The following is a 72,089-nucleotide window of genomic DNA, read 5'->3' as shown; positions in this document are numbered from 1 at the left end:
TGATGTCAATACTACAATTATCATGTAACTTTATAAATGAGTCTGTAAAATCGACTATTTCTTCTTTTTTCAACATTTCTTTGGCTATTTTATCTCCTTTACATTTCCACATGAATCTTAGAATCTACTTGTGAATTTTTCAAAACCCGTGCTGAGAATTTGACTGAAATTGCACTGAAGATTTGTTTAGAAATACTTGATATCACGATAATACTGAGTCTTTGTAACCATGAACATGGTATATCTCTACTATTATTTAAGTCTTACTTAATTTCTGTCAGCAATATTTTATGGTTTTCAGTGTTCAGATATTTCATACCTTTTATCAGTTGTATGCTTAAATATTTCATATTTTTATGCTATTGTAGATGGCATTGTTTTTAATTTCAATTTCTGATTGCTTATTGACAGTGCATAGAAATACAAGAAAAACATACTTTTGTATACTGATCTTGTATTGTGCAATGTGAGCAAACTCATTTATTTGTTCTGTTAGTCTTTTATTACATTTCATCAAGTTTTCCACATAAATGTTATCTGCAAAAAAAATTTTTATTTCTTCCTATCCAATATGGATGTCCTTTATTTCTTTTCCTTGTCTTTCTACACTGTCTAGACCCTTCAGCTCTCCAGTACAACATTGAATAGAAGTGGTGAGCATTGATATCCTTGTCTTGTTCCTAATGTTAGAAGAAAAGTATTCAGTCTTTCACCACTAAATATGACATTAGCTATAAGTCTTTCATAGATTCATTTCTCAAGTTGAGGAAGTTCTCTTTTATTTCTATATATTGCAGATTTTTATCATGAAAGATATTGGATTTTGTCAAACGCCCTTCCTGCATCTATTGAGATGGTAATATGGTTTTTTCTTTTTTAGTTTTTTTCATTTGTTTGAAACTAGGAAATTCTAGTAACTGATTTTTGAATATTAGACAACCTTACATTCCTGAGATAAACTCTGTTTGGTCATGTTTGACAGTTTCTTAAAAAGTTAAACAAACAACTACCATATAATCTAGTGACTCTACTTTTAGGTCTTTACCCAAGTGAAATGAATGTATATGTCAATACAAATCATATTTCTGACAACAGATTTCTATCTAGACTATAATAAAAACTGTCAAATTCAATCATAAGAAAACAAACACCACTAAAAAACTAAGTAAAATATCTGAGTAGACACTTCACTGAAGAAGATAAATAGATGGCAATGAAGTATGTGAAAAGATTCTTAACCATTAAGAAAGTACAAATTAAGACCACAACAAGATAATACTTGTATTAGTCAATTTTCACATTGCTGATAAAGACATACCTGAGACTGGGAAGAAAAACGTTTAATTGGACTTACAGTTCCACATGGCTGAGGAGACTTCAGAATCATGGCGAGAGGTGAAAGGCACTTCTTACGTGGTGGTGGCAAGAGAAAATGAGGAAGAAGCAAAAGCGGAAACCCCTGATAAACCCATCAGATCTTCTGAGACTTATTCACTATCATGAGAATAGCATGGGAAATACCGGCCCCCATGATTCAATTACCTCTCCCTGGATCCCTCCCACAACATGTGGGAATTCTGGTAGACACAGTTCAAGTTGGGATTTGGGTGTGGACACAACCAAACCATATCATTACTACACACTATTAGAATGGCAACAAAAAAAAAAAGAAAAAAGAAAGGAAAACATGCAATACCAAATGCTGAGGAGGATGTGAAGCCACAGGATATTTCATGTGTCACTGGTGGAAATATAAAATCTACAATCAGTAAGAAAAAGAATCTGGCAAGTTTTTTAATAAAGTTATGCCTACATGTATCATATTTCCTAATCATAATTATTTACCCAGGAGAAAAAAATAACTTACATTCATGAAAACCTGAATGTGAATGCTTAGCAGTAATTGCCCCAAACTGAAAACAACTCATATATCTTTCAACTGGTGAACAAAGACACTTTGGTGTATCCATCCAATGGGATACTAACTACTCAGCAATAAAAAAGAACAAACTATTGTTTCACACAACACTATGAATGAATTTCAAATTCATGCTGCTTAGTAAAATAACTGAAAACCAAAATGTTACATATTGTATAATGTAATTTATATGACATTCTGAAAAAGGCAAAACTACTGTGAAATTACAGAGCAGTGGTGCCAGGAATTGGGTGTTGGAGGAGATGTTGATTTTAAAGAAGCTGAAGAAATTCTGGGTTGGTGATGATAGAACTGTTCTATATCACTGTGGTGGATAAAACTGTATACATTTATCAAACCTATAGGGTTGTCACACCCATTTCCAAATGGCTGCACCATTTTACATTCCCACCAGCAGTGTGCAAACCTTCCATTCTTCCACATCTTCACCAAGACTTCTTATCTCACTTCTTTTTTGTTAATGAAGCATACTGCAATTTATCAGTTATCAGTGCAATGTGTTTCAGCACATCTATTTGCGTGTCAAATGTATCATTTTAATATTTCCTTTCACATGCAATATACATGTACTCACAAAATGTTGAGGCTGCCCCCAAGCATTTCTATTATTTCTCTTTTCCTTTTATTTTCCTTTTTTTCTTCTCTGCTTCATTTACAGTGCCTTTATATTCATATGAGCTCTTCAGTTTGACTGTACAGAAGGCTCTGTAAAGGGAGGGCAGTGTACTGCACATTAGCTCTTGTACCTTCACAATGCTTGGCACATAACTTGTTATTATCTGACTTCTTGATCATTGCCATCTTAGTGGGTGTGAAGTAATAGCTCATTGTAATTTTTATTTGCATTTTCCTGATGACTAATAACATTGAGAATCTTTCTGTGTGCTTATTGGCCATTAGTACATAATGAGAGGCGTGTGTTCTTGAGTAACTAATAATAAAACTTATTCTTCTTATAAATGCACTGTAACAACTCCCTATCATGACATTAAGGTTCTAGTAAGAACACTAAATATTCCCTCTGATGGCCATGCTCTTTCAAAAAGTTATTGGGAGACATTTAAGATGAATGAATATATGGGGGGAACTATACATAAAAACTGCAAATCACACCAACTCGGAAAAAGACTTCAAGTGACAGTATAGGAGATGGAGAAAACAAGATCCTTAGCATTCATTACTTGTTATATTAATAACCTGGGAAGGATTTCTTATTGAAGACACTTTATTCAAATGTTGATTGTAGCTTCTGGGAATAGTACTTACTTGCTTTATCAGTATATGTGGAATAGCTGGGTTCTCAATTTTTGCTGAGGTCTGAAGAGAATTATTATGTAGATAAAAGTTCATGGAAGTGTGCTTTATTTTGACTCAAAGCTTATTTGCATGTCATGCATTTTCTAATAATGTCTCCTCTTGAAGGTAGGTTTTACCTCAAGGCAGTATTTAGAAGCTATATCGTCAGCTTTTAATAGAGAGAAGAAATCAATAAACCATTCAAATCATTTAATATTCTCAGACTTATCAATGCAGACCAAAAGGTGGGAGGAAAATAACACTGACAATGTTTATGATCAACTTTTTTCACCTTAATGTAAACATAAAGTCCGAGACACATGGGGGGAAGTTCTAATATGGAGGTTCTAATATGCACAGGTTATATGTCTAATGTTATGACATGTTTTTTATCATTTAAATTTAAATACATTTTTAAATGTCATTATTTATACTCAGACCCATAAATTAGAAGTTCTTAATTTCCAAACATATGGGAATTTCAAGCTATCTATTATATTACTATTATTTTTTCATGGAGATGAGGTCTCACTACGTTGCCCAGGCTGGTCTCAAACTCCTGCGCTCAAGTGATCCTCCTGCCTTGGCCTCCCAAAGTGCTGGGATTCCAGGCATAAGCCACCGTGCCTAAAAAGTTGTCTTTTTATTAATGATTTCTGGCACTATACCATATGTGCTGTCAAACCTCTGAAATATATTAATTTTTACTTTATGGCCCAGTGTATGGTCTATTTTTGCAAATGTTTTATGTGTACTTAAAAACAATGTTTATTCCTCAGTTGTTGAAGGGAATGGTTTTCTATATATCAATGTTTCTTAAATTATCTTGTAGTAAAGAACAAGATTTTTTTAAATTTTAAATTTATCATAGACAACAACTTTGTAAAATACAACAAAAATAAATTACTAACAAATAGAATGGAAAAAGTTATAAAGTATAGGCTTAGATTTCTTATTATTAGACCCAAAAACATAAAATTGCTCTCGTTAAATGTCTATTAAGGTTTCTTTCACATATTTTGTTGTGGAAAAAATAATTTGTGGATCCACACTAATCTGGTGCGTGAACCACCCTTTGAACAGCATTGCTTTGCATTTCTGTTGAGTCTGATTCGGTAATTGTGTTGTTTATATCCACTAGATTCTCATGAATATTTTGTCATATTCTGTCAATTCCTGAAAGAGGTGTTTTAAAATCTTCTAATCCGATCATGGGTATGTTTATAAACTCCTTTCATTCTGTACGACTGTGTATCATATAAGTTCCAGCTGTTCTTACGTACATAAATATTTAGAATTGCTTCTATTTCTGATATATTAAAATTTATCTTTACATAGTGAACCCTTTGTCTATAATAATGCTATTTCCTTAAGTCTACTTTGTTATTAATATATCTAGAGTAGCATTCTTTTGGTCAGCCTTTTATATATACTTATATTTAGGTGTGTATATATATTATATATATATAGCCTTATAATAAATATATACATATACCTATATATATAATGTGTATGTGTTTCACTTATGTTTTAGAAGTAAATTTTCTTAACTGCAAAAACTATTTTTAATACAATGCAATCTATTACTCTATATTTTAACTTCAGCATGTACTCCCTTCTATGTCTAACATATGATGCGTTTTCTATTTGTCCTGCTATGTTTCTTTTTTCCCCTTTATTCCTTCGGATAAATTTTTAAATTTGTTTTATTTTTTTATTTTTATTTTTGAGAAGGAGTCTCGCTCTGTCACCCAGGCTGGAGTCCAATGGCACAATCTCGGCTCACTGCAACCTCTGCCTCCTGGGTTCAAGCAATTCTCCTACCTCAGCCTCCCGAGTAGCTGGGATTACAGGTACCTGCCACCACACCCAGCTGGTTTTTTGTATTTTTAGTAGAGATGGGGTTTCACCATGTTAGCCAGGATCCTTTGGATAAATTTTTATCTCCTTGTTTCCTCCTATTTATTTTCAAATCATATACTGTTTTAGTATTCTTTTAGTAGTTATCCCAGAAAGTACATTGTGCATTAATAACATTAAACTTATTCCAGTCTAATTTTAACCAGTAAATTTACCCTTTTCCCAGACCAGGCAAATAATTTAGAATAACGTAAGTTGCCACCTCTGCTAATATGATTATGCATTTTAATTATCTGTCTGTAACTCTTTTTCTCTCTGTAACTAGCTATCACAAGATATTGTTTGTGATATAGTTTGGCTCTGTGTCCCCAGGCAAATCTCATCTCGAACTGTAATCCCCCACGTGTTGAGGGAGGGACCTGGTGGGAGGTGATTGGTTCATGGGGCAGTTTCCTCCATAATGTTCCATGACAGTGAGAGAGTTCTCATGAGATAGTTTAAAAGTTTGGCACTTCAAGTTTCCAGAGGCCTCCCCAGCTATGTGGAACTGTGAGTTAATTAAACCTCTTTTCTTTATAAATTACCCAGTCTCAGGCAGTTCTTTATGGCAGTGTGAAAACGGACTAATACAGTTTGTAAAGTCAAAACTTCTTTTGACTTTACTTATTTCATTTTCTCCTCATTCATGTCTGTATTTATGACCTTCCTTCTATTTCCCTCTAGCACAATTTTCCTTTTACTTGAAGAACACCCATTGGAATTTACTAATTGTAGGTCAGCGATAGTGAACTCATTTGTGTGTGTGTGTGTGTATGTGTGTTGTATTTCATCTTCATGCTTGAAGACTAATACAGGTGTGTTTATTTTTTCCTTAACATATTGAAGATGATATTCTGCTGTTGTCATTTGACTTTTATTGCTGCTGTTAAATTATCCATTGTTAATTTGGTTGGTGAACTTTTGCAGATATATTTTTCTCCTCCTACTTGCTTTTAACATTTTCACTTTGGTTCTACTATTTTACTATGATGCATTTTTCTGTAAATTTTTTTCTATTTGCTTTGAGATCTATTGGGATTCTTGAACTGTGAATTGATTTTTTATAATTAGTCCTGGAAAGTTCTTAACCACTTTTTTCAATAGCCTTCTCTTTCATTCTCTCTTATGGTCTTATGGGAATTGGATCATAGTTCACCTGATCTTCTGTATTTTCCATTTATCTGTGTCTCTGTATTTTCATCTTGATATTTTCTTTTCACCTCTTTAGTTCTAATTTTTTATTTAATAGCTTCTCATCTATTGATGTTTTTAAGGTTTAATATTTATCTGTGTTCCTTTTAAAAATACACTGTGTCAGTCAGGTGAGGTGGCTCCTGCCTGTAATCCCAGCACTTTGGGAGGCTGAGGCAGGCGGATCACGAGGTCAGGAGTTTGAGACCAGCCTGACAAACATGGTGAAACCCTGTTTCTACTAAAAATACAAAAATTAGCCGGGTGTGGTGGCATGCGCCTATAATCCCAGCTACTCAGGAGGCTGAGGCAGGAGAATCGTTTGAACCTGGGAGGCAGCGGTTACAGTGAGCTGAGATTGCACCACTGCACTCCAGCCTGGGTGACAGGGTGAGACTCCGTCTCAAAAAAAAAAAAAAAAAAAAAGAAAAAAGAAAAAAAATACACTTCAGTAATTTCTGTTTTCAACACATACTTCTGGTAAAGCCAAGGCTAAAAATATTGGACCTGAATAGCTTTTTCTATTTGTTTCTGTCTCTGTGTCTGTGTGTATGTCTTTCTTTCCTTTTTTTGTCCTTTTTTACAGTCTTTATCATTTTTTTTTCCATACTCAAAAGCTAAAGTCTTGGCCATTTCTTATTAATAAGAACTAAGTCATTGCTATTCACCCCTCCTCCCAGTTCAAACATTTGTGACAGCATACTGAATCCTACTTAACACATTTCTTTTCTTCTGTCATTGCTTCTTAACTTTCCTTCTTTCTTCTCTTCCTTCCGTCCTTCACTAGAATTCTATTAGGCAGGCCCAAGATAGAAGAGAAGGCAGCATGATGGTGACCAAGGTGCATACAAGGAGGCCATTAAAGCAAGAAAGCAGTTAGTACAATCAGAAGTTTGCCACATGATATCAAATATACTAGGAGTCAGGGTTCTCACTCAGAGATGAGAAATACAAAAATAAAAATGGAAAAGCTAGAATAAATCCTGTAGTTTAATAATAAAATTGAAGTATAAATATATATACTATATATGTTTATTACATATAATTTATATATTAGTGTAATGTATACACATAGTATACATTTTAACTTCTTAGTTTTATTCTAGTCTCTCACTATATAATTCATATATATGTTATAAATTATATAAATATATAATTATATAAATATATAGTTTATATATAAATATATATTTGTTATCATATATATGTATATTCGTTACTGTCCACTAAGGGAGACTAAGAGCAGTGACATCCCAGTAGCCATAAACATGTGTATCATACAGCTATTGGTTTCTATTCAATATTCTCCACTAAAGGAACCAGGGCTGCTTGGAAAATGGCCGACTTCAGGGATTCAGTGGGGAAAAACAAGACGGACAAAAGTAATTTCCTGTGCCAGAAGGCAAGAAAGTGCTTAAAAAATGAGCTTGTAGGAGTTCTCACTGGACAAATCTGGGACAATTTGATAACTAAAAGAAATATTTATAGTAACAGATTATAACCATGGTAATAAAATAGGAACCCACAAGTTTACGCTCCTATAAATGAATACATAATTCTACTTTAAAATAAAAAGTCAACTAATAAATGAGATCAATAGTATTATTTTAATTTTACAGCTGAGGAAACTGAAGCAAAATGAGGCTTGGTGAGGTTAATCATTTTTCCCACTGTCACAGAACTAGTAAGTGGTATATTCAGGACATCAACCCAAATCTGCCTGACTCTAGAGTCCAAGTTCTTAACCACTATATTTAGTCTCTCATTTCTGATCTTCTGACTTTCAGACCAAGTCAAGACCTTATTATTATTATTATTTTTAGACAGAGTCTCGCTCTGTTGAGCAGGCTGGAGTGCAGTGGCGCGATCTCGGCTTCACTGCAACCTCCTCCTCCCAGGTTCAAGCGATTCTCCTGCCTCAGCCTTCTGAGTAGCTGGGATTACAAGTGCCCGCCACCATGCCCAGCTACTTTTTGTATTTTTGGTAGAGACAGAGTTTCACCATGTTAGTTAGGCTGGTCTCAAACACCTGACCTTGTGATTCTCCCGCCTTGGCCCAAAATGGCCCAAAATGCTGTGATTACAGGTGTGAGCCACTGCACCCCGCCCTCCTGGCCTTATTGTTGGCTTTCTCTGAGGGTTGGCAACCAGCCCAGTAGTTATAATTGCATAATGGAACTGTGAGTCCAGTGGCTATCATCACAAATGAATCTACCTTTCATCTTTTCCTGAAACTTTCCTTAGCATCCTACTCTGCTCCAGCTTCCCCACTTCTAACAGAAATGCTGTAGATGAACATTCATACTCATAACATTTCCCTGGTTTGGTTTTTGCTTTTAGGAATTGGACTTACTACTGATGTGATTTTGTTTTAAAGAGCTCAGTTAAACAAAACCTTCTTGTGGGAGGACCCAGTTAGCAGAAAGGAAATCCCTGTGCAACTCTCCCTTGACTCTGAAAGAGTAGAACCAGCCAGCAGTTCAGACAACAGAGCATATTTTGCAATAAACCGTAAGCTAGTTGTGTATAGGACACCAGATGCCAGCCAAACTCAACCTCTTCCCAGGTCTCCCATGCTAGAACTTTCCTTTCTAATTACAGTAAAAGGTTTGCAGGCACAGTAAAATTCAAATAAAATCAGACTTGTTAAAAGGAGGTTCGCTCTTGAAATAGGGCAAATTAGTTATAGTCTGAGTTTTTAATACCATTTGGCTGACTGGCTAAGACTTGGCTTCCACAGAGCATAATAGCACCGAGATTTAAGAAAAGGACCTTTTAATTTGACCACACAATCCCTATAACCAACAATTGACACATGGCCACATATCCTTCTTCATGCCACAACTTGGCAATAGTCTGTGTTTCGTGCCCTGAAATACTGAAATTCTAAGCCAAATTCATGAGAGAATTAGTCATGGACTTTGCTTCTCTTTGACTTCACATGGCAAAGGTAAATCTGTGAATGTTTATAATCACAATTATGGGTTTGGCACATAATATTAATGATGTAGTATCTTATGCCTAGTTTCATAACATTACAAGGTAGAGTTAGCCAACAGCCACTAGGACTGGATTAAGGATCTCTGGGGTACTGGGGCACATAGTAATTTACCAGCTTTCCCTTCCATTCCCCTGACATAACAGATTATCCTTGAGGAAAAAATTATTCACTGTGAAATCAAACATAACTACAATTCAAGTGCAAACAACAAATCAAATATATGCTTCCATGGAATGTCCAATTTGAACATGAGAGATAAATAAATTAGAATGTGGAGTTTCCTTATGGAGTAAATATAAGCCTTTGACTTTTAATCTGGACTTGAATATTAGAAAGTAGCTACTTTAAATAAGTGTGATTGGTAAATTAAGGTGATATTCTTTCTTCAGTCCTGATGGGCAGGTTGCAGATAAGAGACCCAGATGATGATTTCTATCTCTTTTGTGTATGTTTATCTCCTGAGAGGATGCTATCATATACCAAGTAGGAATCCTTACTCTGCGAGTGTTTCTTATCTGTAACAACAGCAATGCTCTTCCTTAATTAGGTATTTTAGCCCCATTTTCATCACAGCTGCCACCACAATCATCTTCATCATTATCATCAATTAATACTGAGTGCTCATTGAATGATAAATACTAGGTTAAATAAAGGATACCTCATGTGGAGGAAAGTCCAGCAAAAATTCAAACGTAGTTATCAGAGAATCAGAATCAGAAAACTATGAACTTTTAAGACCGCTCCTTTTCCCAAAACACCCTTTATGAAACCTGTGACCTAAATCTTTGTTACAATTTGCTTGTGTCTTCATCTAGACCTCACGGGAAGTCTGACATTCCCCTGCCAATATATCTGAGGATTCTTAATGGAGGTCTGTATGGACAAAGAAGGAATGCTTCCCCTTACCCTCTGTGTCCCTGAAAATGAACTGACAAAAGGTGGATTAATAGGACAAGAAGGCAGACAAATTTACTTTAATATGCATAGAACAGCGGAGTCCCAGAAGAATGGTTACCCTATAACCCAATGGGCTACTGATACTGATATACCCTTCTTCACAGGGGGGAAAGGAGATGGGGGAATGTGGTAACTTGAAGAATAGTAAATTATTTTTAGGGGGAAAATAAATGGGCCTAATGCTTAGACAATGATTAGTAAATAATTTTCTTTAACAATTGAATAGGACAAAAAGCAGACAATGGTTTGGGACAAAGTCTGTCTGAGCTCTAGGTGTGATGTATATTTTTCAGTCTCTTCATCTGTAATAAGCTTTAATCTTCTCTGGATAATGGAATTTCAGGGACAGCAATTATGTTCCTCTTTTGGAGGTGTAGTTTCTAAGTAAGTAAGGGAGCTTTATAGAATAGTTTCATCCTGTGCTTTTGGAGAGATAGAAGATTGAGAGAAGGGATATGGGGAAGGTTAGAGAGACCTTGGGGCTTCATCATGTCAAAGGGCAAATTTCACGGTTATGTTTTCTGAGCACCAACAGGACTTATGTCTCCTAGTCATTTCTGGCTCTGATTCTTTTCACCTCCTGCATACTGTCCCTTGTATTGTATTGTATTGCGCCTTGGTAGACCCTGCTCCAAGTTTAGATCTTTATTTCCTCCAAAATTCCTCAAGATCAAAGCAGATTTTTATCAAGGGTAGAAGTTAGGTGAGCAGGGATGGGGAGTTAAGGAGATATTGAGCACATCAAAACAGAAAATAACAAAAACTTAAAATTGAATATGATGAGGCTTTCAAATCTTTAAAAGTCTCTTGACAATGTCTTCCGTGAGGAGAGTCTTGTGGACCCTCTCTTCTCAGGTCCCAGCCTCCTGTATCTTCTGGCTTTCTACTCCTCTCTTAGCTCACCTTATCTGACTTCTAACCCTTCCTTCTAACTGCCCCTTCCATCTCTGGCTGCCAAACATTCAAACTTTATATTGTCTCATACTGAGTAAGTTATTTGTTATTCTCCTACATGTTCTGAACTATGTGTTTGGCATATTTTAAATAACCAAAAGACCAAGAGATGATGATTCTTCTAAGCAACAAAAGCTATCTGCTCTAAGAGATAATTTTAATATGATATTCTAATCATTGAATGTAAATTTGTATGCACATCTACATAAATATACACACACGCTTTCCCCAGCATGTGCACATGCATGCACACACACATTTTCATTCCAAATGCAATAGGACATCTTTAGATTGGCCTGGCTCTCACTTCAAAACAACTGCTAAGTTTTACAAACCTCCCAAAAGACAGAATAATCCATTATGCAAATCATGTATTTAAATATACATTTAAAAAATATAGAGAGAATTTAATGGATAGATGGAGGGGGTGGTTTATATTTCATATCCGACACCAAACTTCCCCTCAGATTGTCTAAATAGTATTCTCTCTCCCCAGCATCTTAATTCCTATGGCAGCTACCACTCCCTGTCTCTTTTGTCCTCACAGCCTCTTCTGTCTTATTTCCCATCAGGTTTCGTCTCCTTCCTATATCTGCTCTTCTTTTCTTCCCTTACTAGGATCTTCTTTTCTAAGTGTTTCCATCCTTTTTATGCTGATCAGTAGAAGGTTTCTTCAATATGATTCACCACAAATCACCTTGCCCAGCATAACAAAAGACTTGTATTTTTTTTAAGCTACTGGCAAGGGGTTATAAATTCTGGCAATACTTTTTAGATTTTACATTTGTAACAGGAGAATGCACCATAATTTCAAATGTTCATGCCATTTGATCCAGCATTTACTCTTAGTAATTTATTCTTAAATATACCTTCACACAAGATGTTTGTATAAAGTGATGTAATCACCCAATGGGTTCATTTTGCCCACTGCCCAGATAGGGCCAATTTATCAAAACAGGGGAATTGCAATAGAGAAAGACTTTACTACAAGTAAAGCCAGCTAAACAAGAGACCAAAGTTTCATTATTACTCACATTGGCCTCCTCCAAAATACAGAAGTTAGGATTTTTCAAGGATAGTTTGGTGGGCAGGGGGCTAGGGAAAGTGTGCTGCTGATTGGTTGGGGCTACAGTCATAGGGATGTGGAAAATGACTCACTGGGTCCACTTCTGGGTGGAGGTCACAGAGGAGTTGTTGGTCTATATGGGGCCATCTAATTGTCAGAAATGCAAAAGCCTGAAAAGACATCTCAAAAGGCAAATCCTAGGTTCTGACAATTAGAGAAGTTGAAAATCTTGTGACCTCTGGAATAATGGCTGGTGATCATTTAACCACACCTACATCTTAGCAGAATTCAGGCCCCTCTCATCCTCCTAGTGGTGGCCAGTAGCTTAAAAAAATACAAGTCTTTTGTTACGCTGAGCAAGGTGATTTGTGGTGAATCATATTGAAGAAACCTTCTACTGATCAGCATAAAAAGGATGGAAATACTTAGAAAAGAAGATCTTAGTAAGGGAAGAAAAGAACAGCAGATATAGGAAGGAGATGAAACCTGAAGGGAAATAAGACAGAAGAGGCTGTGAGGACAAAATAGTGGAAAGGGCTATTAGCAATTAAATTATGAACTAAATTTCTCCCAAAGTTAGCTTGGCCCCATCCAGGAATGACCAAGGGCAGTTTGGAGGTTAAAGGCAAGATGCAGTTGGATAGGACATATCTCTTTCACTGTCATAATTTTCTTACTGCTATAATTTTTGCAAAGGTGGTTTTGGTTATTATAGCCTTATTTCTAGCAGATAAGACAGGGGAAAACATGAAAGCCTATTAATAAGGGGCAGTTTAAGTAAATAATGCAGAGTCAATAAAATATACTCTGGATGTCATGCAGATGTCATAAAAAATTTCAGGAAAAAAAATGAGGGAAAAAATTTGGTATATAAATGAAAAGATTTCCAAGGTATATTATTAAACAAGAAATCTAGGCACAAGAGAGTTTAAATAGCATGCCACCACTGAAAATGTATATATTAATTTTTTTCTTTATATACAAAAAATTTTTCTGGAAGAGCAAGCAAGAAATTACTAACAATTGGTTAATGATGTAAGCTTGTTGGAACCTGTTTGGGGTTGATCTAATTCATGTGTATTAAACTCCATGCCCTAAAACCAGAGAAAATACCTTTTAGTTTCCTCCATGGAAAAAATGGACTATAGGATAGCATTTGAGAATAGTAAAAATTAATACATCTAAACTATTTTTATGAAGCAAACATATCATGTTAAAGCCTTAAAGTGCATAAAAAGAATAGTGCAGATCAACCTCTCTTGGAAATATTAAAATAAATCCCAAGTAATATATAATTAGAAAGACTCTAACAGTTCATGCAGAGAATTCATCTTCCTGACCAAGTAGAGTTTATTCCAGTGATGCAACAATAATGTTCCATATTAATAGATTAAAAGGGAAAATATCATCAAATCTCTGTAGGTGCTGACAAGGCAAAATTTTATATCAAGTCTTGATTTAGAAAATAAACTGAGATAAAAAAAGAAATATACAAACATTTTATATAAAATAGGAAAGATTAACATCTTGTAACAAAATGGAAATTGGTGTACATGTATTTCAACGAAGGTCAATGCCATGTCACATTAGATGTATTACCAGTAAAATCCAGAACACCACCAAGATGTTAAATATCATCACCATTATTTATGACCATTTTGGAGGCACTAGCCATAGTAATAAAGCAGGAAAAAAAAATAGGTAAACATTATTCAAATGGGGAAATACAAGGTAGAATTACCATTATTTTTAGATGTTATGATTATGCACATGGAAAACCCCAAAGACTTAACAGAATGATATATTCCAAACAATGAGATAATACAGAAATGTGGATGAGTTAAAAAAAAAAATTCCAAATCTACCACCTTCCTATACAGCAAAAACAACAAATTACAAGATATGGAAGAAAACATATCCAAATTACCAAAAAAGCCATAAAATATTTAAGGAAAAAACAAGACAAACAGAATCTATAATCTATAAAAGAAAAAATTTTAAATCATACTATGGAGCCAAAGGAAGACTTGAACAAAAGGAACAAATAGAATCTTTGGGAAGGGAAAGATTAAATATCATAAAGACACCATTTCTCCTTAAACTAAAATTACACATGTGATAAAATAAAAATAACTGATATTTAGAAGTAAATGCACTGAGTTTATTATCCATATGGAAAAAGAAACAAGAATGAATAACCAAGAAATTTCAAAATTAAAAGGAATTAAGAGAACTAGCTCTAACAGATACATCATATTACAAATGCCCACACATACACACATATATATTTAAAAGAATAAATGTCCAACTAATAGAGGGACAGATTAATGGGATAGAATAGAGAGTGTAGACACAGACCTGGTACATGTTAAAATTAAGTATATATAAAAAAGTTGGCATTAGTAGATTAGCAGAGAAAAGATGGATTTATTTAATAATTTATATTAATGCCTCTGATAAGCCATATGGTAAAATTGGATCTCTAAATTATACCATATTCCAAAATAAATGCCAAATGGATCAAAGATTTTATCATGAAAATGAACAGAGAACTAAGAAAAAGAAACATGGAAGGTTTAAAAATTTTTTCAAAGTGGAAAATGCCTTTATAACTATGCCACAAAACCCAGAAACTACCAAAGGAAACCTGAGAAAATATACTTTCAAAACCTACTTATCTAAAAAAAGACACCATAATTAAGATCAAATATCAAATGAAACTGGGAAAATGCATCTAAAACACATGTCACAGGGAATATGATAAATTCTTATAAATATAAAGAGCTCCTGTGATTTAGTTTTTAAAAGCCAATAGAAAAACTAGGCAAGGAGCATGAACAGATAGTTCTCAACAAAAGAGAAACAATTATCTTCAAAAATATGTAAAGAAAGCTCTTTCATAAACAGTGAAACATAAAATTTAAACCCTCAGATGACATTTATTTTTCACGTACAAGTTTGACAGAGATCAAACAAGCTGATTACATACTGTACCTATTTGGTGAAAGTGGCATTCTCATACAAACTTGGTAGAAGTATATATTGGTACAATATCTATAGAAGACAATCAGTATCTATTAAAATCAAAAATATTTATTTGCTTGACCCTGTAATTTTACTCCTGGGAACTTACCCTGAAGATACACACATATATAGGTACAATAATGTATGTATAAGAGTGACTGGTGTTGCATTGTCATTGACAAAAATACAAAAACAAAAAGTAAAAGAAACAATCAAAATCTCCATTAATAAAGGATTATCTGTTAATAAACCTTGATTCGTAAAAGATTAAGGTTATATAAATTATGGCAAATTAAAATGATACAAAACTCTTCAAGTGCAAAAAGGCATGAGTCAATTACATGCACTAAAATGAACAGATTTTCTTGAGAAAGGAATAAGTGAAAAAAAGGTACAAAAACCGAGTATGTTTATAAAATACAGAGCATGTTATATAAAAGTGTATAGTTATACATTGAGAATGTGTGTGGAAATACATAAGAAACTGGTAAGAGTTCTCCTTGCCCCTGGAAAGGAGAACCAGGAAACTCACTTTTCACTATTTTGGGTTCTTGGAATTACCTATCATTTGCATGTTGTACCTATTTATAAATACAATTAAAAAAAAAATTACCAGATGGAAAAGTGAGTCAGCTGTGGCCTGACTTGGTTGTTATAAAAGCAATCTGTTCAAGCCATTGTTGCCTCAGTTGAGTTATTTTGTATTTGGGAACATTTCATCCTTGTTTTAAATATATTTTTAAAACATTACATTACAATCTGACATTATACAATTTTATATATTATATATACAAACAAAAATTAGGCATAAATCAGTTATGATAATTAAAACTGGTAAAAATTGTAAAATCCTTTGAAGACCTCTAGAATTTTCTAAAGTAGAGACTTTAGTGTCACTGACATAAATTTCATGAAGGACAATCATGTAAGAACTCAACAACTATTTGCCAAAAGCTTTTGCCTGATAATTCAAGCAAAGCTATTTAACTTTCAGCATAAAACCAGAGTAGTTTTCAATATGCCTTGAAATCCCACTGAGTCAAAGATGCTAAAGAGGTCAAGACTTCCAGGATTTCACCCATGCCACATGCAGACACTGCTCACTGAAAGTGATGTTAAAGATTATGAGAAAACTTAGACTCCAGTTGAAACCATACTACTGAAGAATTAGTAATTAATTCTTTGGAAAATATTTGCTATTGTGAGGAAAGTGTGTGATATGGTTTGGATTCATGCTCCCACCCAAATCTCAGGTTGAATTATAATCCCAGATGTTGGAAGTGGGGCATGGTGGGAAGTGATTGAATCATGGAGGTGGTTTCTTATGAATAGTTTAGCACCATCCCCCCTTAGTACTGCACAGTGATAGAGTTCTCACGAGATCTGGTTGTTTAAAAGTGTATAGCACCTCTTCCCTCTGTCTCTTGTTGCTCTGGCCATGTGACCTGCCTGCTTCCCATTTGCCTTCTACCCTGATTGATAGTTTCCTGAGGCCTCCCCAGAAGCTGAGCAGATGGGAGAATCATGCTTCCTGTACAGCCTGTGGAATTGTGAACCAATTAAACCTCTTTTCTTTATAAATTACTCAGTCTCAGGTATTTCTTTATAGCAATGCAAAAACGGACTAATACAGCATGTGTTTAGGGTAACTTATTGTACACTACACAATAATGTATTAGTGTGTTTTTTCTTCTAAAGTTAGTTATTACTTTAATGATGTATCATGTGTACGTTTATTACCAAGATTTAGTCTTTTCACAATGTATAAAAACTTCAAACCATCAGGTTGCACATGGGAAATACACATAATCTTATCTGTGAATTTTTCACTCCCCAGAAGCCTGCACAAAGAAGGCAGTGCTCTTCCATGGGTCACTTCTGATCCACTTGTAAGTCTTTTTCTTCTGCTGAATGCAGGTTGCTGGGTTGCTATGCACCCTTTGTATCTTTGGGGAAGGATCATGATCTCTAATTCTCTGAGCAGACATTGGCCTTACCCACTTAATCATTGAATGAATCCTTTCTCTTTCTCCTTGCATTTTCTTATCAGCTCCTGGACTCACCCCATCTTCTGACCCACACCCACTGCTCTCATGTCACCTCAGAGGTGGAAAATAGACCTCAAAACCTTAATAAGTAAAATCTTCAGAAAACCAGACTACTTGCTCCAACATTTTGAATAAAATGAAAAGGTGTTAGTGAGAGCTGTGCTACAGATGCAGTCAGACCAAGACGGTGCCAGCCAGGAGCAAAAGTGAATATGAAGAGGAAGAGAAATTGTGAAATATCTATACACATAGAGAAGGATTTCCCCTCAGTTTATTTCCTTACTCAATAATAATATACTATCAGGTATTATCTGCTATTTTAACTCTTCCAGGAGTCCTAAAACTCACTCCCACTTCTAACAGAAATTTGTAGGAAAAGGATGTCAACTTAGATCAGTTTTCCTTTATTTAGTTTCTGAATTTCTCCATTAAGTTCAACTACATAAAAAAGTAAAGCATTTTTGCTTTGATTGATGCCAGAGGCCTCAAATTCTGTATAACAATAACTTCCTTTTTAATGGTGTTCAGTGTCCTAAGATAACAAATCCCTTTTTAAGAAAATACTTAATGCAAAGGTGTCCCATGTTACCAGGAATTAAGAATCTTTTAAAATATGTAATATTTATCTTCATTGAGACCTACTGAGCATTTATTTCCTGTTTAAAATGCCACACAGGAGAAAAACTTTAAAAAATGATGGTGGCATACAGATGGGGTCTTGGTGTGGATGTCCTTTCTGTTTGTTAGTTTTCCTTCTAACAGTCAGGACCCTCAGCTGCAGGTCTGTTGAAGTTCGCTGGAGGTCCACTCCAGACCCTCTTTGCCTGGGTATCAGCAGTGGAGGCTGCAGAACAGTGAATGTTGCTGAACAGCAATTGTTGCTGACTGATCATTCCTCTGGAAGTTTCATCTCAGAGGGGTACCCGGCCATGTGAGGTGCCAGTCTGCCCCTACTGGAGGGTGCTTCCCAGTTAGGCTACTCGGAGTCAAATGCAAATCAAAACCACAATGAGATACCATCTCACACCAGTTAGAATGGCGATCATTAAAAAGTCAGGCAACAACAGGTGCTGGAGAGGAGGTGGAGAAATAGGAACAATTTTACACTGTTGGTGGGACTGTAAACTAGTTCAACCATTGTGGAAGACAGTGTGGCGATTCCTCAGGGATCTAGAACTAGAAATACCATTTGACCCAGCCATCCCATTACTGGGTATATACGCAAAGGATTATAAAACAGGCTGCTACAAAGACACATGCACACGTATGTTTATTGCAGCACTATTCACAATAGCAAAGACTTGGAACCAACCCAAATGTCCAACAATGATAGACTGGATTAAGAAAATGTGGCACATATACACCACAGAATACTATGCAGCCATAAAAAATGATGAGTTCATGTCCTTTGTAGGGACATGGATGAAGCTGGAAACTATCATTCTCAGCAAACTATCACAAGGACAAAAAACCAAATACCACATGTTCTCACTTATAGGTGGGAACTGAACAATGAGAACACTTGGACACAGGAAGGGGAACATCAAACACCAGGGCCTGTTGTGGGGTGGGAGAAGTGGGGAGGGATAGCATTAGGAGATATACCTAATGTAAATGACCAGTTAATGGGTGCAGCACACCAACATGACACATGTATACATATGTAACAAACCTGCACGTTGTGCACATGTACCCTAGAACTTAAAGTATAATAAAAACTATATATATAAAAACTTTAAAAAAGTATTTATAGGCTTAGACATTTCCCAGTATCTCAATATTTGATATGATATAGACTAGCATAAAAACATTTGTCTAATGCTGTTTTCATTTGATTTTTGGACCCCATCTTTTTATGAAGATGCCCTAAGTGGTCTCTTGAAGGTAGAAGCAATTGATATTATTAGTTACCTTTTCCACTCTAGAGTGGTTAAAATCCGCAAAAGGTAAAACTAGAAAGTCTCTCCTGAACTCCAGACCTGGCTATCCACTGTCTACAAGGTATTTCCACCTGGTTGTGCCCCCGGGACTGTGACTCCCCAGGTCTTCCTCTGAAGCAAGCTTCTTCTGTCACCTCCTTTGCAAGAAGTGGCAACCATCTTGTTACTTAGACCAGAAACTCTGGTCTCATTTTTGACTCTTTCCTCTCTTTTCTATTAAATAAAAAAAAAAATCAGTCTTGTTTAAAACATTACAACACACACACACACACACACACACACACACACACACCCCTGTCTCTTCCCAATGAGATGTTCATGATCAGACCATCAACTCTCAGCCCAATTAGCCATTTAGTTGCCCTCCCAAACTTTGGTCTTATCTTCTCTAAATTATTTTTGTGTTTAATAGTCATCTTTCTCTCTCTTTGAATTCACGCTTGCAAAAAAAAGTAATAATTTTTCTACATTCCAAATCACATCATGTAATTTCCCCACTCAAAATCTCTAATGCAACACATTGGCTTCTAGAGCTAAGGCAAAATCCTAGCAGGCTGAAGTCAAATGCTTCTATCTTCAGCTTCACATTTTATGCCTCTGAGTTCCAGTCACATTTTACTACTTTAAGTCCTTGAAATATTCCAAATGTTCTCCCCTTCCTCTGACCCTTTGCATATGCAGTTATTCCTGTTTAACTGTTTGTTACTCAATGTTCAGGTCTTAGCATGGATCCCACATCTTCCAAAAGGCTTTGCTAGATCCTCTCCATTACCACACCTCTGAGAATACTGGGTCAATGGGGCAATATTCCACTGATAGACTCCTGTAACCACCTATGTCACATGAAGTATTATCTGTATTTCAAATTTCCTCTTTCTTACTCTGAACCCCTCAGTAAACGAACAATTTGAATAGAGAATATAGCTCCGAACCCAACAGAATTCCCACCACAAAGTAGCTATACCGTATTTGTTAGATGATTAAGTGAATGAGTGAATGAATGAATCTCAATGTCTCATAACCTCTAGTTGAAATCAATATCCTAAAACAAGTTCATGTCCCAATCAAGGACCTGAATGCCCTGGCCAGTTAGAAGCCCAGAGGAATTACAACCTCCTTCTCAATGACAGCACCAATCTTGACAGTCACCATACTGAGGAAAATATTTGTTCCCTGCTGCAAAGGAGTACATGGACAGTAAAAGCCAAGGACATGAAAGCTCCATAATGGAATCTTCCCTATTATCTCTGGAAATGCAATGCCACAAATTTGTGTGCAGTGATGAAAAAGCAATAAGCACGTTTTCCTAGCAGAAGGAACTGTTTACAACAAAAGACATGAATGGATGAACGGGTATCCCTCCCTTCTTCCCTCCCTTCCTGCCTTCCTGGTTCAAGCGCACACACATAAACTCACAAACATACACTTACACATGACCATTTGCAGCCTCTGGTTGCAGAGGAGTAGAACAAACACACAAACGGGCAATATTTTACAAATACCTAAGGTGAGCTCTCAGTTCCATTAAATATTTATCAGCCAGCGCCTGTCCACCGAGTACTTTGTTATACTAATTTTTTTTTTTGTCTGGAGTTAAACTGATGACCTTAGCCAAAGATAAAAAGGATTTATAATGCAGATATATACAACACAGCATCCCAGAAACACCTATCCTCAACTCACCCTATTGACGTCAGATTAGAAAGGTGCTGCTAGGCTCAGATGCATTCTGAGCATCTGTCCGGTTCGCTTGGCATCACAGAAAAGAAAAAGATAGGAACAGATTTGGCAACTGTGGTATAAATTATTTGGTCTTAAGGGCTGATACACCCCTAAAGAGAAAAGGAATTTGCCCCAGGCCAGGCTGACTGGGAGAAGTTCAAGTTTACTGACACTGCTCATTGGAGGAAGGACTGGGAAGGACATGGAGTGTGTGTGGCTCCTCATTTTCTTAGGGCAGCTAAAGCCCCTAAATGTGGCACTGATAATAAGATGATATATTGCCAATGATGTGTGTGGCTTTCCTTTCCTTCCCCCAGTTATTAAAGCTATATTCAGTTGGAGACACATAGTAATTTGTTGAAAATCATGATTTGCTAAGAAACTCTCATAAAACCCCAGGAGCCCCTTATATTAGTAGAAGTGAAAAGAAAATAAATGTTTTTGACAAGGGAGTGTTCCTATCTAGAAAAGATGGTTGCAACGTCGATGGTTATTCAGGGAATCAAACTTATTTAAACACACTGTCTCTGATACTTAATAAATGTTATCAAGTGGCTTTTTGCAGCTAATAAAACTTGGTTTACATTCCACCCCGTGCCCACTCTGATTCACCTCCCTGGGATCACTTAAAGTGCATTAAGAAGCAGCAAGCCAGATCAGGACGATTTGCTGCAAAACTTTTAAATAATTCATTTGTGCACCACTGCTTTCAGACTGTGTTTTTACAAACGCTGTAATGAGACAAGCTGTGAACTGTTTTACATGGGGAAAAAGGCAGCAAAGTCACTGTAAGGCACTTCCCATGCCTTATTTCCCTGAGATTCAAGACTAAACAGCAGAAACATTAGTGCTATTTACCTAGTCCCCATACATATGGCATCAACTAGGTCCCATTTATGCTTCTTCGTTAACTAGAATTAAAGGCATGCCATATTGGAGAGACTTAATTCCTGAGTTAATTTATAAAATTGATATAAGTCCAATCCAATTCCCCGAAAGTTATTTTCGGAGAGGAACTTCACAAAGTTATTTTAAAATTTCTCTGAATAAACAACTGAGCAAAAAATATCTACCAAATGTAAAATTTTTAAATGATGTGCCCTTGAACTGTAAGAAAATGAAGCATATTATAAAGCAATGGCATTTAAGAGTGTGGCACTAACCGCAGAACACATAGGCAATCAGTGAAACAACCTGAAAAGTCTAGAAACAGGTGAAAATATTTACATCTTCAAAACACAACAGAAGCAGAAGTGCAAACCAGTGAGAGAGAAATTTTTTTTTAAGATGATTCAACATTTGGTTACTTATCTCATAAGAAATTGTATTCACAGAATTTGCCAATTTAAATTCCAAAGAGAGGCAGGGCGCAGTCGCTCGCATCTGTAATCCCAGCACTTTGGGAGGCTGAGACAGTCCTATCAATTGAGGTCAGGAGTTCGAGACCAGCCTGACCAACATGGTGAAACCCCAACTCTACTAAAAATACAGAAATTAGCCAGATGTGATGGTGCACACCTGTGGTCCCAGCTACTCAGGAGGCTGAGGCAGGAGAATCACTTGAACTGGGGAGGTAGAGGTTACAGTGAGCCTAGATTACACCACTGCACTCCACCCTGGGCAATAGAGTGAGTGAGACTCATCTCAAAAAATAAATAAAATAACTCAATAAATAAATTCCAAAGAGAGGAATGGCTTGTGTCATAAGCAAAATCACAAAAGTTCTAAAAAAATTAAGTGAACATATATGTAATCTTGGAGAGGGGAAGATCATTCTAAGCATAACAACAAAGAGATAAACCACAAATGAAGAGATTATATTATTGAGAAATATAAAAACAAACACCTGTACATAAAAACAGTATCAACAAAATTAAAAGGTAAATAACAAGTTATTTATTATTTATCAAAGGGTAAATAATTCTAAAAAATATTTTAAAATTATAGAACAGGGTGTCTTATGGATTTCTTGCACATCAAAAATAACATTTTTTTGAAATGAGTACAAGATGGCACATGTATACATATGTAACAAACCTGCACGTTGTGCACATGTACCCTAAAACTTAAAGTATACTAATAATAAAATTAAAAAAAGATAAGATAGAAAATTTCCCATACATAAAATGCCAAGATACACTATTTTGTTTATTTATTTAATTTTGCCTGTCCCAATAGCAAGGATAAAAAGACTACATACTGCAAATATTGAGTAGGATGTGGGGAAAAAAAATCACCTTCTTATACTTTTTTGGTTTTTTAGATAGGGTCTCGCTATGTCACCCAGGCTGGAATGCAGTGGTGGAATTATGGCTCACTTCAGCCTTGACCTCCTGGGCTCAAGCAATCTTCTCAACTCAGATCCCTAGTACCATGCCCAGCTAATACGTTTTTTGGTTTTAAGTAGAGACAAGGTCTCACTATGTTGCTCAGGCTACCTTCTTACACTTCTGATGAAAGTATTAGTTTTTCTTTTTTTCTATAGGGAATATTCTCAAATGACTGTGTGCTCCAAATATTTTTTTAAATATTTAAATTGGAAAGTTTTATTCTAGAAATTTATATAAGGAAGCAATTGGAGGAATTTGTAAATATGTATGAATAAAAACATTTATCAAGTTATTCATAATAGTAAAAACAAGGAAAACAAACTTATCTGAGAGCAGGGTACATACATAGAACGGAATACTATATAGCTATTAATTTTTGGAAAAATATTAATAAATGGAAATATTCATAATATTTTAAAAATAAAAGGCTACACAACAGCATGTAAAATATGCTACTAATTTCGTATAGATATATATGATATGCACACACATATGAAACTGAGACACATTGAGTATATAAGGACACAAAAAGAATGAAAGTAAAATGTGGGTAAAATTATGCTAGAGAACTGGTAAGAAAAATGAATCGAATATAGTTACAATGTCATACAAATTAGTCTTTAAAGGAAAAGCATCACTAGAGATTTTTTAAAAAGAGTTACCACATCTTTCTTCTTTTTTTAGCCTTTATTTTGAAATACTTCTAAACTCACAGAAGAAGGGCAAGAATACTAAAAAGAATTTGAGGATACTCTTCACTCAGATTCACACATTGATATCATTTGACCACATTTGCTTTATCATTATTTCTTTATAAATACACATTAGTATTTTTTTCTGAGCCACCTGACAGTAAGTTACACACAAGATGCCCCCTTACCCTTAAACCCATCAATGTGAATTTCCTAACAACATAAACATTATTTCACATAATGCAGTGCAATGATTAAAATCAGAAAACTTATACTGATGTAACATTATGATATAATCTATGGTCCATATTAAAGTTTTGCCAATTGCCTCATAATGTCCTTTATAACAATTTTTTCCCTTGGCCCAAGATCTAATCCAGGATCATGTATTGCATTTAGCTGTCAAGTCTTTTTGGTTTCCTCTAATATGGGTACAGTTTCTTAGACTTACTTTGCCTTTTGTTATACTGACATTTGAAAAGAATATAGGCAGTTATTCGGTAGACTATTCTTAAATTTGGGTATGTCTGATGTTTATGCATTTTTGGCAGGAATACCACATAAGTGATGTTGTCTTCTTCTCATTGAATCACATCAGGAAGCCCATGAGCCAACATCGTTCATAATAGTGGCCCAGTATTCCACTGTTTGGTGAACCATTTAAACCAATTTCCTACTGTAGCACATTTAGGTGGATCTCAACTTTTAAATATATGATAAACTATGCTGCAGTAAATATTCTTGAACACACATATTTGCATGGCTAATTTCCTTTGGGTAAACTCCACCGGTGAAACCACTGAAACAAAGGGTAAAGGGTAGGCATTTTTTTTTTTTTTTGACGGGCTATTCATCACTTTAAGCATTTATCACTTCTTTGCGTTACAAACTTTCCAACTATAAAGTTTTATTTTTAAATGTACAATAAATTATTGTAAGCTATAATCACTCTATTGTGCTATGAAATAATAGCTCTCATTCATTCTAACTAAATTTTTGTACCCATTTGCCCACTCCACCCCTACCCCTATCCCACTACCCTTCCCAGCCTCTGGTGACATTTATTCTATTCTCTATCTCCATGAGTTCAACTGTTTTTATTTTTAGCTCCCACGAATGAGTGAGAACATGCAAAGTTTATCGTTCTGTGCCTGACTTATTTCACTTAACATAATGTCCTCCAGTTTCATCCATGTTGTGCAAGACAGGATCTCATTCTTTTTATGGCTGATTGGTACTCCATTGTGCATATGTGCCATATTTTCTTTATCCATTCATCAGTGGTTGGACACTGCAGTTGCAATCTTGGCTACTGTGAATAGTGCTGCAATAAACTTGGTAGTATAGATATTTCTTTGATATACTGATTTCCTTTCTTTTGGATACATACCTAGCAGTGAAATTGCTGGATCATATGACAGTTCTATTTTTAGGTTTTTGAGGAACTTCCATACGGTTCTCCATAGTGGTTATACTAATTTACACTCCCACCAACAGTGTACAAGGGTTCCCTCTACTCCTCATCCCTGGCAGCATTTGTTATTACCTGACTTTTGGATGCAAGCTATTTTAACTGGGCGAGAAGAAATCTGCCCAGAACAATGTCCTGGAGAGTTTCCCCAATGTTTTCTTGTAACAGTTTCATGGTTTGGGGTCTTAGATTTAAGTCTTTAATCCATTTTGATTTGATTTTTGTATATAGTGAGAAATAGATGTCTGGTTTTTTTTCTTCTGCCTATGGATATCCAGTTTTCCCAGCATCATTTATCAAAGAGACTGTCCTTTCCCCAATGTATGTTCTCAGCACCTTTCTTGAAAATGAGTCCACTGTAGAGGTATGGATTTGTTTCCCACTCTTTCATTGGTCTATGTGTCTGTTTTTATGCTAGCATCATGTTGTTTTGGTTACTATTGCTCTGTAATATAATTTGAAGTCAGGTAATGTGATTCCTCCAGTTTTGTTCTTGTTGCTCAGAATGGCTTTCGCTATTATGGTTCTTTTGTAGTTTCATATATATTTCAGGATTATTTTTTCTATTTCTGTGAAGAAACTTATCGGTATTTTGATAGAGGTTGCATTGAATTTATAAGATTGCTTTGGATAATATGAATATTTTAAGCCATATTGATTCTAAAATGTATTACTACATCTTGATAATATCCAAGTGAGCAGGAAGCTAACAATTCTCAACTTGTTTGCCCTTAACACAACTTCAAAACACATAAAAGAAAAATCAACAACACAAAGAGAAATTATAACTAAATTACTTGGTAAAATAAGATATATCAAGAAGACAAAAAATAAACTCACAAAATATTTTAAAAGTATAATTAATAAGTTTAATCTAATAGACACAAATAAAAATATTCCCCTTCTCTCAACTACCCCTACTGGAGAATAATATAAATTCCAAGCATACTGTGACATTTATAAAAATTAACCACTTTATTGTCTTCAAAGCATGTCTAAATAATTTTTCAAGGACAGGTATCAGAAAAAACACATTCTGTATCTGCAAATAGTGTAGTTTAGTTATTACCAATGAAAATATCTCTTTGGAATAACTATATACTTGCAAACTAAGAAAAAACCCTTTTACATAATTTATAAGTAAAAGCCAAATTATAGAGGGAATCGAAAGTACTCATGATCAAATAATAAGAAAGTGCTACTTATAAAAACCAATAGAATGAAACTAAAACAATACTTGGAGGAAAATGTATAACCTTAAATCAATGCATTGGAAAATAAGAAAGGCTTGGGAATATGGGAGCTAAATACTCAAAAAGTGAAAACCAAACAGAATTGATACAAAGGAAATACAAAAGTGACAAACTATGAAGCCCGAAATGAATAAATTAGAAAACAAATGTATAATAGAAGAGTTAAATAAAAGTTTTTTAAAAAGACAAACCTCAAGAAAGACTGACTAAAAAAGATATAATAGAGATTTCAAAAGATAGTAAAGGAAATAGTAGAAACAATTATACATCAGTAAAATTTTACCTGTAGTTAAATACATTGGAAGAAAAATACCAATTATTAAAGCTGTTAGTAAAGCAAGAAAAATAATTATCCTATAATTTCTTTTTTTTTTTTTTTTTTTGAGACGAAGTCTCACTCCGTCACCCAGGCTGGAGTGCAGTGGCGCAATCTCGGCTCACTGCAAGCTCCGCCTCCCGGGTTCACGCCATTCTCCTGCCTCAGCCTCTCCGAGTAGCTGGGACTACAGGCGCCCGCCACCATGCCCAGCTAATTTTTTTTTTTTTTTTTTTGTATTTTTAGTGGAGACGGGGTTTCACCATGGTCTCGATCTCCTGACCTCGTGATCCGCCCACCTCGGCCTCCCAAAGTGCTGGGATTACAAGCGTGAGCCACCGCGCCCAGCCAATTATCCTATAATTTCTAAAGGAACTGGTTCAATAGCTAAAAATCATCCCATGAATAAAACAGTGGATGTAGAGGGATTTTTAGGAACAGATATTAGTGAATATTTGCATAAAGTCCTTCAGAAAACAAAGAAATGCTCCCCAACAACTTATATGAGGTTACTGTAACAAGCCTCAAATATCAAAATTATAGGCCAATTTCACTCATTACCACAGATGCAAAAATTCTAAATAAATATATTTTCAAACCCAATCTAGGAATGTGTAAAAACTATCAAGTTGGTTTAGCTCAGTTGTGCTAAAAAAATAGGTGGGTTTAAAATTTCAAAGATCAATAGTATAATTAGTACATTCACAGATTAAAGGAGAAAAACCATATAATCAACTCAATATGAAGCAGGAATAGTGTTTTATAAAATACAACATTAGTTCATGATTAAAAAAACTCAAAAAATTAGAAATAGAAAAGAATTTCTCTATCCTAATGAAAGATAGTTATAAAAGAAAAAGCATAGAAAACATCATTTGAGCAGTGAAAAATTAAAAGCAATTTTTAAAACATCAGAAACACATCGAGAATACATACTATCATCACCTTTTTAGTTACCATCTTACACAGGACAGTAAGACAAGAAAAAGACAAAATTATAATGATTGCAAAGAAAGAAAACTATCATTATTTGTAGGCAATAGGGTTCTTTATATGAAATCCCAAAAGAATGTATAGGAAAACTATTAGAAATAATAATGAAGCACATCTGTTAGGTAAAGATACAAAATTCAATGGACTCATCAACTCAAATATCCAACAACAGTAAAATAGATGAATTCTGCTATATCAATATATAAAGAAGCACCATGCTAGGTCAGTCGTCTACTGGACTGCATCTCCCATCGGTTGAGGATTTCCCCGGGGAGTATAAGCTTCCTTCCCCCACAGTATTGGGTTTTTTGGGCTGTGCTTGTGCCTTGGCCAAGCATGTGGCTTCAGAAGAGACTGGGTTAGAAAGACAAGTGGTGCATTCTGGTAAGGGACGTAGCCTATTCCAGGTAATACCTCCTGTTGAAATCAGAGTTCAGCTGAGGGAATGAGATACTGGGCCTCAAAGGTGCCAGATACACTCATACTAAAGAATTTGAACTTTTCTTTTTTAGGCAATAGACTCTATTAAAAAGTTTAATGAGTGAGTGTCTGCTTTGTATAGCTGGGTGGGTAACAAGAATTCTTGGTAACAAATAGTTAAGGTAAAGAAGATTGAGGGAAACAGATATGGGGTTTAGTTTGTAGCATTGTGATTTGAGTTTCTGTGAGACATCATCAAACTGCAGCTTTTCATTCAGAAGTTTAAAATACCGTGTGCAACTCAGGGAAAGGCCCAGATCAAGAGGACTACCAGGGGCAGCAGAAACTGTGGAAGAAAAGATCACCTGGGGAAGAATGTGAAACAAAAAGAGAAGACCACAGAGCTCTCCAGAGCTCCAAAGTTTAAAGGGTGAGCAGAGGAAGAAGAACCAACAGAGGAGATGGGAAAAAATAATAAGGTAGAAAAATAACCAGGGAAAATAGGTCCAAGATCTGGGTGCAGACACTTTGATGAAAAGAACAGACAACAACATCAAATGCTGAAGGGAACCATGATAATGAGATCTCAGAAGAATTAATTAGATTCCATAGTTAAGGGATAACAGGTGACTGTGATAACAATAATTTCAGGAGAAAGCTTGTGATAAAAGCCAATGGGAACTCAAGTGAAATATAAGTCTAAGTAGGCAAGCACTAGTCACAGTTGCATTGAGGCTGGGAGATGAACTAAAAGGTTGTGGGGAATCCAGGCAATAAATTAAGAAAGCTTGGGCTAAGGCAGGGGCAGTGACGGTGAGAGAGCATGGACTGCAAAGTTTTGAGGTACATATGTGAAGTATTTGGTGACTGAGTAGACTGTAGGACATAGGGCTGAACACAGCCAAGAAGAGAGACATGTTGAAGGTGTCCTGGAGAATTCTACCTAGCCTGTGAGATTGAGGGATAGATGAGTCATCAAACAGTCTTAGAATACATGAGATGGAACAATTTGGGGGAAAACATATGATTTCCATTTTGGAAATGGGATGTGTGAGATGGCTAACATGTGATAGTCTATTAGAAATATCTAGAAAACTCTTGGACTTATGAAGCTTAAACTTAGAAGAATAGAGATGAAAACACAGATTTGTAATTTATCTACATATGGAATAGTATATATGGCTTTCCACACAGGGAAGGGACTGTCCTACAAAGACTGAAGAATCCAGGCATGAAACATGATGGCAAAGGACCTGGGAGAAGGGATATGACAGAGAAAATTACCCAATTCTTTACGAAAGAGATTCTTCTGTTCTTACATGGGTAAAGGCCTGAAAGATTTCTGTCTTCTTTTAAAATAGGGTGGAAAGATTTGCAAGAAAAGTAGAAAAAGCCTGCCTTGAAAATTCTCCTACAGTTCCCAAATCTGTAGCTATAAATGAACTGCAAGATAGTGCAGACTTCATTCTGTAAACAAGAAATAGTTCTCAGACAAAAAAGACTTGCATTTGGCTCTAAAATGAACATTATGGGGCTTGATAAATTACTTTTTTTCTCCCTACTCCAAGATCTCTGGCTTTCTCTGCTTTTACACGTTGCCTCTGATTAGGGCTTTACATTAAATGTCTTTTTTTTTTTTTTTTTTTTTTTTTTTGAGACGGAGTCTCGCTCTGTCCCCAAGCTGGAGTGCAGTGGCGCCATCTCGGCCCACGGCAAGCTCCGCCTCCAGAGTTCACGCCATTCTCCTGCCTCAGCCTCCCGAGTAGCTGGGACTACAGGCGCCTGCCACCGGGCCCGGCTAATTTTTTGTATTTTTAGTAGAGACGGGGTTTCACGGTATTAGCCAGGAAGGTCTCAATCTCCTGACCTCGTGACCCGCCCGCCTCGGCCTCCCAAAGTGCGGGGATTACAGGCATGAGCCACCGCGCCCGGCCCATTAAATGTCTTTTATACCCCACCTCACCCATGCTAACTTTCTTGAGCTGCTTTTTATGAAGACAGCTTGGAATGTGATTTTCTGCTTCTCTTCCTTCAAAGGAAGAAATGTAGATTTGATTAGCCTGTTTGAAGCAGACACTAGATACATACTGATGGGCTTGTATTCATCTCTTCCAGCTACCAAAATGAAATACCATAGACTTAAACAACAGAAATTAATTTTCTCACGGTTCTGCAGGCTAGGAGTCCATGATCAAGGTCTGGCAGGGTTGGTCTCTGGTAAGGGCTGCCTTTCTGGCTTGTAGACTGTGGCCTTCTTGCTGAGACCTCACATGGCCTTTCCTCTGTGGCTCTGAGAGCAGAGAGAGAAGGAGAGGGAGACGGGAAGAGGGGAGGGGAGAGGAAGTCTCCTCCGGTGTTTCTTATAAGAGACTAATGCTATTGGCTCGGGATCCCACCCTCATGGCTGCATTTAACCTTAACTATCTCTTAAAGGTCCTACGTCCAAATACAGTTACATTAAGGGTTAAAGCTTCAACATATTAATTTTGGGTGAACACAGTTCAGCCAAGGTGAGCAAGAGCTCATCTTGCTGAGATAATTCAAGAGGCAGAAGAACCCAGCACCAAATGGCTGTGGGTCTTGAGTACCTGTTTAAGTTTTTAAGAGGATTATGGAGAGTCTCCTAAGAACTTAAAAGGCTGCTCGTTGACTTTATTCTTTTTTTTTTTTTTTTATATTTTAGACAGTTGGTCTTTGTAAACACTTTAAAGTTACGACAATACCCCATTTTTTAAAGTTAATGTGAATAAACATTTATTATTTACCAACATAATTAATTTGTACTGTAACTTTATGCAGGGCTGACTGCCTCTCAATCACAGTGAACCCTCAACAATAACATGGAACATCTGTAAGGAGTATTTACATTGAAAGAATGCAAGAACATCAGCTTAAACTATAAAATCATTGAAAACTGAGCATGTCAGAGGACAAAGAACTTTTTGAAAAGGCTCTTTGAGCTTATGGCTACTCCCAGGGAAGAGTCCTACAAACCATATAAGCACTCCCTGGACACCCTGTCTGGTGGGAGGGTGGAGGCCATTGGACCCTAGTGGGAGGCTCAAATAAGAGGGCTGATATTGGCCACAGCTGTAACCCAGGCCTTGACCCTTGAATTCTGTCCCAATGCAGCTCTTCAGCATTTGTGATTAACCCCAAGAAGAGGAGGAAAGCACAAAAGGCTGAAAGATGGAAACAATTAAAGGAGTGCTGGAAGAGCCTGAAAGCACACAGCTCTCTCATTTGTGCTTTAACAATAAAGAATAAAGCCAGTGGGAAGAGAATTCTCTCCTCACCTTCACGCAGCAGCTGTGGGAGCAGACCCGGTGAGATTATACCAGTGTGGCTGAGGTCATGAGAGAAAAACGGGAATGCTGCTGCAGCCACTAGCATCAGGCAGTAGTGGAGGTCAGGAGTAATGAGAAGAGAGGAGAGGAAAGCCCCAGGCAGCAGCTAAGGGAGTTCTGAAGAGGTCTTTGAGAGTACTTAGGAGAGATCCCAAGAACCCTTGGAGAAGAACTGAAATGGTCAGAGTCATCGACATTTCCCCCAGTGGGCTATATGCCTGAGAGTGCTACAGTTATGGCACAGTGTGTTCAAGCTTCTTCCTTAAAGTGGTAAGGGCAGGGTTCTAAGGTGTGCAGTTGCTTGTAGATTTTTAGAATGTCTGACTGCAATGTTGGTGCTAGTTCTAGTGCACGAATCTCAAGGAGGCAGGCCACATCCATTTAACTCTCTGTCTACTGACCTAAAAAGCACACCACATAGGCACAACAGTATAATCACTGAAGAGAATCTTTTTTTATTTTTTTTATATTTTTTATTTTATTATTATACTTTAGGTTTTAGGGTACATGTGCACAATGTGCAGGTTTGTTACATATGTATCCATGTGCCATGTTGGTTTGCTGCACCCATTAACTCGTCATTTAGCATTAGGTATATCTCCTAATGCTGTCCCTCCCCCTCCCCCCACCCCACAACAGTCCCCGGAGTGTGATGTTCCCCTTCCTGTGTCCATGAGTTCTCATTGTTCAATTCCCACCTATGAGTGAGAACATGCGATGTTTGGTTTTTTGTCCTTGCGATAGTTTACTGAGAATGATGTTTTCCAGTTTCATCCGTGTCCCTACAAAGGACATGAACTCATCATTTTTTATGGCTGCATAGTATTCCATGGTGTATATGTGCCACATTTTCTTAATCCAGTCTATCGTTGTTGGACATTTGGGTTGGTTCCAAGTCTTTGCTATTGTGAATAGTGCCGCAATAAACATACGTGTGCATGTGTCTTTATAGCAGCATGATTTATAGTCCTTTGGGTATATACCCAGTAATCTTTTTATAGCCTGAGCTAATCAATGGTGGCCAGGTTGCGACTCTTGAAGACCATAGAAGCAGAGAATGATGTGATTCAACAGCTGGAGCATGAAAGATCTTGCTATTCATATGAATGCAATGGTCTTCTGTATACACACACACACACACACACACACACACACACACACACACAGAGAGAAGTGGGCACAAAGGTAAAGGTCCATTCTTCCTTCCTTAACTGCATCTCCCTCCTACCCATTCCCCAACCCCCAACACACACACAAGCTCTGATTTAGAGCATCTGTTCTTTCAAGCTTAACTTTTATTTTCACTTTAACTTTAAATCACTTGGATGTAGATGTTGGGATAAGGAGAGATCCTTATATATATTTGGGAATGGTCAAGGAAGGAGCAGGTTGAGTCACAGTATGATGTGCCCCAGTCCCAACACCTCACTGACCCACTTCCCATCCCAGCAGAAGAATATGTCTTTGTGCAGATAAAACATTGGCTAAACCTTCCAAGTCAGGATTCAGTTTGGTTTCCAGTGTGGGAAAGTATCCACAGTTAACCCTAGTGGATTTTTCCTGAGCAGGAGACGGAAAATACAATAGAAAATGAATATATAGACATCTCTTGGTGCACTAGTCTAAAAATGGTCATGATTGGAGCTTAGCCTGCAAGCTGCATCAGCTGCTTTACCTCAACTTTTTGCCCTTTCCCAACATGCACATATTTATAACCTGGGCTTCCCAAACAGATTACTCTGTACTTCCGCCATCTGGTTTATGGTTTTTTTTTTTTTTCTTTTTACATACTACAGGCAGCCAAACGGTAAAGCCAGTAGGATTCTTGTTTGAGCAAAAGCAACTCTGGCAGAGTGTTGTAAAATAACAGCACATTAGCTACTTGGAAGCAGTAGCACGGCTCTAGAGACTTCAAGAATGCTGGAAGACTTTAAGAGGGGTTAATTAGGGGATGAGACTGGACTCCATTGTAAGTTTTGGCAGAATATTGAAATGTTGTCTTCATAAGTATGGGGAGAATTTTACCAAAAAGTAAAAGGTGAAATGTTTCAATTTTGCCTTCATTTTATGACTGTGTCTCCACTGAAGAGAAATGGCTTGGTTTCATTTGTGTACAGACCTAGTTATTGTATCTTTGTTACTTCCATTTCTATCAGCAAATAGAATCAAGACAACATTAAAACAGGTGTCCCTCGTTCAGTGAAAGGTTCCATTAAAGCTTGTGTTGCAGCAACACTTTTCTTAAGTGAATCCTATGACACTGTTCAATTCCACTGTAAATGTCAGAGATTCAGTCTGTAGGAAGAGCATCTGTCCCTGAATAGAATGAAATCATAGGTCAGAATATTGAAAGCATCCTCAAAACACTTACATAAAAGAACAAATTATATCTGTCAGAAAACATAATATTATTCAATATATGATTAAAAGTATTCTACACTCAGGTTATGATATACAAAATAGAAATACAGGCAGTGGGAAACTCTGGAAGCAGTCTTATCTTCCTCATCCTGAGATACAGGTTCAACTAATGCTAAGAAATCAATTTCTAATGATCAGAATTCTTGGTTAGAATGTTTCAGTTTGTTCTAACAGCTTCCAATTACCTTAGAGTTTCTGACCTGATATTCTAGGTAATTTTATGGGGGTTATGGGGATGAGGTGGAGTGCATTTTTTCTAGACTTTTATGGTAATCCATCTGGATATCTTTTTTTGTATCCTTATACTAGAGGATCAAAGAGGAGAGTGTACAAAGCAATATTGAAAACATTCATTCTCTCTTTCACTGGGGAGTTCGACTCTGGTGTTTGCAGAAACAGCTGTCATTCAACAAATGGTTTTGAAGCATGGTTTGGGCAATGGATGGTACATTTTGTGACTTTTCTTATCTTAACTCAAAGTTTGCTTCATTTAGCTGATAGTGTCTGTCTGCCTTAAGGCTACACAATGCACAATGCATAACTGACATGCCATGCTTATCTGTTGTGCATTGAACTTAAAAAAATTTTTGAACACTAACTAGATCAATTCATTCATTCATTCATTCATTTATTAATACAGAGATCAGATACAAGATTACTGCCCTAAAGATGTCCTTAGTGCCAGGAAAAGTTCTGAGTCTCTTTAAAATGCTGAGCATGGCATGCACTCTCTGTCATTTAATCAACAATCCTTACAACACAGGAATTTTTTTTTTTTAACTTTTAGGTTCAGGGGTACATGTGCAGGTTTTTTATATAGGTAAACTTTTGTCGCGTACATTTGTTATACAGATTATTTTGTCCCCCAGGTACTAAGCCTAGTACCCAATAGTTGTATTTTCCAACCCTCTTCCTCTTCCCACCATCCACTCTCATGTAGATCCCAGTGTCTGTTGTTCCCTCCTTTATGTCCATGTGTTCACATATTTAGCTCCTACTTATAAGTAATAACAACAATGTAGGAATTATTATCCTCAGTTTACAAATGTAGAAACTGAGATTCAGAGGGCATATACAATTTGCCCAAGGTTACATTGTCATTAGGTTGCAATCTGGATTTAAACTTAGGGTTCTCTGATGCAAAAAAAAAAAAAAAAAAAAAAAAAAAAACATTTACTTCCACTTCAACACCATACTGACTCTTAGCAGTGTTAAGAATGAGATAATCAAATTACGATGATAGAGTAGGATTGGTAAGTACTGTAACCTTAAGAGTATGCTGTTCTCAGCATGAATATATATCTTAATTCATGAATTCCTTAAGTTTAGAAGTCTGGCAGGCAACTGTTCTATAAAGGAGGGGGAGACCGGTACTATTTAACATAAATTTCCAGCAGTTAGCAACCCCTTGATAACATATTTACTGACAGTTGGAGATCTTGCTGACATTAGTTTTATAGGATAAAATCTATGTGGGATCCATCATGTCGCTGCCATCTGCACGAATTTGGAGAGCAAGGGAAGATGACAGGGAGAAGGCCAACTTAAAATATCTCCCCATGGCCAGTTTTAGAGTACAGGTGAGGTACAGGGGAAAGCGAAGAATTGGGAATGAAACACTTTAAGGTTTCTCTTTCTCTTTCCTTCCCTGGACCAATTCTAGCCCCCATACATTAGAGGGAGAAGAAAGAAATTCAGCAGACAAAGAGAAAGAAAATGAAGAGTGGTGAAGTGTTGGTAAGTGACAAACAGGGTAGGAAAACTTTCAGAAAATGCTTTCTACTCACTAAGAAATGGTGGAATAAAATGAAGCCCTCAAAAAATGCCTGGAATAATGATTCTTAATTTTTTGATGAATGTTAAAGTTTTGGATGGGGAAAATTTCCTCCCTAACATAAGTGACCATAGGCAGAAAAGTACATAAAATACAGAGGCACTCCACTGAGTGAATGTGTTGCACCTAAGACAGCTTCCAGGGTAATTGGAAGCAACATTCAAATATGGTTTTAAGTTGTCCTGCCATCAACTTCTTTAGCTTATAGTTCACTCTGGCTGAGTCCTCATGGAGTCCCTTAGAGGGGTAGCTCAAGTTCCTGGTTGGGCCTGTGGTCTCTAGGGTCTAAAGGGGACCAAGACACACTGATTTCTTTTGGAAATCTATCACACCTTCTCACTTATTCTCAGATATGGAACCTAGATTTGATCTCTGTCATACTGATAAAAGACATAGTGAGATAAACAGAGATTTTATGAGAACTTTTATAAGCAAACTTGGGAAACATTCAGCATAGAGTATGAATTTCCAGAAATATCATCTATGTGTTTTTATGATGATGATGTATATTGCTGAAGAGGAGTAAATGTATTGGTTTGTTTTAGTTTGGAGGCCATGGAGTACTCAGAGGTAATCTATGGAGATAGTTATTCGGTTGGAAATAAGGCTTTTGAGAGAAGACTACTTGTATGCAGTGAGAAGAGGAGAAGACTAAAAGCCAATTTAGTAATATTCCTGTAAATGATGGGTGATCACTATGAAGATGTGTTTGTTTCTGTTTCAAATCTATTGAAGTAGTCATCTGCTCTAAGTGAAAGTAAACGTTAGAGCACAGTTCTAGGCATCAGCTAAGAGAGAAATATATCAGAGTAAGTTCCCTCCCTGCCCTTTTGTCTTTACTTATGAATCTTAACTTTGTAGAATAAAAATTTGTGCCAAAACAAAAACACAGATAAGCACTAGTGAAGAATTAGAGGGAAATGAGACACAAAATGCAGATAACTCAGGGAAAAGTTTCTGTAGAGGAAAGGATACTGAGATAGGGATGGCCACCTGTGCAGTCTTCTTTTCTTTCTGAGAACACAGCCACAACCATGCTTCCCAGCCTCCCTTGCAGCTACATTCACCACAGGACAGAGTCTAAGCAATGGCACCCAAGTGGAAGTAACAGAAACCACTTCCAGGCATGGTCCTTGAAAATCTTCCACACACACTGCTCTAAGCCCTTCTGGGTGACTAGAATGAAAAAGAACTTGTGTTGAAGGTGAAAGAGCCCCAGTCAGCCTGGTTAGTGAGCCACCATGTGTTTCTTCAGATGGAGGAAAATCACCATCAATGAGAAACATCTGCCTTGACTGTTATTTGAGCAAGAAATAATTTATTGTTTCAGTCACTCTGCAGTTCAAGTTCCATTTGTGTCAGCAGCTGTACACCTAAGAGTCACTAAAAACAGTTTTATGTTAATTTTTGGAAGAGGGGCTGTACATGAGAACATGTATATAATATTTAATTGCGTTTTGTAAATTAAAGAAACCAAATAAACTGCTAAAAACTCCTTCTTCGGAGGTCTCTAACATGTCTTTCCTGTGTCTGTACTTGTTGAAAGGGGACCTCTTAAAAGAGGACAGAAATGGGTGCACACACTGTTCCAGGTTCCCATAGCACTACAATTTCATGATCCCGTGACAGTTTGGGCCATAGCATGAGCTGTTTTGATTTCTAAAAGGGAGCTGGAAGATTTATGTCTTTCCTGTTGGGGAAATTCTCCTGATTTATGACTACCATGTTTGTAGGTACTAAATCATACTGAAGTATACTAAATATTTTGTTTTTTAATTTTGGTTGAGCAGGGTGCTGGTCATCCAAGTTAATGACTGTTCATGGGTGGTGTGAATTCTGAGAGGCACTTGTGGTGGGCATATGTTATTTAAATGGTAGAGGCAGATTGATAGTTGCTGTGTCCCATGTGAGAGCCAGGCAGTCCAGCAACTGCCAGTGCACTCACTCTATGACCATAAACTTGAATTGTTATGATTGTTGGTAACAGTTGTACTTTAAGCCACGAAGAAGAGTTATTTTAAAATGATGATCCACGTTGTTCCCTAATCACTATTTTTAAAGGCCTTAATGCTTCTACAATATCATTGTTAGAGCTAACTCACGTCTATGTAACTTATGGAAATGTTTCCAGACCACATTAATATTTATCTACGTAACCGTCAGAGTAAATTCATTTATTATTTGAACATCTTTGCTGTCAGCTAGTTAAAGCTAATTGTTTACTTTTCTTTTCGAAAAATATCATCCCATGGTTACCACCGTGTTGTTTTCACATGGGTAAAACATCCTCTGCAGTCAATCATTTATCAATTAAAATATTTTTAACCAATTTAGCAGATTTTGCTTTACTCTCAGAATAATGTTAGGTACCAGAAGTGTGGGGAAGAAAGGAGGTGTATATGACACAGTTTCTACAGTCTTAAGAGAGACATACTTTAATATGATAAGAAATACTGAACATGATAAGAAACATTCACAAACAGGGCAGTATTTCATATTTGATTTGCTCAAGAGGTCTTGGCATTGAATCACGTTCCTGAGACTTTGTAGCTGTATAATACTGAACAAGTCATTTGACTCATGTGGGCTCAGGTTCCCCAATTCTTCAAAACAATTATGATACTACAAACCTCCCAAGACTGTTGTCAGATTAAGGAGCAGATCACCTAGTATGGTCATAACATCAGTTCTGGGAGAACTAGAAAGTGGTCCCCAGTTATCAGTCAGTTGAGCCAGCATTGGATGAGGAGTCCCCACAGACAAGGAAAGGCTTAGAGAACAACAGGTTATCAAGGAGGTATTACAAAATACAAAGCCAACAGGACTCTGAATTCACAAGTGTAGGTGATGGCCAAATAGGTCTAAGTAATAAGATCATGAAACTGCAAGTGTGGTGATTTGAACATGGTTCTGTAGTATCTTGTTCTGTGTTTCTTGGTGGTCTCCTATGTATCAGCTGTGGCCCTAGAACAAGAGAGGTGTTCAACTCATATCTGGCTTAGGAGGACACTAGAAAACCTACCACTGATTGCTCATTTCTCTGAATTGAGTAATAGTTTTTGGATCACTAGGTTTAATAATGTACTTATCACCTGATTTATTTGTTTATTGTATATTGTCTTACTAGGTTTCAAGTTCCATAAGAATAGGAACTTTTTGGTTTTCACTGAAAAATCCCTACTGTTAAGAACTGTGACAGTATAGGTGTTTGATATTAATTTGCATAAATGAATAAATTAAATAAATAATTGAGTATCCACTATGGGCAAACCATAGTGTTTAGCCCTGAGTCACCTACAAAGATGATTAAGCCAAGGTCCCCGTCAAGAGATGGGCTCTGTTTAGTCTAAGCCAATTATCCAATGTTTCTGCTTGTAATTGATTGAGAGGTGGGTTGAATTAAGATAACTTTGGCCGGTAAGTTAGTCTTCCAGTAGCATTTGAGAAAGAAAATTCTGCATGCTTAAAAGAAATCCGAGAGAAATCTCTGTGTATCTCTCTCTCTCTCCTTTTCCTCATCTTAGCCTTTGGTGGCAGTGATCATCTTAAGACCATAAGACAAAACCAACACAGGGAGGAAGGTGGGAACTAAGAGAATAGAGGAGAACTGGAGGAAGAAGGCATTTCACCTGATACCCAACCCAATTCTGGACTTTCAATTATGTGAGCCCTTGAAAATCCTTATTTAAGCTATAGGGAGTTGGTTTGTGCTACTTCAGCCAAAGCATCATACTTATTAAAATTCCTTCCAGAGAGTTGAATAAAAAGCATATGTGATCATAAACAAAGTAGCCTTTCAAAATATTCTATACCAAGAGGCATTATCCAATGCTTCCCCAGATAGAGGAAGATGGAACAAAATCCAGATTGGCTAAATTCAGAATACAACCCAAATCTTTCTATTTTTGCCAAGAAGCTAAGAAAAAAAAAACCATACAGAAAACCTGTTATATGGAATATCTTATACCCTTTGTGACTCTAAGTAACTGATGTGCAGGTAGTAGTAGTACTAATATTTTGTATGCACCCAATTATCAAGTTGGTCTTTAAAAGGTGCTATGATGGTTAGTGAAATAGCTGACCTGGGCATCCAACAGCATAGCCTTCATTTTCTTGCCTCATTGGCCTTTCCATGGCCCTTCTATGTATGGGTAGAAAAGGGCACACGAAGAAGATGTGCTTTAAATGGATCACTTCTAGTGCTAGATATTATCATGGGTAAAAGGTTCATGAGGGAGGAATTTAAAACTCCTGATTAATGGAGAGTATTTAAAATTTAAATAATATATATGCCACTACCACTCCCACTCTCACCCCAGTGCTCTCTGGACACCTTCTCTGCTTATGTTCTTACTAGTATTTATTTTCTTAATATACGTGCTTTAGTTGTGTCATTGTTATTTTCTATATTCCTCTACTAAATTGTAAGCTCCATGAGGACACGGATTGTTTTTGTCTGGTTTACTACTAACCTCTAGCACCTAGAAGAGTGTCTGATACATAGAACTATATAACATTTATTTTAAAGATAAGTAAATTATTTTTTTATTTGCACAATTACAAGACATTTTATAAACTCAGTTTTAAATCAAAAATCGAAACTCGAAAAAGCATATTTTCTGGTATCTCCTTTTAGTTAGTAAATAATTTTTAAGCATAAATTTACTTATTTTAAAATGTGAATCCACTCTGAAAACATTTAACTAGGGAAAGACTATATTAAGGAACATGTAGATTCACTCAATCCGGGAGTGAAAAGAGAATTTGGAGATGTTTTTAAGCCACAGACTTACCCTAAACACCGTGAAATTATAAAGATGTATTATTTTTAGATGCACTTTTAAGTATAGATGAAGCATCCTATATTAAATCTAGGATCACATATCAGTAAATTTTGAAAGTGCTTCATTCAAAAATGCTCAGTGCTTTCAAATTTTTTCCTGGAAGAAATATGAGACAAAAGTATTCCAACTTCTAGGTTAATGCACAATGGACTGAAAGCATGCACTCATGTTTGTTCTTCTTCTTTGGGTGGTTACTTCTTTGCCTGCAAAAGTTACATTCCCTTTCCTAAGCTGCAGGCACTTTTTTGGTTCCTTACCCTTCTTATTTCCAGTTATGTGAGAAGATGTTATGGTCCAGTGATCTGCAGAATGCTAACAAGTGTTGAACAAGTGTGGAATCCATATGATTCCTTCAGTCCATTATTTCTCCTAGAATGAAGTATCCAGTTTCTTTCAATAAATACCATTGGCTCCTTGTTCAAGGAGGTGCTCATGAGTAAAACTCTCTACTGCATGGCTCACAATCAAAGGGAGCTTGTTAAATAGGTCATCAAAAGGCTTTCCCAGCTAGATGGCTGGAGTGCCATACTTACTCAGCAGAAGCTCGTAGTCAACCAGGGTGTTTATTCACTGAAAGTCAGGCTTTTGTATTATGAAACTTCTAGCAAATTTGATAAGCAGTAAATTGCAGATCTATCACTTCATCCCCCCAGAAAGTGTGTATGGATGAAATCAGCAGAATACTGCCTCTCTGTGATTTATGGCCCACTTTTGACCACCTCTTATCAGGTTCCCACAAGCCCTTTTCTGATGCAGCTCATGTCTGAATGACAATAGACAAACCAGTGCCATTATGCACCAAAATCTCTCTCTGCATTCTAGACACCAAGATTACATCTGGGGTATTGATTTATTGCTGCCTTTCCCCCCAACAGGGACCAGTTTGTTCAGCCTGAACAAGATCGACTATTATTAAACGGAGCCAACAACTCTATGTGAACTTGGTAATAAAATAATCATTTACTCCCACCTTTCTAACAAACTGGGCATATAAGGAAATGCATGCGTTTAAATATTTAGGCTGTTTATTTGTCTCTGCTTGTCTCTTTTTTAAGTATGCAAAGTAAGATAAAACAGGCCTTTGGAGATAGGGAATCTTTGCAGTGTCTTGGATGTTGAAACACAATGTGCTTCTTTTTATGAACCACACCGAAATGATTACAAATCTCTGCTTTGGTGTGTATTTCTGAAACACCTACTGTATCTGTAGCAATGAGGTTTTATGACAGCTTTAACAGTTTCTGCAAAATTTATATGTTCTACCAGTACATCATTTTGGGGAGCGATATAAATTTTACAGCACATCAGAGTTTTATATCACCTACAAACGCCTGATGTAGGATTCACATTAAGTAGGCCCCACATCCACCCACAGTTTTCTATTCTTTAGGGTATTTATGTTTGCCAAGCAAAAGAGACTTCAACACTTTTCTCTTTACAAATGATCATTCCTCCTCCCTCGTTACCTTTCAGTTTAACATCATTCGGTCTGACTATTTGTCTATGGGAGATTCACCCACGCTCTTATCAATTTACATAGCAGACAATCTCTGCACTATTTCTGCTTTCTAGCTCCCACGTATGGGGAGGATGGTGTTTCTGGAGCCACCAAAGACTTGAGTGAGGTAAGTGAAAATCAAAGAAGGGAATCTTTATGTCTCTTACTTTCTGAACTCCCAGTTGGTTTTTGTGTTGTGACAAGTGGCTGTGGAACACAATACTTAAAATCATAACTGCCTTAAGAAATCCAAGCATGTTATTGCAAAGTCTGTGGGAAAATTCTGGGACCATGATTCCAAAGATTTAGATTCACTGAGATTAGGAAAAGGGCAAGCTAATTCAGAATCAAAGTTGTAGCTGAACCTTTGTTGAAGATCTTAGCAGTAAGCCACCTTATGAAAAATGTCTGCCACACCAGTTCCCTGGCTCAGTAATCTCTGTCTTTAACATTTCCCAATCCTATCATGCCTGAATTTTGGCAGTTTCTCATCTCATAATGAATGGGGAAGAAAGGGTGGGTTGGAAGGAATAGTGGGCTTATATAGTTTGTCTGTTTTACTGAAAAGCCATTCTTATTGCCTACCCCCACCCCTCACCTCACTCTCTCAAAAAAATTCTGCTCAATCTACTTGGATTGAGAGGACTGGGCTTGAAACCTCAACCTATAGCAGCAGATATGTGGCTCAAGTCTAGCCAGTTGATTTTCCTTGTGCCCATGGAATCATAATGTTTGCCATTCACATGGTTCAGGGCTGCCAGTGGCCATCTGGAGGCCACATAGGAAAAGCCTGTCTGAGACTGAAACCTAAAAGAGCCCAGAAATGGATACAAAGCGCTAAGACTTCCACTGAACCTCTGAATGTAGCATGCCTAAAGCCTACTCCACTTTTTAGACTATTTATTTAGGACATCCCAATAAATGTCCCCTCTTGACTTAAGCCAATGAATACGAGGAGCAGGATAAATGCCAACACCTGAGGAGTGAATTCCCATAAACCACATTATACTTTGGAAACCTCATGCGTATGCTTTTTACACAACATACAAGGTCATTTGTCTCTTTATAAGCTGTGCCATGGCCATTCATGAGTTATGACATTGTGAAACAAGAAGTAAAAAAGCATAGGATTCTACTAAAAGTGTTGCTCCATCCTGATGGCAATTTCTGTTTTAGCCAGCCCAGGAGACCACCAGCCTGGACCAAGATAAGACCAGAGGCATCTAGATTTAACTCCCAAGCAATAGGGAGCCAAGATAAGTATTTGAGCAAAAGAGTCGCAATTGCAGATTTGCTTTCTAAGAAGCTAAGACTGCAAATCTGTAAAAGAGGGTTGACAATAGAAAGAGATTTGTGCAAGGAACAGGTCTCAAACCAAGTAGAGAGATGATGCTGGCCTTAGCTGAGGCAGTGGAAAGAAAAGGGGATGAGAGAACTAGTCTTGAGAAAGTTTCAGAACTCATTAATTAAACAAGTAGATATGGGAATGGAGGTATCAGAATTTCTAGTAAAAAGACAGAAAGGTAGTGATGATGTTAATCATCCCATGAGAGAGGAGAAGCACGTATTGGGCAGGTGGAAGGAGGAAAGGATGGTAGTTTTCTAAGGCAACTCACCTTTGATGATAGGTTTACTGTCTTTAGGAGAACCAGGTGAAGATGTCCAGTGATCGGTTTGCAATGTGGGTCTGGAAGTGTAGAGAGATACGATGGCTGAAGACATTAATGGTAGATGACATCAGCATGGCATGGCAGTCTAGTCATGGGGATGAATTCATTCACTTATAGAAAACATGCATGGGGAGCCATGGAGGGAAAAGGAGCAGACACCCAGGAGCCACTGACATTTAAGGGGTGGATTCAATCTGAGGATACAATGAAGGAGACCAAGCAGGAGCAATCAGAGGCCAGGCAGGAGAACCAGGAGAAAGTAGGTCCTCAGGGCTTAAAATGGAGAGCATATTCACAAACAGGAGAGTAGTCTACGATCATCGAATTTACAAATGTGACAATATCACTGAGTTTCTCAATTTACTTACAAATGAGTAAGTTACAAACAACCCCAAAAACACATCTGCTGGAGGGGCCATATGGGAAACGGCATTACTATAGAACTGGCTTTTTGGAGGAAAAACGTCCCTGCCCAGTGACAGCAACACAGCTGAAGATGTATTCAACATCATCCAGCAAATGACATCATGCCCTTCCCACTTTAGAATGTTCTTTTTCCTTCCCATCCAAATGTGATCAACCCTTATGGACCATGGTCTGCTTCTCACCACTCAATCCCTGTTCTTCTCATGCCCACACACATGTCCTCTCTGCAACACTACCCCCACCTGTACATTAGTGTGGACACTTGTTACATGCCACACACTCTTCCATGCACTTTGCATATATACCTGTGTATTTAACCTTCCCTAAGACTCTGTGATGGAGGTACTATTATTACTTTCATTTTGTACCTGAAGTCACTGAGATGCTAAGATGTTAAGCAACTTTTCCAAGTTCCCACAGCGGAATGTTGGAATGTCAGAGCCAGGGTTTGGCTCCTATTATACATTGATCTGTTTTTGTGTGTGCACATGTTTGTGTTATGTTGTGTTATACGGGAACTTTCAGTGTATCTTGCAAACCCTTTGAAGATATTGCCATGATCTTACACTTTAAAATCTTTTTTGCCTTCAGTAATAATAGCTAATGTTTATTAAATACTTTCTAGGTTCACAAACTTATGCTAAGTACAAGCATTCCATTTATTCTAGTCAACCCCAATGATGTGGATAGGATTATTTTTATTTCTCTTTTACAAATGGGGGATTTGAAGTTTGGAGAGATGAAGTAACTTACTCAAGGTCACCAGTTAGTTGGTGGTACACCTTGGATTTAGACTCACATCAGTGCTAACCTCTATACCGTATTCCCTCACAGACAGTTGCTTATATGCAGTAGCCTCAATAAATGAAGAACTTACTGATTGACTGTAATCATATATGTGACTGCAGGGCTGCAAACTCACTCCTTGAATGCAGAATTCGTCCTGCTTGCTGGCCTGTCCCGGTTCCCTTCTACTTTCCATCTAGTGGAAAACTTCTGAGTATGGCTATCATCACATTTTAGATTCAAAGCTACAGTGGAAGCTCAATTATCCAAACAAATCAGGGCTCAAAGGTACTCAGGCATGCAGTGGGTTTGACTAATATAGTTTGAAGATTTAAAAAAAAGAAATAGAACAATGAAAGAAATGTTCAATTTCAGCATGTCAAGGCATAAAAGATAAAGGAAATTGGCTTTAGGGAGTCATTCGAATAATGGGACAGTTCAAATAAAGGATGTTCAGATTACTGAGTTTGCACTGTACTTAATCTACCATAGAGAGAGCTGCACTCTCGAGCATTTGCTTTGGCAGTAGGCACCTGCTCTCAACATTCAGTTCAACCATACTCCCTTCTCCAATTTCCTTATCTCATCTCCATACCATGGATCGTCTCAAATGCTTTTTGTCACTTTGCAGATGAGGAAATCCTTTAAGTTATGCTTTTTGTGGAATGCTGTTATACAGTAGCCAAAAATAAAATCCATTGCACCTGATCTCCTTTTCCAGGTTGAGACCACATTGTTACTTTCTTTCAATAGAAGCCCTAGGAATAGTCACAGCAAGAATAGTAGGTGGTTTGCCAAGTGCCATCTCAATACCTCAGTCTCCCATTGGACGATTTGCCTGAAGCACTGTCCAGATGGTTGACCTGACCCAGGTCTATCATGGTGTGGTGAAAGAGAGTGAGGAAGGAGGTGCCTTGGCTTTCCCAATGTGGAAGGCAGAGGTTCTATTCATTCATGCCATATACTGCTCCATTTTTGAGGCATGGAATGCACCATACTTACGGTAACAGAGGAGAGTTGATCAAGGGGGAATTTGACCAGCCCTCAGTTGGTGGATTATTTGGACTATGTAGGAGAGATGCTTTTAGCATAAAATCACTTGTTAGTGGGAAATGTCTGGTTGTCTAGTGAATATTCCAACTTTGGGATTTGAATAGTTCATCTCCTGACATCCAAATGAAATGGAATGGCTGAAACCTAGGAAATTAAAAAAAGACCCTAGAAAAGAAAAAAAGGAAAAAATCTCAAAGATGAGCCAAAGAGTCAGCGGATGGCAGGCAGGTGGGGAAAGTCCAAACAAATGAGAATTATTCTCTATTCATCTCAGTAATGGTGGCTAATGGAAGTTCCTGGAAACTTAGGTCATAGAGTTCACCCACAAACACTGAGGAACGAGAGGAGTCATTTTTATGTCTCCACCTCCACCCTGCTTTTTGCAGATTCTTTGGCTGAAAAGACATGACAGGAATTTGAAATAAGAGTCTATTTTATAAAACTTTGGAGACTCCATAGGCATGCCACAATAGCAATAATAGGAATGTTTAGTAACATAACCAGTATTTGATACAATGACAAATGTCAGCCCAACTTCCCTTTATCAATATTTCATACAGGCTTACCTAGAGCAGTGCCATTCCACACCTACTTCGGTACAGACAAACATGCTCAGTACCTCCACTCCCAGCCCAACTCCCCACCTGAGCTCTACATACAATGACACAGGTTTCTGGAGTTAGATATTACACTGCTAAAAACTTTTTTTAAAATGAGAATGAGTATTGGCATTTTGTACAAGACTTCAGCTTCATAGTCTGAGCTGTGTTCCTTGGCTATTCTTTTTTTTAACTTTTATTTTAGGTTCGAGGGTACATTTGAAGGTTTGTTACATAGGTAAACACATGTCACAGTGGTTTGTTGTATATATTATTTAATCACCCAGGTATTACGCCCAGTGTCCAATAGTTATCTTTTCTGCTCCTCCCTCCCACCCTCCCTCCTCATTAGACCCCGGTGTCGGTTTTCCCTTCGTGTTCATAAATTATTTTCATTTAGCTCCCACTTACAAGTAAAAACATGCAGTATTTGATTTTCTGTTCCTGTGTTAGTTTGCTAAGGATAATAGCCTTTAGCTCCTTCCATGTTCCTGCAAAAGATACGATCTTGATCTTTTTTATGTCTGCATAGTATTCCATGGTGTATATGTACCACATTTTCTTTATCCAGTCTGCCATTGATGGGCATTTAGGTTGACTCTATGTCTTTCCTGTTGTGAATAGTGCTGCATGTGCATGTGTCATTATGGTAGAATAATTTGTATTCCTCTGGGTATATACCCAGTAATGAGATTACTGGGTCAAATGGTGCTTCTGCTTTTAGCTTCTTGAGGAATCACTATACTGCTTTCCACAATGATTGAACTAATTTACACTTCCACCAACAATGTATAAGTGTTCACTTTTCTCTACAACCTCACCAGCATCTGTTATTTTTTACTTTAATAATAACCATCTGACTGCTGTGTGATGATACCTCATTGTGGTTTTGATTTGCATTTCTCTAATGATCAGTGATATTAAGCTTTTGTAATGTTTGTCGGCCACATGTATGTCTTCTTTTGACAAGTGTGTGTTCATGTCCTTTGCCCACTTTTTAATGGTGTTGTTTTTCTCTTATAAATTTAAGTTCCTTATAGATACTGCATATTAGACATTTGTCAGATGCATAGTTTGCAAAAATTTTTTCCAATGCTGTAGGTTGTCTGTTTACTCTATTGACAGTTTCTTTTGCAGTGCAGAAGGCCTTTAGTTTAATTAGATCCTATTTTTTAATTTTTGCTTTTGTTGCAATTGCTTCTGCTGTCTTCGTCATGAAATCTTTGCCAGTTCCTTTGCCCAGGATGGTATTGCCTAAGTTATCTTCCAGGGTGTTTATAGTTTTGGGTTTTACATTTAAGTCTTTAATCTGTCTTGAGTTGACTTTTGTGTACGGTGTAAAGAAGGGGTCCAGCTTCAATTTTCTGCATATGGCTAGCCAGTTATCCAGGCACCATTTATTTAATAGGAAGTCTTTTCCTCATTGCTAGTTTTTGTCAGCTTTGTTAAAGATCAGATGATTGTAGATGTACAGCCTTATTTCTGGGCTCTCTATTCTGTTCCACTGATCTATGTGCCTGTTTTTGTACCAGAACCATGCTGTTTTGGTTACTGCAGCCTTGCAGTATAGTTTGAAGCCAGGTAATGTGATGCCTCCAGCTTTGTTCTTATTGCTTAAAATTGCCTTGGCTATTTGTGGCTCTTTTTTGGTTTCATGTGAATTTTAAAATTTTTTATAGTTCTGTGAAGAAAGTCCTTGTTAGTTTGATAGGAATAGCATTGAATCTATTAATTGCTTTGGGCAGTATAGCCATTTTAATGATATAGATACTTCCTATTCATGAGCATGGGATGTCTTTCCATTTGTTTGTGTCATGTCCGATTTCTTTGAGCAGTGTTTTATAATTCTCATTGTAGAGATCTTTCATCTCCCTGATTAGCTGTATTCGTAGGTATTTTATCTTGATACCAAAACCTAGCAGAGACGCAAGAAAAAAAGAAAACTTCAGGCCAATATTCTTGATGAATATCCATGCAAAAATCCTCACAACAAACAAAAAAACTTGCCAACTGAATCTGGCAGCACACCAAAAAGCTAATCCACCATGATCAAGTAGGCTTCATCCCTGGGATGCAAGATTGGTTCAACATACGCAAATCAATAAATGTGATTCATCACATAAACAGAACTAAAGACAAAAACCACAGGATTATCTAAATAGTTGCAGAAAAAGTTTTTGAAAAAAGTCAATACCCCTTGGTGTTAAAAACTCTCAGTAACTAGTTACTAAAGGAACATACCTCAAAATAGTAAAAGCCATCTATGAAAAACCCACAGCCAACATTCTACTGAATGGGCAAAAGCTGGAAACATTCCCAATGAAAACTGGCACAAGACAAGGTTGTCCTCTCTCCACCACTTCTATTCAACATAATACTGGAAGTCCTAGCCAGAGCAATCAGGCAAGAGAAAGAAATAAAGGGCATCCAAATAGGAAGAGATGAAGTTAAACTATCTGTGTTTGCAGATGACATGATTCCATATCTAGAAAACCCCATAGTCTTGGCTGAAAAGCTCCTCCAGCTGATAAACAATTCAACAAAGTTGCAGGATACAAAATCAATGTACAGAAATAACTTATATTCCTATACACCAACAACGTCAAATAAGATCAGAAAGGCAATCCCTTTCACAATTTTTACTCTCTATTCCATTTAATACTTCTTCACAGAAAAATAAAAAGAGAGGAGAGGAGAGGAAAGGAGAGAAGGGGGGAGGGGAGGGGAAGAGGAAGGGGAATGGAAGGGAGGGGAGGGGAGGGGAGGGGAGGAGAGGAGAGGAGAGGAGAGGAGAGGAGAGGAGAGGAGAGGAGAGGAGAGGAGAGGAGAGGAGCAAAAAAATCTGACCATGGAGTTTGCTCTGCACAAAGCCAGAGGGCTGTGGCTTCATACTCAGATAGTCAGCTTTTCTGCTTTCTCTTCCGTTTAGAGAGATTGATAGATTTGTTGTTAGATATTCAAATCCCTTAATGTAATTCCAAAGCTTCTTTTGATTCTTTGTGTTACCAAAGGTGAGATCTTGAGCAGAGACTGCTCTTTTATTTAGGAAAGCATGTTAATGGTTGTTTTGGTTATGAAAAACTCTGCATAGCAAATAAATAGGACTTGGGGAATGTTTTTCTGTAAAGCATAAGAGAAAAGAGGCGGGGTTCTGTGGTCCTGGAGAAATGAGAAGAGTCGGAAAAAAAGGTGAGCAGCTGCAGCAACATTGCAGTGTGTCAGACAGCTGATTCCTAGGAGAAATGGCCAGTCATGAGAAAACAGAGAATTAACTTCAGGAATAGTAATATCTGCTGTTATCCTTCATGCCGTGAAATAAGCTCCCTTTGTTATTGAAAATTTATTTTCTATAATAGGGTGTGTTACTGACATCTTGGGGAGTTAATAGATGGAATGTGCCTGCTATTAAGATAAGACAGGGAAGGAAATTGTGGCTTCCACAGGTCACACTCGCTTTGAGGCCAGCAGAGTACCAGCAGCATCACTTTGGGGAAAAACAGCAGTCCTGAATTTCTAGGGGGTTTTCAGCAGCCACATTCTCTGAAACCCAATGTAATCAGGCAGTGAGAACAGAGCAGCGTTCCTATGTAACCTGATTCCAGGAAGAAATGCAAAATAAACTCCTTTTTCCCTAAATGTAAAGGAAGATGGGATGACGGAATGATGGAGCAGTAGGCTAGATACTAATATATGTGGCTTCGGACAAACCAGATGGCAGATAATTGAGTTGTAATTCATTCAATAAGTGTTTATTGAGCACCTGTTATGTGGTAGGAACTGTGCCAGATGCTAGGGATATAAAATCCAATTACACAGATAGTATCCTCAACAAATGTACATGTAGAGAAGAAGACAAGCACAAGAAGACAAGCAATCACCCAACAGTGAGATGAATAGGATGATGAGGATGACGTTCATAACAGCTAGCACTTCTCAAGTGCTTGCTGTATGCTTGGCACCAAGCTCAGTGCCTTTCATGTTCTGTAACATTTACTGTTCGCAAGAATTCGAGACAAAAAATCTCTTCAGTAGCCCTGTCTTATGCACTTAATCTAACATTTTTCCCCAAGTTCATAATGCTTATATACTTCTTAATTATGGTATTGAAACCTTATAGTCTTATTCCAGGGTCTGTCCTTTTCATGGGGAGTTATCAGACTTTAGGGGAGGAGCAGGTGAATCAGTTGGTCATGATGGCTCTAAAGAAAGAGAACTGGTAATATTTGAACTGATGTTAAAATATGAGTAATAGCTTCATAAAATATGTTGGGGAATGGGAGTGGGGAAAGGATGTATATGCAAGTTGCAAGCAGTGGACTAATCTGTGCTGCTTCTGGAGATATTCACAGCATGTCTGGCTGAGGGTGCTTTAGTTTAGCTGAAGTATAAGGATGAAGGTGGGAGTGTGGCATGGGAGGGAAAGTGGGGACCTATCGGAGATGAGCCTAGAAAACTAAGCAGTTTCTAATTGTGATGGCCCTGGTGAGCCAAGCCAAGGAGTTTGAAATATAAAGGCTTGAGGTCCATAGAAACATTTTCAGGAGCAGGGTGACCTAATCAGATTGTGTTAGAAGGTGTCCCTCTGGCAGCACGAGAAAGATGGGAGTGGTTTGTGAGTGAAAGTGAGACAGTCCAGTTAGGAAGGTGATACTCACATTGATTTGATCCACTTGGTCACTCAAGAAATGAGACAAAAGGCTGTTGAAGAGAAAGCAAGCAAGTAAACCAAGAAGACAACCACAGACAGTGATTCACAAAGAGCCTCACAGTTCATGGGTGCCTTTATATCCTTCCTTTAAAACTCCAAAAACCAGATCAATAAGCTCCTAGGAAATTACAGCGTTGGATGTCATCCTTGAAGCACAACTTGGGACCTGGCTTCCCTCTTGGCATGTCTCTTTATTGTTCCAACAGACCCACTCTTGAGCCTAGTCACAGAAAATGACCTTGGCAACTGCAGTGCAGATGTTAATAGTATATACTTGGGATCGACTTCTTGCATTGAAATCCTGTGCCTACTCCTTACTATCTCTACACTTCTTCTTGGGCAGGTTTCTATAAAACATCCCTGTCCTTCGGTTTTCTTATCTATAAAATGGGGTTGATAACAGTACCAACTTTGTAAGATTGCTGAGGATTTCATGAACTAAAAATACAATTTTTTGCATTGAGAAGACTGCCCAGTAGATGTAAGAAAAAAAAAAAAAGAGCAATTAGTTTCCAGGTAACCACGGACCTGATTTCTGCCAAGCAGAAAAGCTGACTGTCTGAATCTGAAGCCAAGGCCCTCTGGCATGAGAAAACACTTCCCAAGAGTTCTTCAGGCTCTCCAGCCCTCTTGCTGAGCCCTCTGCACTCTTCTTTAGAAGAATAAGAAGTTATCCCGTGGCCTCAGTGTGCTGGTGATTCAGATACCTTCTCACCACTGACAAGTTCCAGGCTCCTGAACCAAATCCACAGAGCCTCCTTTTTCCATTAAGCTGAATAGTCAGTCTAAATACAAACTCATTTTGATCAGAAAGGTTAGACAAATTGAAGTCTGATTCTAGATGTGTCTTGTGCAATGGGAGATTGTCATTTGGGTTATCAAATTTCCTGATGCCTTCCTTTGGCTAATAAATAGAATAAGGGAGGACCTCTAATTGGAAAGATCAATCCTATTTTGTGACATCCTAATTTATTTGACAGTTTTGGACTTGGCGTCATCTAGTTCAGAGAATCTTGGATTGAATGGGTGAAAAAAAGAGTTGAGTTTGAAGTCCTGAAGGGAAAATATTGAGGACTTTTAGTTATAAAGTCTCCAGGTGCAGGCAAGGAGTCCAGAGACCTGGAATGGAAATCTCTCAGTATCATTACATCTATGCAGGGACCTTTCAAGTCCATCAGGACTACTGTTTCTCTTCACCAACTAACAATCTTCTCAGGAGTAAGTCCAATCTCCAGCTATGGCTGGGGCACCCTAACCCTTGAAGGTCCCAAACCTCCTCCAACGTAATCTTATACTCTTGAGATCTCCAACACCTCCATGGCTATTATTTCACTAGAGGATTTAACAAGGACAACTTAGCTCTGTACCTATTTCTCCAGGATCTGGGTTCTATCAGAAATCAATGACATTATTTGTCACTGACAAATAGTCAATGAAGTTTGAAGAGGGTATAACATGATCAGTGCCTACAAACAGAAGTAGTTATTAACTAGATATTTAAGGACATTTCAAGAAGAGAAAATGGCAGGAACAAAGTTGTAGAAACCAGAAGAAGGAAGGAAGGTATATATTAGCTATGGAATAAAGTTAAGCTGTTTTGGTGAAGAGACAACATTGGGGTGATTCAAACAAGATAGCAATGTATTTCTTTCTCTGTCCAGAAGTAGGTGGGCAGTCTGAAGCCAGTAGACATTTCTGCTCTGTGAGGTCATCAGGGGTTCAGATTCCATCTTTCTTTGCTTGCTGTTTGCCAGCAATCACCAGCTCTAGGGCTCTGACCCAGCCCACAGGTAGGGAGACAGAGAAGTAGAACATAGGTGATTTTTTTCTTTAAATGGCACATCTGAGAAACTGTTCACATCACTTCCATTCACATCCCATTTGCTGAATTAATCACACCAAATTTTATTGAAGGCTGAGAAATATAGTTGCTAAGTGGGCCACCACAGCCAGTTAAAACTCAAGGGATTTTATTATGGAAAGGAGGAAAGAAAGTATGTATTGTCAGGGACAATTACTATCTGCTGCAGTGTTGGAGGAATCCTGTGTAACTCTTGCCCAATGTATGGAGGAGTAGCAGGAAATGAAGTTTTGTAGTTTGTCTGGTCTCAGGTAAGGACAGCACGTTCTGTAATCCAGGCAGAGGGAGCAGAATATGCAAAAAGATAGAGGTGTACCAGTTAAAAATGAATACAGAACCTATTATTATTATTATGTTAGTCCTGTGGAAACTTCTGACACAATGGCTTCACAGAAGTTAAGAAAAATTCACACTGGGACAAAGGACACCACGGTTCTATTTTAAGTACAGTTGGCATAGAGAGATTGTCAGCTCTCTGCTCCTGTATTATATTCCATTAGAGGTAATTGGTTATAAAAGACACCTGATTACAATAATTTATGTAAATTCCTGTTGGAGTAGAAGGAAACTCCACTTAAGTCAAAAAGAAACAAAGGATATGTTATATGACATGCGACATAATGTGTATTGGTCATTATATCACTAGAAAGCGAGACATGTTATTAATTATAGTACACAAATCTGTATTTAAATTATCATTTGTGTCAAATTGGGCTGAGATAACTATACTATGGAGTTGCAGGAGTGAAAGCTGAAAGCAGGAGGAGATGGTAAGATGGATGGGATGTGAATTGTGTAATGGATGTGCTTTGTAATGTACTTTTGGTTTTTCCACAGCAAACATAGATTTTATACCTAATGCCATATTATATCAAGGTGTAAGCTAATTATCTAACCGTAGAAAATCCAACTCTTGTCAAAGAGCCATGATTATGGTCTTTGGAGGTCTCCAGATGCTCTTGTTTAAGAAGACCATCACCTCTGAAGTTTCCCTAGTAATTAGATGGTACATGCTTGTAAAAGGAACTGCAATTAGGAAAAAACAGCTTGATGCTGCTGGTGATCATGGTGCCTCAATCAAGTGCACTGCCACAGTTGGAGTAACAGCCTTCTTGTTGACCAAAGACATTTCCTGGACATGGTGATGCTTGAGAATAATTTGAACTTTCCTCCCCGCCACCACACTGTCCATCCTGTTAAGTAAGGTCCTACTGGAAGATTAGCTAGCAAGTGACAATTGGGAAGTATTAGTGACAGATTTTTAGCTTCATACCCAGAAGACCAGCTGCTCCATGGTGACCCTGCTTTGGCAAGCTCCACTGGCAGCTGGTTAAATGTGTTGCTTTTGGCAAGTACCCACCAGCTGTTCCCACCTGTGGTCACATGCAGGATCTGTCACTTATGCTTATTAGATCTGTAAATCTGATGGATAATCTGACCTGTTACAAAGATCCTCACACACAGTGTATGAGTACCAAATATAGTGAATCTCCTTTCAGTGTGTGATTATTTTACACACAGCTTTTTATTTGCTTTCTCTCATACCCACACAACCAGACAGTGCTTGATCAAGAGACTAATTAATTGGAGAAGTCATTCCGCTCTAGGATAGCAAATACATAAGACATCAGAACACGGTCCACCACTGAGAATGTGTCCCTGCTCAAAACTATTAATTCATGAACCCATTACATTTATTCCCTCATTGCTTACCTTATTTCTCTGCATGGCAGTTGAAGTCATATAACTTGCCATGTGAAAGAGTTACGTAAGGCACAGAGCATGAAATACTCAGAGAAGTCACCTTATTAATTAGATTCTCACTTCATAGGGTCGTAAAAATTAGAAGTGTAGAGGATCTACAACATGAGGTCATTTTTGCCCATCTTCCTCCTCTCTGCCTTCTGCCCAGATGGGATTATTTCCTATTGTATTTACTAGTTCTTTGTCCACTTAAGCAGGATATAGATTAAATATGGCACTTTCTCAGTGGTCCATCCAGTGTTATCACAAAAGGTCCCAAAGTAATTGACACTACCTCCCTTGAACTTGTGTGATGAATCCTCACTCAGTGGCCTTTCCACTATAAATACAGGACCTGTCCCGGCTGACATGCTTGTATTATTGGACAGAGTTTAATCTTAGCATTATACAGGCCCACATTTTTCCTCCGCCAAACGCTATTTGCAGTTCTGTCCCAGATGTAACAACCTAATCAAAACAGAATTTCATAGAGCACTACACAGAGGATTGGTTTCTAGGGGACTGTGCAACAGGTATCTGTATGTTTACTGCCTTCTTTTATGAAATTTGATACAATGCAATTGGCAGAGTGCACGTTGAATACTGGGACTCAACTCATAAGTAATGAATTGTAAATAATAAGGTTTAACGATAGCCAGAAACATTTTTATGCACTCAAATGCCAGTATTCTCAACTATAACATCGCTGATGTTAAATTAACACAGCACATTTCTACCTTTCTCCATTGTCTTTCTTAGAGATGTATATTATCAGCTGAATTGCATCCCTGACAACAAATGCTGCCATGTTTAGTGTGCAAAAGAGAAAGCTTTCAATGATCAACAGAAACAGGAAATCCATTCAGAGCACTCTGCCACAGAAATGGTCAAAGAACAAAAAAGTCCATTAGAAATGACAGAAATTGAGAAATTTTGGGGTGAAATAGTTTTTGGAAACCATCTTCTTAGAAAACATGGATTAAGAACATATTTTATAATTATAAAAACAATGTTACCTAAAAGTAAAAAAAAAAAAAAATGGACAGAGATTTAAATATTTGGCCTGTCACAGGCTGGTGGTATAAAAGCACATAGAAATCTTTGATTCTTCTGAGCCTCATTATCTTCATTTGTCAAATTAGGGTCTACAACACCTACAGGCATACCTTGTTATCTTGCACTTCACTTTATCGTACTTCACAGGTATTGCATTTTTTACAGATTGAAGGTTTGAGGCTCCCCTGCGTCGGCAAGTCCACTGCTGCCATTTTTCCAACAGCTTGGCTCACTTTGTGCTTGTGTCCCATTTTGGTAATTCTCACAATATGCCAAACTTTTTCATTATTATTACATCTGTTATTGTGATCTGTGAGTAGTGATCTTTGATGTTACCATTGTAATTGCTTTGGAGTGCCATGAACCACACTCATATAAGATTCCGAACTTAACTGATCAGTGTTGTGTGTTCTGACTGCTCCACCAACTAGCCATTCCGCTGTCTCTGTCCCTCTCCTTGGTCCTCCCTATACCCTGAGACACAAGAATCTTGAAATTAAGCTAATTAATAACTGTATGATGGCCTGTAGGTATTCAAGTGAAAGGAAGAGTTAGATATCTCTCATTTCAAATCAAAAGCTAGAAATGATTAAGCTTAGTGAAGAAGACATACTGAAAGCTGAGATAGGCCGGAATCTAGGCCTCTTGTGCCATTTATCCAAGTTGTGAATGCAAAGGAAGAGTTCATGAAGGAAACTAAGTATTACTTCAGTGAACACATAAGAAAGTGAAACAGCCTTATTGCTAACATGGAGAAAATTTTAGTGGTCTGTATAGAAGATCAAACCAGCCCACATTTCCTTAAGTCAAGCCTAATCCAGACTGAGGCCATAATTCTCTTCAATTCTATGAAGGCTGTGAGAGGTTAGGAAGCTGCAGAAGAAAAGTTTGAAGCAAGCAGATGTTGGCTCATGAGGTTTAAGGAAAGAAGCCATCTGCATAACATTAAAGTACAAGGTGGAGAAGCAAGTGCTGATGGAGAAGCTGCAGTAAGTTATCCAGATCTAGCTATAGCCACTGATGGAGGTGGGTACACTAAACAACAGATTTTCAATGTAGACAAAACAACCTTCTAGTGGAAGATGATGCCATCTAAGAGTTTCATAACCAGAGAGGAGAAGTCAATGACTGGCTTTAAAGCTTCAAAGGACAAGCTGACTCTTGTTAGGAGCTTACGCAGCTAGTGAGTTTCAGTCAAAAGCAATGCTCATTTGCCATTCTGAACATCCTAAGTTGCTTAAGAATTATGCTCAATTTACTCTGCCTGTACAGAGTACATTGTTTTTAAAAATGGAACAACAAAGTCTGGATACCAGTACATCTCTTTACAGCATGGTTTATTGAATATTTTAAGCTCACTGTTGAGACCTACTGCTTAGAAAGAAAGATTCCTTTCAAAAAAGTACTGTTCACTGACAATGCACCTGGTCACCCAAGAGCTCTGATGGAGATGTACAAGGAGGTGAATGTTGTTTTCATGCCTGCTAACACAACACCATTCTGCAGCCCACGGATCAAGGAGTAATTTTAACTTTCAAGTCTTATTATTTAGAAAATACATTTTGGAAGGCTATAGCCGCAACAGTGATTCCTTTGATGGATCTGAGCAAAGTCAATTAAGAAGTTTCTGGAAAGAATTCACCATCCTAGATGTCATTAAGAACATCCATGATTGATTCATGGGAGGATATCAAAATATGAACATTAGCAGGAGTTTGGAAGAAGTTGATTCCAACCCTTGTGGATGACTTTGAGGGGTTCAAGATGTCAGTGGAGGAAGTTACTGCAGATGTGGAAATAGCAAGAGATTTAGCAATGACGTCTGAAGATGTGGCTGAATTGCTGCAATCTCATGGTAAAATTTAAATGGATTTAAAATTGCTTCTTATGGATGAGCAAAGAAAATGATTTCATGGGATTGAATTGACTCCTAGTGAAGATGCTGTGAACGTTGGTCAAATTGCAATAAAACTTTAGAATATTACATACACTTAGTTGATAAAGCAACAGCAGAGTTTGAGAATATTGACTCCAATTTTGAAAGAAGTTTGACTGGGGGTAAGTACTATCAAATAGCGTTGCATTTAACAGAGAAGTATTTTGTAAAAGGAAGAGTCAATTGATGTAGAAAACTTAATTGTTCTTTTATTTTAAGAAGTTGCCACAGCCACCCAAGCCTTCAGCCACCACCACCTAAGTTCACAGCTATGCATAATAAAACAACACCCTCCACCAGAAAAAAGTTTATGACTGTCTGAAGGGTCAGATGGTCATTAGCATTTTTTAGCAATTAAGTATTTTTAAATTAAGGTATATGCACTTTTTATATATTATATATCTAAAATGCATATATGTATATATGCATAATATATGTTTATTACAATATTTGCTTTATAGTAGTGGTCTGAAATCAAACCTGCAAGGTGTGCCTGTACCATCAAACTCCAAGGCATGCCTGTACCTTCAATTCTCATCTTTAAGATAGCATTTTTAAGAATCAAGTTTGATGCTGTAACAGCAAGAACTATTTAAATGGTAAAAAAAAAAAAGTAAATAAATGTAAAGTATTATTAGCATTCTTATCATTAACAACATCTCATCCAACTTCTTCATTTTATAAGTGTAGAAACTGAGGCTCAAATATAGTAGAACATTCATTCAGAGCACCAGATGCTACACACTAAAGCTAAGCCAATAAACAAAGTCTGTCATTGCCCACTGGGTGCACTTTCCTTTACATAACACAGAAGATTCACAATATTCAAATTTCCTTGAAGATAAGTGCATGGCGAAAGTGTGATACACTCCTCCAAAAAAAAAAATCTAACCGTGCTCTTGTACCCTGCCGCCTCTATCATTTTAGCATTTCTATAAAATATTATACATGCAAACTGGGATATAACAATTAGTTAATTGAGTCTTTGTAGCAGATGGTGAAAGTTTATGAATTGAATCAATTAATGAATAAATAAAAATAAACTGCTGCTCTCATTAGTGTCCCTAAAAATATGTAAATAGCATATATTTATTTTCATAGTTCACAGATGGAGGTATGGAGGCCCTCAGAGACTCTGTTTGCTCCTGGGTAGGTGAATAGTAGACAGACACTCGATCTAAAAAGAAATTTCAAAAGGCTATCATTAATTTTTCTTCTTCTTTCTTATCCAGATCAAAACTGAGTAGAGACTGTTTACAATCTTTTCTTCCTGTCTCCTTATCTATCTACCATTTCATAATCCAATTTGGCCTTGGCACAGAACAAGTTGCACAAGCTGTGAGCAACCTGGATAACACTCAATTCTCTGTCCTTCTCTTTCTGAAAGGTCTCACAATTAGAGGGCTAGAGGCAAAAAAAGAGACTGGGGCTTTGGAACAAGTGCCTGAGAGGATAAAATGAAATCTTCCATTGTGCAAAGCACAGGTAATAGTCTAAATGGTCCCATTTTTGGTAGAGATTTTGTGCAGAAGGAAGAGGAGGGAGATCGTTGAGTTGTTTGTGCCTTGGCATGCCTTTTTTTTTTCTTTTTTAATTATACTTTGCTATCCCTTTTCCACTCCCTCACCCCACGACAGGCCCTGGTGTGTGATGTTCCCCACCCTGTGTCCAAGTGTTCTCATTGTTCAGTTCCCACCTATGAGTGTGGCTTGGCATTTCTAACAATCCTAACATCTGGAGAGGTTTGTCTCTGTCCAAGAGCAGCCCTGGAAACACCCCCACAGCTATGCCTGTCCCTTAGGCCACCATGGTGGTACCAGTGTAGAGTTAGAACCTCCAGAACATTTTGTGAGACAGGCTCTTGCTACGCCGTATTTCATTGATGGTTAGCACTGCATTAAAATGTCATTTCGGGCAATTAATATTTTATTTATAAACACATAAATATTTATTATAAATGACTAAATAGCAGCTCATGAGAAAACAAATCTATTACATTTGTATTAAAACATCTTCGGATGCTTAATTATAGGAATATTTAGACAAATCATTAAAAATTTATGCTAACTTCCTTGAAAAGTCTGTGACAAACCCAATTCTTCCCCCATTTAGCTGAGGGTGCAAATTTGATAGGATAACACACAAAAAAAATGAAAGAAAAATCCATCCCAATTTCCCCTCTCTAGTAATTAGATAGATCCTGTCTTTGTACCAAAGAAGCCAAAAGGCATTTTAAAATATTTTCTTAAAAATTGTCAGAAAAGGGTCAGGTGTGGTGGCTCATGCCTGTAATCCCAGCACTTTGGGAGGCTGAGGCGGGCGGATCACGAGGTCAGGAGGTCGAGACCATCCTTGCTAACACGGTGAAACCCTGTCTTTACTAAAACTACAAAAAAGATTAGCTGGGCACGGTGGTGGGCGCCTGTAGTCCCAGCTACTCCAGAGGCTGAGGCAGGAGAATGGTGTGAACCTGGAAGGCGGAGCTTGCTGTGAGCCAAGATTGCGTCACTGCACTCAAGCCTGGGCAACTGAGTGAGACTCCATCTCAAAAAAAAAAAAAAAAAAATTGTCAGAAAAGACCAGGTGTGGTGGCCCACACCTGTAGTCCCAGCTACTGTAGTCCCAGCTACTGAGGTGGGAAGATCCTTTGAGCCCAAATGGTTGAGGCTGCAGCGACTATGATCCTACCACTGCACTCCAGCCTGGGAAACAGAATGAGAATTTTGTCTCTAAAAAGAAAAAAAAATGTCAGAACAGATGGACTCATTTTGGATAAATGTTCCAGGCTTACCTGGAATCAAAATTTATCATGTCCCTAAATGTATCTGATTAAGAATCTTCAGCTTCTTCAGCTATTTTAATCAGTTCCCAAACATGTAATCCGCAGTCCTATTTTTCAGCCAGCAAGAAAAATGGTTATTGCCTGCATTGATTTGTTGTAGGGTATATCACCTTACCCTACTCTCTTCTGAAAATATAATTAAAACATTCTATTTTGAGAGTAGTAGCTCACCAATGTATAAGAATCTAAGTTTACATTTTCCTCTTTTATGAATCTTAAGTTTAGGGTGAAAAGAAAGTAAATGGGACAACATCTCCTTACCTGGCTGTGACTGATTTCTTTCTGTTGAGAAGCAGGGCAATTTCCATAAATCATATATTTTCACCTCAATTACTACACTGTTTAATTGGACTTTATTTAACCTTCTTCTAGTATTTGCATTATAACTATGGCATAAATACCCTGTAAGACTTGCATACATATGGAGCTTTAAAAGTGAAATGACCAATTTGAAAGGAAAGTTACAATCCCTTCATACATTTCAAAGAATTGCTCTTTGAACATTCTGTTGTTGTTGCAACATGTCTCTCAGTTATGCTTAGTTTAATTGCTGTTGGCTTTTAGTACAAGACAAGTTCACTCCACTACATTACGGAGTGGTTTAAAACAGCATCATAATCCATAAGGGTTATCTTGTAAATTTTAAGACCATCCAACCCCGTTAGCTGCTTTTAATGATCTGAAATATATTTTTGAAAACTGGCATTATTATTTGTAGTGGAAAATATCATTTAATGTAAAAAAGATGGCCTCGATATTTTGCGTAATCAAATCAAGATATAGAGATGGGTGAGCATTGTGGAATAGAAATGAGAAATCTGGAAAAATATGCTGGATAGTGATCTCTGATGGGCAGAGCTTTGAAATAAAATCCTAATAACCTGAGGAAATCATTTTAAAGACTTTCAGAAAAAAAAAAAAGACATACAAGAACAGCTAGTTCTTTGCCTGGCATCTTTTCCCCTCAAAGCCCCAGTAAACAATCTCAAGTGCAGTTAAGATGTTAACAACATTATTTTGAAATATTTGCCATAAGGTCATACACCATGGTGAATCATACCCTAGAAGTGAGCAATAGGATATTATTAAAAGACACAGCCTTTACATATCTAATCCCAGTTAACCACTTGTAACCTGGTTACAAATGCAAATTTGAACCACTTGTCCAATTTTCTTTCTTTCTTATACAAACAAAATCACCATCCAGTATTGATATAATTCTCCAAGCAATGAGACCTATTGGCCTATTCCAAAAACATCTAAGTGTCATTCCATGAAAATTGTGATGTTTAGTTTGTTTCTCTGGTTGGGGGTCTGCTTTTTATTTTGTTTTACCCCAGAAGCAGTGACTATTTTTGGAATTTAGCTTTTGATTCTCCCTTTAATCCCACCCAGAATGCAGTGCTTGTAAACTGTACCAGTGTGTCACCTAACCTCTATTTATTACATCTTATGCTTTAAATATCACCTCTGACAAACAAAAGAAAAGCAAATGTCCCTAAATTTCCTGAAGGGCTGAAACATCAAGCCCGGATTATTATTGTTTATGTCTCAGCTTTAGCAGCTCCAGTGTCTCCATGGTCTGCTGTGTGCTGGGCTGGCAATGATGGATGGCCATTACGGCAGCTTATTGGAAATGGCTTGATTTATAACCTGTTCTCCTGCCTCAGTCTAATGGCTTCATTTCTTTCCTCCAGTGCGTGATGCCACAGCCAAGGTCATTGCGCCAATGGCCTTTTGTTGTTAGTCTGCTGATGACCAGTGTGCCCAGGAGTCAGCATGGGGAGGGGTGAAGGGGGATAGGACACAGGAGGGGTGAGAAGCCTGGGGGTGGGGAATCGCCAACCTTTACATTTTAATTTTTTTTTATCTCGGCCCCTGATAACTGCAGTAGAACAGTAGATTAAATGCTGTCTTCTATTTGCTTCCCGTGCTTGCCAGACAAGGAGCTGCTTTATGATCCTCAGTGGGGAAGTCTATTACTCACCTCTACTTTAAATGACCAACATCAAATATATACAGCTCCCATTAAAGCTGCGATCAATAAAAATGCCATTAAGATAGTAAAAGTTGCTGATATTAGTGAAGCCCCCAAACAAAATATTTGATTTTCTTTCAGGTTGTTAGTGAGATGGAATACGAACATATAAGTGAAAGGAGAACTGGCCATGCCTATGGTCAATAATTTATCTCAGAGATTCATTCAGCCTCTCATCCAATATTTCCCTCCTGTCTATTGATTCCCCATCATTATTTGTCATAAGCTGTCCTAACTCAAGGAGAAAATATGCCTTGCTGGTCCAAGGGGAGTCATACCTGGAGAAATAGAAAGGAATTTCATTAAAAGCGAGAAAGAACTGCTGTGGCTTTGAGAAACTCCAAGAGCAAGTTGCCAAGACTTTTGTTAGAGTCCTAAAGCAAAGTTGTAAGCAGCTCAGCAACATTGCACATGGATGTCGGGAAAGCTGGACTGAGGTTGTTCTGATTGTGGTTCAGAGGAAATCAAAGGCTTTTTCTGCATGAGATTTGAACTTCCCAAAAGTGTGTTTGTGGGGGGGTGGGGGGGGGGCAGGGAGTGTTTTCTTTCATATTTTCTCTTTCCCTGGAATGTTTCGGTTGATCGTTCCCAACGAGGCTCTTACGAGTACTAGACGGAAGTCAAGGGCTGTACCTTAATAAAGAGTATACAAGTTTATGCCAATATCATTAAGTCAAACTGGAACCTTAATGGTATAAGCATAACTTTGGAAATAGAATTAATTTTTAAAAGCATGGATATTTGCTTAAGGGCAATTTTTAAAAAAATGAGCTATATTTTATTTTAATAGGAAACATGTTTCTGATGTAGCATTTAATGGTAATATTTGAAATTGGTTTTGAACAATGGCTTGAAAGCTTGATACCTCTCCAAAGGTCCATGATAAAGAAATGTATAAGTTAAATCTACTTGGAGTTGGCTAATTCTTGCCAACAGATGGTCTTATTACAATTTTCTCAAATCTTAAGTCAGTTTTGTCTGGAACATGAATTCATAGCATTTTAAAACTGAAAGAGATCTTGAGGAATACCTAGTCCCGTTTCTCTATTTAATAATAAGAATGCTACCGTTACTACTGATAATATTAATCTAATACTTAATCTGTGGCAGACATTACATTAAGCTACTTACATCCTCATAACACCTGTATTAAGTGGGTGGAAGTCCAATTTTATAGAAGCATAAAAAGGTTAAGTAACCTGCCCAAGATCATATAGTGCATAGTGGTGGCATGAAGACTCACACCCAGCTCTGTTAGATTTCACAGCTAATCCTAAATGAAATATTTAAAATCAACCGGGTGAGCCTGACCAATTCACCTAATCTCAATAATGGGATACCCTAAATTGGAGAGTATACCAAGAAAACTGTTTGGTGGTAATTCTGAAAATACTTTTATTGGCTGGGCATGGTGGCTCACACCTGTAATCCCAGCACTTTGGGAGGCCAAGGCCAGACAGAGGGATTGCTTGAGCCCAGGTGTTTGCAGCCAGCGTGGGCAACATAGTGGGATCTTGCCTGTATATGTGTGTGTGTGTGTGTGTGTGTGTGTGTGTTTGTGTGTGTGTATACACAAATCCAGTCATGGTGGTGTGTGCCTGTAGTCTCAGCTGCTGGGAAGTAGTCTTAGCTGCTGGGAAGGCTGAAGTGGAAGGATCACTTGAGCCCAGGAGTTCAAGGCTGTGCAGAATTGTGAAAATGCCACTGCACTCCAGCCTGTGTGACAGAGTGAGTGAGACCCTGTGTCAAAAACAACAACAACAACAACAACAAAAAACCTTTCATCAAGAGATTCAATAATGAGGATTTTTACTTTGAATTATCCATAAAAATAAAAAACCCAGAATCACATATTAGTTCTAAAAATGTTTCCCTTTTACTTCCTTGTAAATAAATTAAAAATATCAGTAACCATAACTCCAAATGTCAGAGCCTACCCTATACCTAGGTGCATTAACTGCTAATAATAGAGATTAAAATTATAATTTGCTTAGATATTTGTTAACTTCTACATTTGATTTACGTTTTAGTTAATAAATGAAAAATTATAAATGATATCTATTCCTTTTGATATTTAACTTGCGATCCCTGGGGCTATATTGTTTTCTGTGGCTTCAGATCGAAACTTTGAATAAACCCCTCAAATCTCCCTTTAAATGCTTGACCAAAATTTATTTCTGGAGTAAAAATAAATATGACCTTGTTTGAATTTAGATCATCAGGAAATGAGGCTATCTCAGGGGCAAGAGGCAGAAAGCCTTATGCAACATATGCAGAACCAGTTTTACCACTCATTCTAAACAAACTTGGGAGTTTTTAACTATCTACTAACCAATTAGTTACAGAGTACTTACCTAAATTGATCAGGTAATGAGTATTAGTGATCTCTCAATTTAGTCATGTTGTCCATGTGACTGAATTGAGTAATTAATAAACTATTGTCAAGAAATCACTCTGGGCCAGAGGGGCTGATGACCATGTACGGAAACCTACGTGCCCCAGCCTCATTCAATATGACATTTAATGTATGGCATAGGTACTATGTCTATTATGATATTGTGTGGATAGGAAGACCAGTTTGGAGATGAATGTCATTTAGTTTCAAAATGTTTACAGAAGAAAGGAAAGATAAAAAGAAATATAGCAAAGAAGGAAGGGGTAAGCAAAAAGCAAAGAAGGAAGTGGAGAAAGAATAAAGGAAGGAAGGAAGGGAGGAAGGGAGGAAGGGAAGAAGGGAGGAAGGGAGGAAGTGGGGGAGGGAAGGTGGAAAGGAAGGAAGGAGGGAAGGGAGGGAGGGGAGCAGGGAGAGAAGGAATATAAGGAAATGATTCTGGTATAACTATAATATATTCAAGTTTTCAGCTTTGAGTTTCACATGAGTGAGTCAGCTTTTCACAGATGAAAAAACTCTCTTCCATGAGAAGGAAGAAATGATGTGCTTCTAAGTTAATCCTGCTCTTTCCCCTCCTGGAAACTCAAAGCTCATCGTTTGTTCCAGTAACAGAGGGATAAAAACATTATTGAAGTGAGCAGTAATGGGAGAAAATTAGTACTTAAATCTTGGTGTGATCTGCTCCTTGCTTCACCTTCTCATGAAAGACAGTTCTGCCAGGTGACCTGCTGAAGCTCAGAACTTCCAGTCTTCGAGATTTGTCAGCCATTTCTAGTGTTTGAGAAGCTCCTTCCTCAAATTCATTTTCTACACTTCAGAGCACTTTACAATTTATAAAACATTTTCATACTCATGACTTCAATTTTTATTTTTATAGCAATCTTGTCCAAGGTAGGCAGGGAAGATGTAATTATTCTGATCTGATGGATGAGGACACGTTGCCCAGGAGTTGTTAGGGTCACATGGACAGCAGAGAACGAGGATCACTGCTTTTCTATAGAAGTTTAAATTGTGTCTTTCAGAGGATGCTATTCCTGCATGGAACTTCCAGCTGGTCTTTATATTAGTCCTGCAATGCCTCTCCCTCATCTATTGCAAGAGCACCCCTTGTTTCTATTATTTTCCTCCATCTGCCTCAGCTATAATTAGCTCACACTTGATCTGGGTAGTGGGTGTTGCTTCCACCATGATTGCTGGGTGACACATCACGAAAGGAGCTATTTCCCCAGCTCTTAGGAAGACTCTTCACTGACAGGTCTCTGCTGGCAACTCTCTTGGGGAACCGCTTCTGCCGAGAGGCAGAGCTAACTGGCCTGCTTCTATGACCTCATCGCTGCAGCCATAGGCTTCACTTTCCCACAGAATCTTGAAGAGTCTTGGCTCCTAAAATCAAAGCTTTTCTCCACAGTTCTTGTTGTTTACTATCTGAATCATTTTTAAATGAATGGTTCAGTAGTGTGAAGTATAGTCACATTGTTGTGCAACAGATGTTCAGAACTTTGTCATCTTCTAAAACTGAAACTCTGTACCCATTAAACAATAACTCCCTCTCACTCCAGCCCCTGGTAACCGCCATTCTATTTTGTTTCTATGAATTTGATGACTTTAGATATCTTATATAAGTGCAATCATACAAGATTTGTCCTTTTGCGACTGGCTTATTTTACTTGGCATAATGGCCTCAAGGTTCATCCGTGTTGTAGCTTGTGACAGGATTTTTTTATTAAGGTTGAATAATGTTCCATTTTGTGTGTGTGTGTATGTGTGTGTCTGTGTGTGTGTATATATATATATGTAAAATATTATATATATAACATTTTGTTTATTTTTTATCTACTGTTGTTGTAGAATTTGGGTTGCTTTTCCTCTCGGCTACTGTGAATAAGGCTGCTATAAACATGGGTGTACAGGTATCTTTTCCAGGCTCTGTTTTCCATTCTTTTTTATATACACTCAGAAGGGTAATTGTCGGAGCATATGGTAGTTCTATTTTTAATTTTTTGAGAAACTGTTATGCTGTTTTCCATAGCATCACTTTACAATCCCACCAACAGGGCACAAGGGTTCCAATTTCTCCACATCCTCACATCTTTGCCAACACTTTTTATTTTCTGTTTTTTTTTTTTTTTTTCAGGAGCCATTCTAAGGGGTGTGAGGTGTTACCTCATTGTGGTTTTAATTTGCATTTCTCTAATTATTAGTGATGTTGAGCATCTTTTCATATGCTGTTGGCCATTTGTATTATCATTGTTGGAGAAATGTTTATTCAATTCCTTTGCTCAGTTTTAATTAGGTTGTTTGTTGCTGTTGTTGTAGAATTATAGAAGTTCTTTATATATTCTGGATATTAACCACTTTCAGATATATGATTTGCATATATTTTCTCCCATTCATAGTTTGCCTTTTTACTCTGTTAATTGTGTCTTTTGGTGCACAGCAGTTTTAAAGTTTGATATAGTCTCACTTCTCTATTTTTGCTTTTGTTGCCTGTGCTATTGGTGTCATATCCAAGAAATTATTGTTATATCCAATATTATGAAGCTCTTCTTCTATGTTTTCTTCTAGGAATTTTATAGTTTTTTATTTTAATGTTTAGGTCTTTAATCCATTTAGAGTTAATATTTTGCTTATGGTGTAAGATAAAGGTCTAATTTCACTTGTTTGCATGTGGATGTCCAGTTTTCCCAGGGCCATTTGTTGCAGATTGTCCTCTCACCCATTCTTCTCACCCTTAACACTGCTGTGAATGGCCTTTATTTTCTACTTCACGCCATTTGGCTCTCTTCGTCCTAGAAAAAAACCTTTCTCAATCCCACTTAAACTCATTTACTGGATTGCATTGGTCTGGATTATCAGATGTCTCTGTAATTAGGTTGGCTGTGCCAATAACTATCTTCACGGATATCCTGAATTTGTTTTGTATAAAGAAGAAATAGGCAGATGACATTGGTAGTGGATCAGTGAGAAATTTGCAATAAAACTCAAATGTGCAAGATATGCCACATTTGTTTTTCTTTTCCTCAAATTACAAATACTGGATTTGCCCTCCGTCCTTTACAATTTCTGGCAAATTCAAACTCCGGATTATCTGAGGTGGGGACTCTGCTTCTCTGAAATTCTGGAGACTAACATGGTTCTCAAATAGTGTAAAAAGGACTGTCTTGTCTCCAGTCCAACATGGTAGCCACAATATCTCTCCTATTCAAGTGCATGAGGGGCCTTGAAGGCAAAAGCCTCTGTTGATTTTATGCCAAACTTGATCATGGAGCTATTTATTGGTTTTGAACATAAAAAATAGAAGTTACTATTTCTAGAGGACTCACTATGTGCCAGGCATTGTCCTAAATATCTTCCATGAATTCACTCATTTAATTCTCCCATGTACTCCATCAGATTTTTAAAAAATTATTGCTACCGCACAGATAACTAAACCAAGGCAAAAAGAATTAAGTAGAACAAGGCCCAGTGGTCCCACAATGGTGAGTTGGGATTTGAACCAAGGCAGACTGGCTTAGAGTCTATACTGTTCATCAGAGTACTTGATGTTCTTCATTCCAACACTTCATTTCCTCTCAAGAAAGTCTAGAGGCCCTGCCAGCTGTAGGTGGCTCTACTGAGGAATGGGGCAGAGGTCTCGCTTCTCAAAGAAAGTATCTGCTTTCTTTGGGTGGAGATAGGGGTAGAATCTTCTCCATCTTTCTCTCCTGATCTTCATTTCTCCCTCTCCCTTGCTTTTGTCATCTTTGGTTTTCTATATGCCACGAGGAGTTCAGGCATGTAGAAAACCAAAGGCAACAAGAATTTTCTTACAGCAACTTCTCTCTGGTGGGAATAAAAATTCCCCCCAATCAGCAGAGCAGAAAGGCCTACTTACCTACTTGGGAAAGGAGCAAGGGAGAATATACAGGATTGGGTCTCAAACTAACAGCTCCATGTATTTTCCACTCAATTCATTATAAATCCTTCCCACCAAGGACCTTTGCTAATGTCCTGGCAGTCTTGGGACTGGTCCCTTATGTTTGTTTATTCGTAAAAGACAACATATAATTCTTCTCAGCCAGAGACTTCTCCTTGAAGCATTCCATGGAATGAACAGTACTGGAGTTTTCCCACGGTTTTCAAATCACTAATGGAAGGAGCAGTCCTGGCTGGGTCAGGTCCGAGTGGAGCGCCCACTTGAACAGTGAGAGACTGGATGCTGCCATGTGTCATCAGAACAATGGTTGTCGGAGTACACTGCTTTACCTGTTGTGCCGACCACATGATTTCTGTTGGCTTTTGTGAAATATAGGCAGTGTAGACTGAAAGAAAGTAGCAGGGAGGCCCCATACAATATCATGGAGTCAAGAAATGCATGTCTGGAGGGTTGAGAAATAGGTGCTGTCAGGGCCAAAACAAGCTTGGTCTCTGTGTTCCCTGTTTTCTCTCCCTACATCCCTCTCCATTAATCACCCACACATTCATCAAACTGGTTAAAAATACCTCCAGAAAATTTAAACCAAATTCTTAACCCTAATGAGTTAACATAACATTTATTAAGGAGGCATAAATACCTTTCAAACAAAAGTCATTGGCCAGAATTCGGCTGACTGGAGAGATTGAAACAAAATTGTTCAGCCTTTCAATTGAGATTGTCACCTTATAGGTGGGATAAGTAGAATTTTAACAGTAAATGCAGGATACAGATCTGTGATGTGTGTGGCTTTTGTAACTCTCTACTTGCCACCAGCTTATCAATGACAATTACATATCTTGCCAGTTTATGGTAAATACAAACCTGATGAGGTAATGCACACATTTAATTAATGAGCCTATAATGAATAAAGCATTGGCAATTGTAGGCTAGAAGGAAAATGGGTTTGAAATAAGAAGTACAAGCCGTTTACTAAGCTAGGATTTTAGAAGTAGATATGGCATATTTTCAGAGCATAAATTCATTACCACTGATGCAATTACCCAGAAAAATTAAGCCAAACAAAAGCTTCTGTTTTGAGAGGCATAGAATCTTAAAGAGCCAGCAATCCATTCAATAAGGTTCAAGAAGTCCTGAACAAAGAACAAGTGACTGTTGTCATTTTGGATTCGTTACCTTGGATATACTTTTCTCTTTACATAGAACTCAACACAATTTGAGAAGTAAGGGTGGTATTTGATAGGGCCTTATAAAGCCAAATGTCTGAGCCTTTTTACACACTGGTTTTGATTAGGGAGTTACAGCTACTAGTTTTATGTTCTTTCTGGCTGGCAAATGAAAGAAAAGCCTTGTAGAAGAATAATGCATTCAAGATCTCTAGACACTTGGCAAACACCAACACCATAATCTTTACAGCACCTGTAGCATAAAAAGCATTTGAGACCTTAGGAAGTGAGTCACCAAACATTAAATAGGGAGGATAAACCTAGTTCAGTGACCTTGTTCAGCACAGAGTGAGAGCAAAGTCATCCTCTCACTCAGGTTGTTAAAAATGTCCTCTGGATGAGAGAAAATTAGACACCCCACCTCCAACCCAAGATAGAAACAACATTAAAGAGGGTCTCACATTTCCTAACCTTTTGGAAGGAGGTACAGACATGTTGTGACCTGATGTTAAGCCTTCCAGTGATCTTGGCAACTGGAAATGCAAAATCTTCTACTTACCCATCAGCAATCAAAGACCGCGAGGCTACTGAATGTATCTTGAGTGACTTGGTAGAACATTGGATATTAGAAGACATTATAATTCTGCGACATAAAGAATGGTGGTTGAAAACTTAGTCTCTATAGACAGGATTTAAATCCTGATTCTTGTCCTTGATAACTGCCTGAACTTGGGCAAATACTTAATCGCTTTAAGCCTCAGTTTCCTCATATGTGAAAAAGGGCCTTTCTCTTAGGGCAGTGGTTCTCAATGGAGGCAAATTTTTCCTCCAAGGGATTTTGACAATATCTGGACACACTTTGGGTTTTCACAACTGGAGGTGGGGATGAGGAGGATACTGGCATCCAGTGGATAGAGGCCAGAGATGCTACTAGATATCCTACAGTGCACAGGGTAGCCTCCACAACAGATAATCATCAGTCCCCAAATGTGTGCCAAGGCTGAAAAGCCCTACCTTAGGGTTGTTTTAATAATTTAACACAATAATCCATGTAGAAGCTATTTAAAAAGTATCAGCATCATAATAAGTCTTCTATTCATATTATAGATTTACCTTCATAAGAGACTAGTCTATGTATATATGTGTGTGTGTGTGTATATATATAATTTACACACACACACACGATTGGCTGTATCTGCAGGTTTCACATATGCAAATACTATGCATTTTATGTAAGGAAATTGAGCATCCTCAGATTTTGGTAACTCTGTGCGTGCACGCGTGTGTGTGTGTATGTTTCCTGGAACCAATCCCCTGTGGATACCGAAGGATGACTGTAATTTGTAAGCAACATAAATAATTTGCACTGTAAATTCACTACTTGTTGTGCATACACTAATCTCAGGATGCTGCTCTGAGGAACAAAATGGTACTCAAGCTGCAA

Source organism: Nomascus leucogenys, chromosome 14 (genome assembly GCF_006542625.1).
Source record: "Nomascus leucogenys isolate Asia chromosome 14, Asia_NLE_v1, whole genome shotgun sequence".
In the NCBI taxonomy this organism is placed as follows: domain Eukaryota; kingdom Metazoa; phylum Chordata; class Mammalia; order Primates; family Hylobatidae; genus Nomascus; species Nomascus leucogenys.
This window is presented reverse-complemented; position numbering follows the sequence as displayed.